We start from the raw sequence: 72,089 nt of genomic DNA, 5'->3' as shown, positions 1-72,089 counted from the left end.
CAGCGTGTACAGGATTTTAGAAGCTATGGGTCGCTTTGAAGTGCCGCTCAAAACATCAGAATTACTTTTAGTGTCTCAAGAGCATAAGAACGTCACATAAACAGAAAAAAACGAGAAGCACAAATGAAAATTTTAAGAGCGCCAATGCATGTTAAAAGAAACCTCCACCGGGCTCCATTTTGTTTTTTGTTTTTATGTAGAAGAAATGTAAAGGGTTCGCAAGGCTTAGTTTTGTAACATTGAGTAATGAAATTTATAGAACATATGTTTGATGATCAGAAGTAGTTATTTATTGGCAAAAAGCAAGCTGGAGCAAAGGCACATATAGACCGACACGCGGAGCGGCTCTGTTTACCAACACTTCCGGAAGGCCGCGCATGAGCAGAAGCTATGTGAACAAAAGCGGCCTGGCTCTCCGTGTTTTCGCAATTGCGTTGTCTGGCGTGTGCTCGTTGTTGACGTTGTAGAGACGCATACAGCTTCATTTGTGCGTCATATTTCTTGTCGACGCATGTCGTATCTTATGCCCGACTATTTGAGCTCGCTACCCGAGCCTGAACGCAGTGGCATCGAGACAAATGTGCGTGGACGGCGTTGCCTTAGACGATCCGTACGCCGTAAACAAGGACTGCTTGAGTTCCGATATGAGGTTGCTGCCACCGACGTCGATGGCTCACGTCGTCGTTTATTTAGTTTTTTCGCCAGGCCAGTTCACGGCCGACACGGTGCAGGCGTACAGGTCACTCGAGGCCTACAGTTACTTCGAGCCGCTTTCAGCGCTGCCGGCAGGATCAGCAGACTGGATCAGCAGACTGCGCGTCTGCTGAAGCGTATTTATTAATAGATTAAATACATACAGCGTCCTCCAAGACAAGGTATGATATTTTTTATACCCTCATTATCACAAGGCACGACAAGGGGTAACGCGTTTTCCGTTCTGCCACCGGTCTCTTTCCGCTTGGTAGCACGGGCGTAGCGAAGTGAGCAGTGTTGTAGGCGTTATACCGAACAAAAGTAACGAAATACGTTACTCGTTACTTGCAAACAAAAGGAACGCTTCACCGACCTACGTTACCTCAAAATAAAAGGAAAGCGTTACCGCTAAAAAGTAACTCACGTTAGTTGTGCATTAATTTTTATTTATAACGTGACGGTAACAGTGTTGTTTTTTTCTTTGCGACAGGGTTTTTTGTTGGGATTTTCCCGAAGTGGGACTTTTCGCATGGGCAAAATACAAGCAAAATTTTGAAGGTAGGCGTAATGTAGTGCAATAATTATTGACTTGGCGCCTATACTTTGTTTCAGCTTACGTCTAGACGCAGCTAAAGCTACGAGCTAATGGGCCCAATCAAGCAGCGCCAAAAGAGCGAGTGACTGAGTGTTCCTTGTTTATGATGGGTTCAGCGATGGTACAGCACGTACAGAAACATGACGGTCATCACAATTATGAATTTTTTTACGCTATCGATTGGTCCTATCTGCTCGTAGGCGTCGGTTGTGTCTGGGCTGAAGGTTAGACAAAGTATAAAAGCACGAAAAAAAAATTACTTTTTTCAGGTCTTGGAAAGAATATGTAACAAGTAACGCAACTACTAGTTAGGTAGTTTAGGTACGTTACCCGTTACTGTTTTGAAAAAGTAACGAGTACGTTATTACGTTAAAGAAAAAAGTAACGCGTTACCGGCAACGCCGTTAATTGTAACGCGTTGCCGCCAACGCTGGTAGCGAGCCACCGACAAGCCCTTGGGCGGTGCTTTATGCGCAAACGCCATAGGAACAAAAGTCTGGGTGGTCTCGGTAAGACGGCGGTTTTCCTGCACATAAGCAAGCCTCGCGACGGAGATTGAAATGGAAGTCACACTTGCCTCCAAGAAAGTGCTTAACGCACAAACGGTTGTCCGCGCGAGGCGACAATTCTTTTCGATTTACGGATATTGTCCACCTTCTGCGCCTTTCAGAGTCAGCCGGGAACTTCTGGAACCTCACTCCGCTACTTTTGCTGTACCTTTCGGTGCAATAACGGCTACACAACTTTGCGGAACCCTGAAATGCTATGACACCCATGCAAAACGCGCGCCCTTTTGCACACACCACCCGGCTCCGGCTAGGGTCCTCCGGCGCGATCACAGCGCCGCCGCAGCTCCGCGACGTCAAGCCCGTGTGTCGGTCTTAATACAAAACCTAAGCAACAACTGCAGTAAAGTACACATGGATATAACAAAAAGAACACACTTTCCAACATGCCGCAAAATCATACAAAAAAAAAAACTACGTAACGCAAGACGAAGCTCGTGCAGTTAGTAGGGAGGTTTCGTAGATGGTTTTCGCCGTCCCGCAACGCCCTCCGCAACCCGCTACGATACCCGTAACTCTACAGTCAAGGCTATCGGCGCGCAGGTGCAGTAGCGGCTTCTTCGTTGCGGAGGGCTTAGCGGAGGGGGAAACGCGGTCTACGAAAACTCCCTAATTTCTGAATTGCGCAAAACGTGTTCACTGCTGTCAAGCCTAGTTTTCTCTGAACCACTTCAAATGAATGTTTATTTTATGAAACGAGGTACGTGTTCCCATATTCCTGGACCGTCTACTTCAAACTCAAGAAAGGAATAGGATTTTATTATATATGTACTACAATTATAAAATACGCACACAATTAACAAAGGATTGAACTATTCACATACATCCATAAATTTGAATATGTTGCACAATTAAAGATTATGCGATGAAGATAAATTTACAATAAACTACAGGGACGTAAATGATGAGATACCACAGAAAATAAACATCATACTAATCATTTAAAAACAAAGCACGCCCCTTATGTCTTCATCGTTAAAATAATCAGCCGATATTTTAGTGCAATTAAAAAAATCACTTGGTAAGGGTGTTGCACGCTTCTCTTTTCTTAAAGTCGGGCCGAGCCTACAACTTTTACCAAATGCAACTATTTATCGTCGATTATACTTAGTCCAACCCATAATCGTTTTCGCCACAGATCGTCTCTGGGGCAGTTCATAATTTTGTGTTCAGCGTTTTCCACGGGATGGCCGCACGTGTAATTCGTTCTGCACTTGTCAAATATTGTAGAAAAGGCTGCCAGTTTACGCGACTTCTAGCCAGAGGCAAGGAATTAACGCCTTCATAGGTCTAGTTAAGTATGCATTGTACGCTCCTAATCATTTGTGCCCCTTCTGGGGGGAATCGGTGGCCGAGAGCTTTAGCCCACCGCAGATTGGGGCACGTGGAGCGAGAGCTGGAGCCGTGGAAGCCAGGTGACATATTCTTTGATATATGACAACGAAGCCACCGCAGGTGTTTGTGGCACTGGACAACATCATCGGGCCATAACGGCGGTATCAGCAGCTTAGTGGACACCCGATCCTGGAAGATCATTTGCATTGATGCCGCAGGGCCAGGAGTATAGTGTTCCATCCTCGTCGCCAGTTGATGCAGTATTTGCCTAAAACATGCGCGTATTCAGAAGTATAAATATAGAATGAGACCTGCGGCCCGTGCACGGTGCTCATGCCAGCTTTGTCATTTCCTTCGCTGACCAGCGATACAGGTCACCAGGAATTCAGAGTTTAATGGCCGAGTGGGCTAGCGCACACCAGCCCGTAGCACGTGGAGCGAAAACTCGCGCTGCAGAGCCGAGGCATCCAGGGCTCAGCCCCCACCCCTGCCCGTTTCGATATGGATAAGCATAGTACATGCGTGCGGTCGTGTATCACTACTGCGTGGAGCACGTTAAAGACACCAGGCTAGCATTCGAACGGCACTGGCTAATTTGCTCATCTTCAGTGGGTAATTTATGTATCCATCTTCTGGCAGACTAAAGTCCTGCTGTAAAAAACTGACGAATTTTTTTTCAATGTCTCAGCCAGAGAAAAACAAAAATTACTTTAGTAATGCACAAGTACATGCTCAGATTATGTACTGCAAGTAAAGTACAAGTTGTAAACCGCAGTACTTTAAGTACCATGTACTTAGACTGCTTTCTAACACTACTTGTTTACTATTTTTGGTATAAAAATGAAAGCCGTTTACAACTCCCTGTAACTCCGAATTAGAGCGCAGCTCCTGAGGAGGAGGAGGGAATTGTACTGAGGGTCACATGTTCTCGGGGGGGGGTCACGTGACCTCAGGGGGGTCGCGTGACCTTGGTGGGGTCACGTGACCTGGGGGGTATCACGTGACCTGGGGGGTCACCTGACGTCCGGGAGGCGCCCGTTTCCGCTTGAGCGGCGTCGCCGTCGGTAAATTTTCCCGCTAAATTTAGCAGAAAACTTTCCCCGCTAAATCTAGTGGAAAAATTTCCCCGCTAAATCTAGCGGAAAAATTCCCTCTCCCCCAAATATAGCGGAAAAATTTTCCCCGCCAAATCTAGCGGAGAAACTTTCCCGCTAAATGTAGCGGAAAAATTTCCCCGCTAAATCTAGCAGAAAATTTTCCCCGCTAAATCTGGAGGAAAAATTTCCCCGCTAGATCTAGCGGAGAAATTTTCCAGCTAAATCTAACCGAAAAAGTTCCCCGCTAAATTTAGTGGAAAAATTTCCCGCTAAATCTAGCGGAAAAATCTACCCGCTAGATCTAGCGGAAATTTTTCCACTAGAATTAGCGGGGAACTTTTCTCGCTAGAATTAGCGGGAAAATTCCGCTAGATTTAGCGGGGAAATTTTTTGCTAAGTTTAGCGGGGAAATTTACCCATAATGCACCGCGCGGTTACGCCAACGGCGGCGCCGACGCCGACGCCGCTCAAGCCGGAAACGGGTGCCTAAGAGCTGCGCTCTACAAAAGGGCCGGGGGGGGGGGGGGGGGGGGGGGAGAAGGAAGGGGTTGGGAGCACGGCGGCCATCTCGTAAAAGCTCTTTATGTATATAGACCTTTTGATTTCAGTAGTTCCTTGACCGGCGGGTAGAGGGCGCTGGCGCACTCGCCGCCATTAGGTTGCTCCAATTTGGTCGGTTTCGGTTTCAACGGGCACGTGATTGTGATGCTGTTTCATGCTACCTTCGATTAATTTTGCGATATAAATTTCTTTTTTGTAGCACACAGCGAATGAAACAATAGTGCTGATCCACTTGGCAAACCGCGAAGGGGTTTCGAGCCTAAATTGCGATCTTTTTTTTAAGAACACTATGTGCGTCTGATTCCGTCCATCGGTAACTTCGGCCAGGTTCGGCGGTGAAACAACTGCGCTGATGCACAAGAAGGAGCACCATTGTCCACGGCCGTACCCGCGGACACTAATTTCTCGAAGAAAAAAAATAAAGAGCACGAGAAGCTCCGCCTGCAGCGTGCGCTCGTTGCCTGCAGCCGTGCCTTGGCTGTGCGTGCACCGAGCGGTACGGAGGGTAGATAGCTTGCGCTCAAATCAGATATTGAACTGATCATCTTATATTGCAACAGACTATATTGCATCAGTGCTTAGCGAAAAAGGAGGTCGACAACATGATTAACAATCTGCTGAATCACCAAAAACAGATGAACTGACGAGTTTACTGTTCGATATTTGGGTTTCCGTACACCAACCTTTTCTAACTTCGAGACTGGAAACGTCTTTTATAATGACTAGAAAAGTTTCATATCATCAGGTAGATAATATAAAAAAAGTGATATAGTTCCTGCCTGTTTTATTTAGAGAAATTAAGCGCTCGAGAAATATTTTGATAGACCAGCGTAGGCTGACTAGAAAATTTCTTTAACTAAAGTACTCATTAACAGCATTTCAAAATATTGGCCTTATGAAATAAACTTTTTGGTATATGGACATTTGCTTACGACGTTCTCAGGGTATGAGAATGGTGAGATAAGTGAATGCCAGACTTCAAATAAAGTCTCATCTTCCATAAAATTTGCCGGGTGAAATTGAAGAGCGCAAAAGGAATGATCTCTGATAAGTTTGGCTGAAGTCGAATGCCAGGCGCCACCCAATGTACCAGTGTAGAAAGCTGTTCACTTATTTGAAACGATGCGCTTTGCACATTTTGACGTCGCCAGCTACTGAAAGTAACTCCCTATTCGCCGTAGACAACCGGCTGCACTCGGGTGATTTTCATGCAGAAGGATTCTTTTCAGCGTCACATTTAGTGAATCATAGGCGCTATCAAGTTGTCTGTGACAGTTACTTACGCGGGGAGTCCAAATATATGTGGTGAAATAAATTAATTCAAACTGCATGGTTACATTAAAAAATGACTTAAGCAACTGAAAGACTATAGACATGGGACCAAGCGCGATGTACTATTCCGTGGAATTCATAGATATACCGATAAAGCGAATGCTTATATCACACACGCGATTAAGCACGTAAAACAGATATAGGTGTGATTTTGCGGACAAACAAGCATAAAAAATAATTCAAACTAAACGTTTGTTCCCGCGTCTTGTCCACAAGTTCCCTAGTGTAATCAAAAGAAGCTGTTTTCGATCTGTTGTAACTACAAAACACCATGCTTTCAGGAAAAACACGTGGCTAATTGCACTGAGTGTTTTTGTTTCGTCCCTTGACACCAATGCGTACTCATATATAATAACATTGGGCTTCCTATTGCAAATGCTCCGCCCTTATTAGTAACCAAACCTCAGTTCTCGTAAGTTATTGGTATTTGAACCCTCGAGGCTCTCTTCATGTCATATATGTCGTCAATGTGCTAACGCTGATTCCTGCTCCTATATAGCCTTTTCACACGTATTTCGCACGCCGACAGTAAAAAGAAAAAAAAAATATTCAAAACCTGTTACAAAATTGACTACAGAAGTTGCGCGAACAATTATGTAATGCAATTGCATGGTAAGTATAAGTATCGAACGACACTTTACGGAGTAAGGCAAGAGACGCGGTGAAACGCGACGAAAAACACGAATTCAACGCATCCGCCAAGGCGCGGACGGGAGAGCGGAGCAACGATTTGAAGCAACCTAATGGCGGCCACATCACGTGATTCCAAGATGGCAGCGCCCATGCCGCGGAGGGTGAAAAGGTCTATATATATACGGTAGAAAACGCACTTGAGACGGTTGTTGGAGTTTTTAAAACATATTGTTCGTAAAGTTCGTCGACGTTTCGGCGTGAGACCTCGAAAAAAGTCTGTCTCAGGCCGAAACGTTGGCGAACTTTACGAATAATATGTTTTAGAAACTCTAACAACCGTCTCAAGTGCGTTTTTCTGCCGTATATACTTTTCGTCATCCTGCGCTATGTTTTGTCTCTCTCTCTCTCTCTCTCTCTGTATATATATATATATATATATATATGCATATATATACAGGGTGTTTCACGAAAGGGTGACAAGTTCGATATTGCGAAAACAACGCGTCACAACAAAAAAAGGCTTGTGTCATTTTGGTTCTGGGTCAGGGGCTCATTTAGGAAAATTATTATAGTCAAGTATAAATAAATTGTTAAGTATTTTCGCGTCATTAACTTTTTAATATTGTGTTTAAGGGCAAAGTCTTAATTAGAAAATTGCTCAGCATCATGGAAGAACACTAAATCAACAAATTTCAGAACGATAGAAGCACGCGCCAAAGCACGCGCAAATTTTAGAACGATAGAAGCACGCGCGTGGAGAAATAGTGCAACCAGCCTCTGCTGCGTTGCGCGAGGACACCGTAGCTAGCGTAGCAGAGGTTGGTTGCACTATTTATTTACGGGGCGCGGTGCCATCGGGATCGAGATGTGCTCCGATTGCAAACCGAAACTGAAAAACCCTTCGGAAGTGTGCGGTTTTTCAGAAAGCCGTAAAAATCCTGCGCGTGCGCTCTGTCATTCTGCACTTTGTTGATTCAGCATTTTTCGATGATGCTGAGCAATTTTCTAATTAAAATTATGCCCTTATACACAATATTAAAAAAAATTAGTTACGCGAAAATAATTACCAACTTAATTATCCCCAACTTTATTATTTTCCTAAATAGGCCCCTGGCCTAGGACCGAATCGACACAGGCCTGGTGCGATGCGTAGTTTTCGTCATATCAAATTGGGCCACCTTTCGTGAAGCACCCTGTATATAGGCAGGCTCTTTCGCGTAAGGTACCGGCGTGCGGTTGTATAGATATATGTATATACATGATGAAACACCCTGTATACAGGGCGTGTCACGAAAGGTGGACAAATTCAATATTGCGAAAACTACGCATCGCACCAAAACAAAGTCTTGTGGCAATTTAATCCCATGCCAGGGGCCTATTTAGAAAAACGATTAAAGTTCGGGATAATTAAAGGGCCTCTGACACGCCAGAAAAATTCAGTGCCCACTAGTGCCCTGTGACGTAACAGTGTACCGCAAGGTGTCGGGGCGGTCAGAAGGGAGGCATCGACTACGTCACAAAATTGTGTTTGCCGGAAGTCACATGAGTGTCACTCCTCGTACTCCCCTTGATCGTGCCTAGGACTTTTTTTTTTTGTCTTCTCCATGAGCGATTGTAGAAAACGAAGTTTCAGTTCTACTACCTTTTTATTAGTGCCACTAAATAAGCTACACTTCAGAGTAACGACACTTGGCCATATTGTGGCTTAAAATCATGGCTGCCAGTTATCTGGAGCTCTATCTGAAATCGCAGGAAATGCTTTTCCGCCGTCCACAAATGTTCAAACCGTTCGCGACAGAGCAAAGCAATGTTACATGACCTTCCTAACACCGAATCTAATGCTGAGGATGTCGCACTTTTGAATCATGACGATCGGCCATTGCGTCTGTTCTGCATACGAGCCAAAATGGCGGCGCCCACAACAATGTCGGGGAACGGAGTGCCGATACTCTAAGCGCAGCTTATTTAGTGGCTCTACTTTTTATCACTGCACCGTTGGTTAGTTTCGGTGCTGTAAAAGTTGAGGACGAAGAGGCAGGAGATCGACGTGATGGAGGTCAATGGTGAAAGCGTTGCGAGTAGAAGCCAGTGTACGAGTGCATGCCATCAGTCCAATAGCACAGAGCCAAACTGGGCCCAAAACAAGCTATCGAGTTTTGAAAAAAATATTAGAACTCTCGCAGAAATTAGGATGTGTAGCATACGACACGCCCGATCGCAATGCTGAAGGTTCAAACACCGAGGTCGTCGAATCATCGGGGACTCTACAGACTGAAGATGTTTGCCGTCTAGAGAATACGAACTAGTGAGTGTACCAAGTACAAGTAAAAGTCGAACATAAAGTACGTGTTTTGTCTAGAACATGAGCAGAACTTGTTTACCGGGTTCACTGACTCCTCTTCTTCTACCGTTACAGTACCGTTAGGCAATGAAAAGCATATAAAAGAAACCATGTATATATATGCTTGGATTCCTCACGGAGGTGCGGAGAATAAAAAAAATATAAAAGAAAGATATTACACACGGTCGCGGTAAGCACGAGGAGTGATACGACTTACGTGACTCCCAGCGATGCCTCCCATTCTGACCGCCCCGACCTCTTGCGGTACATTGTTGCGTCACAGGGCATTGGCGGGCACTTTGAATTGGCTTCGTATTTCTATTTTTTTATATAAAAAAACCACGCAACTCTAAAGTGAATCAATTCTTTGGTGATATCCTGATACACCATTGTAACGCCTGGCAAGAAAACAAAAATTGGGGGGCATGTCAGAGCCTTTTTAAGTAGTTAATTATTTTCGCGTAAGTATTTTTTTAGATATTGAGTTTAAGGGCATGGTTTCAATTAGAATATTGTTGAGCATCATCGAAAAACACTAAATCAACAAATTAGAGAACCACACAAATATCTGCTGCGTTGCGCAAGGACAGCACAGCTGAGATTGGTTGCACTATTTCTTCACGGGGTCTGTTGCCGTCGGTGCCTAGAAGCGCTTCCATTACAAACCGAAACTTAAAACCCGTCAAAGTTTTGCGGCTTTTCAGAAAGCCGTAAAATACCGCGCTTGCCTTCTATCGTCCTGCAATTTGTTGGTATAGTGTTTTTCGATGATACTCATCAAAATTCTTTCTGAAACCATACACTTAAACTCAATATTTAAAAATTAATTACGCGAAACTAATTAATAACTTAATTATCCCGAACTTTAATCATTTTCCTAAATAGGCCCCTGGCCTAGGACCAAAATGACACAAGCCTTTTTTAGGTGTAATGCGTAGTTTTCACAATATCGAATTAGTTCACCATATTTATATAGGGTATTGCACGAAATGGGGGGTGGGGAAATTCGATATTGCGAAAACTACGCATCGCACCTAAAAAAGGCTTGTGTCGTTTTGATCCTAGGCCAGGGGCCTATTTAGGAAAATTACTAGAGTTCGGGATAATTAAGTTAATAATCATTTTCGCATAATTAATTTATATATATATATATATAACCCCTTAAGTGCCCCTTTTTGTCGGAAAGTAACCTAAAAGCGTCATATTTTTTTTATTTAGAAGTTTTATTTCTCAAGTAATACAGATACAATTTCAAAAGTTCATTACGCAAAAATGAGCGGCGGCGAAAAAAGAATGCGCCAACTAAAACGAGTGCTGCCATCTATGATCAGCGCCGCAAACTACTTGGACGATACTAGATCGTCCGTGGTATTGAGGGCTACCGAAAAAAAACACTGGACGGGTTGAGCTCTTCCATGGCATTTTTAGCCAGAAAGCGGCCGACGAGCTCGGATCGTCCAAGGCACTTAAAGGGATAAAGCTAATTTTTTTTATAAATAATTAATCTGATATTATTCAAAGATTGACCGGTATGTATAAGCGAACAATCATTATAGCAAGTTAAAAATACCGCCTTCAACATCACACTGCTCATGTTTGGAACCCGACTTGCGACTTCTATTTGGTTAAAACAAAGGCGAATTCTGCCGATAAGCTTGGGCCTATGGTTCCTACCCTCATGGACAACTGTCTGTGAGATTTCAGAGAGAGCGCGTGACCTGGGGGGGGGGGGGGGGGGGGGGGCATGGATAGGAGCTCAAGGTGCCCGAGCGACCGTGCGCCGATAGCTTTGACTGCACACCCACAGAATGCTTTATGCCAGTAGAGTTCCTGTATGTCGCAGCACTGCACTCATTTATTTGACATCTCCCTTAGTATGCCGTGTGGCACATCGGACAAATGAAGAAAAAAAGGGTACAGTATAGGCCCTGTAATGGCTCAATCCCCATCCCTGCCCGTTTGAATTTGGGTGAGCATCGTACACAGAGAACGCAAACACATCCAGGGGATATCCTAAGGATGTCCAGATTGAGATGTTAGGGATGACCCATAAATGTACAAATCAGGTTCTGTAAACGTTCCAAGGGAAATGCCGTAAAACATCCGTGGGAGGCTCTGCAGCGTATGTTTTGTGAACTTAGTTACGACATTACGTATTTCTTTTACGTGACTACCTCTAAAGACTATAGCTTTTATTGGGGACGTACGCGACCAAGAGCGCCGCTTCGGTCGGCATACCACGATTAGCCAAACGTTCACTATGACGTGTTTAGTAGGATGAATTCTACAATCCTTAATAAAAGAAAGAAGGATGCCAGACCATCAAGCTTGACTGTTGTCGTGTCCCAGTGCGGGACAACGGCAGGGACGTCGTGACTGAACAACCGCCATCAGGCCAATGATGTTTATTCAGGGCGCAAGGACCCAGCTCGAGAAGGAGAGAAACACGAAGTGGGCATCTAGTGGCCGAGCTGAACAAGTTCCGGGGGCCCGTGGTGGAGATGGTGGCTCGCTTCTGTGCTGAAACGTGTAACGACAAATCCATACTGTTGCTTTTGCCTCTCGTACGATCACTCCAGCGGAACGAAAATATTCTGTTGGGGAAAAGAAGCCCTGGCATGTCTCTGGGCATGTGAGCGATGGCATAACTATTTATGGGGTCTCCAGTTTGCATTATGTACCAACCATCAGGCACTGATTGCCCTTCTGTCAACACGTGGTACAGGACATCGTCTGCTGCGCATCACGCGATGGTCCTCACGTCTGCTGATGTATCACTTCACGGTTGAGTATCGGCGAGGCTCTGACAACTGTGTGGTGGATGCTCTGTCACGCTTGCCAGTAGCTGACACGGAAGGTGGGACATCATTTGAAGAGGAGATCGCGTCGTTCGTCACTTCTTGCGTGACAAAAGAACAGCTGCAGCAAGCCATGACAGATGACGTCATCCTAAGTCAAGTGATGGATTATGTAGTTACATCCCATCCTCGTCGCCAAAAGAATGTCGTGTCCCAGCGCGGGACAACGGCAGGGACGTCGTGATTGAACAACCGACATCAGGCCAATGATGTTTATTCAGGGCGCAAGGACCCAGCTCGAGAAGGAGAGAAAGGCGAAGTGGCATCTTGTGGCCGAGAATTATAGATGTGGCAATGAAAGAGGAAGTGAGAATACAACAACGGTGTTGGTTTAGGTAGCGGTGGATACAAGCTTCCGCCGTGCTTTTTACACACGATCGAAATTGTCGCTGCACACTAAGGAAAAGGGTGTATCCATTACACCCCTTGTCATATATACGACACCCCAAAACTTCAGTTCGACGTACAACGCGCTGGCGTTGAACCGACTGCCCCAACGTTCGTGAGAAGAGGGTTGATGACGGTGCGATATAACATATTAAACATTAATTACGTACCAAAGTCTACAGGAAAAAAACTCAAAGGTTTTGCAGTTGAGCCAAGAAAACCCCAATACTTTTTTTTTTTTTGCAGTCAGTCACACGTACATTATTTATTCAAATAAGTTGTACAACTCGGCTATCACGCCGCTCATGAAAGTTAGTACCGTTGGTTCAACGTCAGCGTGCTGTACGTCGAACTGAAGTTTTGGGGTGTATTATATGGGACAAAGGGTGTAAGGATATACCCTTTTTTGTGTGTGATAATCGATAATCCTACTCGTGACGTCACAGATGGGAACAATAAAAGGGAGCCACCGAAACAACTCGTCACTAACAGAGAATCTACTTGCGAATAAAAGGTATTACGTGCAATATAATACAAAATATAACCTGTTAAACCCGGTGCTGCTCGAAGTCGCGACATCTAATGAGAAAAAAAGACCTTTCGAGGCCGGTGACCTCTTCCTCGGCGTTATTCTTCCCAAGGAAGCTGAGGACGAGGGCACCGGCCTCGAGACGTTGTTTTTTTTTTTTCGTTAGAAGTCGCGACTTTAAGCAGCGCCGGGTTTAAGAGCTTACACTTTGTATTGCGACTTTTTGAGAACGAACACATCGGCACGAAACGGCCTTGTTTGAATGAGAATAGAGCTTTGTTACGAGTTTCACTGATAAACGTGCCGTTTCAAAAGTTGCAGTGCCCCCTTCGGTACCGGAGGGGGTCCGAGGAGCTAGCAGACGCACCTGAAGTGGATAATATACTTTTTTTTTGTCGCCATTAATAAGGGTATGTGCGCCACAAAATCCCTAAGCACTGTGGACTTGCAAAACTCAGCAATGAAAATTGTCGTTATCACATCAGTAGTTTCGTCCACATTTAATGGTCGCCGTGAGTGTGGTCAATGTTTATGCTTTAATATAACGCACAGGTCGAGGCAAACAACCCCCCGACAAAACAGACCCGGGAAAAAATGCGCCGGGCAGAGCTGCAAAATAGTAGCAATAAACTGTCATTTTCTAAAAATGCCCACAATACTGCATCATAGCAAAGTAGGCAAATTATTTCAAAAGACTGTTTGAAAACTCACCACCACGCTAAGTACGTTTGTGATCTTGCAGTGTGTACAGGACGATTATCAGAAATATCTGCGCTTGAACTGTGAACGTAGTTTCATCCTGAAACTTACAGCAGTGTGCATGGAACAGTGCACTATTGCACTCGCAAAGAGCCCAAATTACTTATTGGTACTGCAGACATGTAATAAACACAGTTCTAAAGCGCGAAACACATGTACGACGAAACCGTCCGATCCGACGTCCGACCGCGCAATACGACGGTCAGAGGCGAGGGTTTTCAACGCTCTTCGATGCTACGAAAACCCTCTCCCCCCAAGGTCATTCCGGCAGTCCGCACGTCGGATCGGACGGTTTCGTCGTAAATGTGCTTCGCGCTTAAGGCATGTCATAAATTACTTTTTGGAGATGCTGCAAGCAACGTCATGAAGGTAAGCAGTAACAAGCAGCCAAACATAAGCCTTCAGTTATCTGCAGTGTTGCAGACAGTGAAAAACTATATTCGCTATAACGGTGAAGAGAACGCCCAGAAAATTACGAGCTGAATATAACAAGGTCTGAAAACACAAGGCAAGCCCACTTACAGAAGTAGAAACACTATCTTGTTGTACGTTCATGTAAGACCACGCGGCTTTAAATTACGATGTTTTTTTTTTTTTTTTTTTTTTGGATTGTTACATTAATCTGAACATTTACAGTGCTACTTTCAGCTTAGATTATTAAGCAGAGGACGTGAACATTTCAGTCTCTGGACACCAAAACTTACCAGTGTTGCGGCCACATGCATGACAAGTGTATAGAGCAAGCGACACAGCAACTTCATACATGACTATAGAAAGCGAAAGATAATAATTACTTTTTTAGTGCTGCCACTGAGCTGTGTCCTACGACGGACGTGCTGATAAGCCGTCGATATTGGTATAACAGCCATGGTGCGCCTACTTCTCGCCTACGAACCCCGCCTGACTTTATTCCTCTCTTGAAATTGGTGACTTCTTCGAGTGATTGAAGTGGCCAAACACTTTCATTGCTCAACCTAAAATCATGTAGGATAATATTGACCGTGAAGTATTATTAAACAAAAAAGAATCGCACTTACATTCTGTAGCCATTGCTGCCTTGCCAGTTTTCTGCACAGCACGCGTTTCACTACCAACGTGAAAGAAAACAAAATAAAGCTACCAAAGAAGTAAGTCAACAATGCTCATGAAACTCTATATCACTGAGAAGCACCGTTAATTTTTTGCTAAAGGCGAAAGAACCGGATCGCAGGACTTCAGAGAGTCCGTGGTTTTTCCAGTTCAATTGACATGCCAACCTCAGCTGATATGCCACCCTGTACAGGCACGTAGCCAGGATTTTGTTTGGGGGGAGGGGGGGTGGCGCCCATGACAAAATGCTGTATGAGGGGGAAGGGCGAGAGGAGGTCCCAGCAAAATGGAAGTTTTCGGGGGGGGAGGGGGGCGGGCCCCCTGCCCCCCCCCCCCCCCCCCCCCTGGCTACGTGCCTGACCCTGCATGACGATAATAGTATTGCAATGGTGGCTTTAAAAAAAAATCCTAGGGATATCAAGCCACCGCAATCTCACGTCCAAATTCATAACTCGTTGCCAACGGCACTAGATTAGCTCAGTAGTGTAACTCACGTGGTGAAACCCCTGCCCCCCGCAGAGCCGTACATTAGGAGAGTTTGGACAATGGGCGGAGTAAAGGCCGCCGCCAGCGCCGAAAAGTCACCCCGCGGTTAGAGCGTAAACTAAAGGTACGACACAGCGTCGGCCAATCAGAAGACCGTGACGTCACAATATTGCAAACGGCATTTAAAGCGTGAAATAGAAGCGTTCAATCTCGGCCTCTCTACTCCATCTCACAAATGTCTGCAGTAGAGAGAAAGGCACAGGCGCGTGAGCATAGCTCAGCGAAATGCTTTTGTTTGTACGAGAACTTGCGCACAGAAGGCACTTTTCAAAGCCACGCGCTCGTGCCCATGCCTTTGTCTGCACTGCTGATGTTTGTGCAGATGGAGTATCGGGGACAGTTTTCTCTGGGCCGGCTTGCTAGAACAGCGCCTAAGCAGAGACTAGGGTGTCTAAATGTCCTTGCTGAGACTGGTTGAAAGAAAACAGTGCAAAGGATGGTGCGCGTGAGCGTCTTGAGACGAAGAGTCCCGCTCGGCTCGTGCGCTGGCTTTGGCAGTACTTTCTTTCCCCGTCTCAGCTGAGACGCTATTCCTAGCAAGTCTGCCCTGGTTGGGAGTGCACGTTCGTTTATTCTACACCTGAATATTGGCGTGACGAGAACCTCACACGCGCAAAGTTTTCAGTCACCGAGAGCTAACTCTTTTTATTCTAGCGACAAAAAAACGGCTTAAATTAGTCGTTTCACATGTTTTCAGAACACGACCACCGCTAGGGGCTGTTTCGCGGCCGGTGGTTGGTCCCGAGATGCTCGCCTATTCACACCAATGCATGGCCAAACTCTTTCAATAAACGGCTCTGCACAGAACCAGAGCCGTATATGGGGAGAGTTTGGTCAGTCTATAATCTCGCCGCCGTAACGCTCTCCTCCCGAGTGAGCCAATCAGCACGCGGCGTAGAGCGAGAGGCATGAGCGCATGCGCGTGAACTCCCGGCTGCTCCCACCTGAGTGGGGAGGGCCGCCATCGTCGATCATTCTCCCGGCGGAATGCGTGGGATCGGCATCTAAATCTTGATTATTGCCTTTTATATCGCTGGCTCTGGCAAGAAAATGACATTCTGTTATTCCTTGGTGGGTTAAAAAGCTAATAAATGAAGATATTTCGGCGTATAGCCACAAACTTTTATTCAGGCGAAAAAGAAGTCGGCGCGTAGCAGACGATGCGTAGCCTCAGCAGTGCTCTTCTCCGACCAGTCTCCGACAGCGTTGCTAAAAAATGGCGGCCGTCTCCTCTCTGCTCCCTTCTTTCTCTCTCGCTCCTTTGGCGCTCTCCTCCCTTTCATTTACTTTTCTCCTCTCCGGCGCCTTCGTCGCCAAACCCACTGGCCAAACTCTCCCAATATACGGCTCTGCACAGAACTGAGCTGGAGCGCCATCTAGACGCCGTGCTTCGAAACATACGTATTCCATACAATACACTGCAGTTACCATAACGGCCGTCCGGCGCGTCAGACGACGGGAGGGGAGTCGTGGTGAGTGAGGGGAACTATTGCCAGTGCAAGCAGCGTCTGTGAGTAGTTTCGTAACTGAGCTAATCTAATAACGTTGCACACCGCCCGCTGAACCGAAACCGATGACGCTAGTGATGGGGATTGATATGGATCGAAAACGTATGAGTGAGGGTGCTTCAACTGATGCACTTGTAAATCATCTATAACAGAAAATCGACTTTACTTTTTTTATGCTGGATCTTTGGATTTGTGCACGTATATTCCATGTCTTTGTCACAGCCACTCTGGGACGTTTTGTAAATTGTCCTTCCTGAGGCGTTCGTGGGACGTTTTTCGGACGTCGGCTTCGGGACATGGGAGGTCCCCGGCGCGTTTGGTGATGTCCGGGTACCGGCGTGCATGCAGTTATTACAATAAACGCTAGAGGCTCAGCTGGCTCTAGTGTCTACGGGACTTCCGGTTGCAAACTGAAGACAACAAGCAGTCTACTTTTCCAGCCTTCCTGTGTATTCCTAGGGGAAGACGTATGTGATATGTTTCTGTTCGCCAGGGAATAATAGAAATCAGCGTAGTTTCTTTACTCGTAACGGGTACTATGTAGCTTTGTTCACATTATAGAAGTGTAATTTATTTAGTTAATGAGTTTTTGTTCTTAGTGAGCGATGTTTAAATTAGCAACAATTGAATCCCGGGTCTGTGTTGTACAGCATGGTATGTCAATGCAAGCTATCAAATATCAATACAAGCTATCAATCAACCGATGGAAGCTATCAGTACAAGCTATCAGTGATTATTCATTCACAGTTTGTCACTAATCCAGTTCGTGTTATTCGTTTCATAACTCCATGCTCCGATCTTGTTGTCTGTTTTGATTGTTTGATTTACATCCTTTTGGTGTTTTGTCAAGCTGATTCAATCTGTGTGCTTCATAGCATTGACTATATGCGTAAATCCGTGCCCTATAATAGCAGCCTGCAGCGTGAAGTCGTGATATGCATGTGTATTGAGCTATTTTAGCGCAGTGTTTGACGCCATAAATTCTGAAGAAAAACGCTCCGTCTGACACATTTTTTGCACATCCGATTGTAAAATATTCCAAACTTTTTATTCTGTCATAACACTAGCAATATTTGCTCTAATAATCGAGTGCTAAGAGAAAACGCATTTGCGTTTTTCCATAGGGGTGCATTACCGGAAGTCGAATTTAGACTGTTTGCTGTCTGCTTCAAAATGCAACCGCAAACTAGCGCCAGCTGAGCCCCTGGCGTTTATTGTAATAACTCTATGCCGGCGTGTGGTGAAGTATCACTACGGTGTGATGCACGTTAAAGACTGCCATGCTGGCAGTCGTTTGGCAGTTGCTAAATGTATCAGACACCAGGCGCCCACTGAGGAAGGCTAACTGCGCGTTGTTTAAACAAACATTTATACACTTTATATTAGCTCTCTATGAGAGCCGGGCTGTCAGAGAAGGCCAAAGGCCCATACCAGAAGGTTTGAGACACGTTAACGTGTCTCAAACCTTCTGGTATGGGCCTTTGGCCTTCTCTGACAGCCCGGCTCTCATAGAGAGCTAATATAAAGTATATAAATATAAACGCAATGAAAATTGTGTTCCCTTTGTTTTGAAAAGTATTGCCTGCGCCTTACGCCACCGCCTCAGGTGTAGCGCGTGACCGCGCGTGTCCTGAGAACACAAGGGGCACGCAAAGCTGCGACAGCAAAAGGAAGAAGCAGCTTCAGTCCACACGCAGCTTGTGCTCCGAACTGATCGAAAATGCGAATCTCGCCCAGGACTCAACGACCACTTGGTGAGCTGAGAGCTGTCCAAATATCACTACGAATTTTGCGTTGCAATAGATTGAAACCCGCGTCAGTAGCACGTCCAATGTATGTGCCGCTCGTACATGTGTGCGGCGGCGGCTCTATCGAGTCGAACATAATGTTTGCAATACCGACACCATGTTTCAGGAATCTTGAGGAGCGAGCGTTTCTTGTCCTTACTGACAGCCAGCGCCGAATCATTTGCTTCTGAACGCACGCTTAGGAGAAGCTGACATAACTCTTCTGCAACGTGCATTAGACACCATCACGGTTGTTGTTCTTGGCAGACGTCGAGTGAAAGCTTCTTTGAGAATTCGTAGTATTAAACGCGTTGAAATATGGCGTAGTACACTAACTACCATCTATGAGGGTATTGACAGGTGTTCATAGCTGAGTCTGATGACGGGTTTCTGAAATACTTTCAGAAGGTGCATTCTACGACCTCAAGGTTTTACGTCTTGGCTGCCTTTAGGGTTAAGGTTTTTATGAACATGCGTAGTAAACAGCGCACTCAAATATGACGTCCAGTGAATACCCCTCGCGTTATAGCTGCTGGAAAATTAACGGCATCTAAAACAACATAGGTTGTCGAGGCAGGTTTGTGTTCTAAGCGCTCTTAAAATCCAAGGTTCGACCATGGGTTTTCGTCTATTAGGCCTCATTTAAGTGCTTTCTTCTGCGAATTTGACGATAAACAAAGCAACTTGCTCACGCAACTAACTTTGACATGGTTGTACACTGCAGATGGCTTGAAGTAACGTTCCATCAGCTGCCATTATGGATGAACTACTGCCGAGCACGTACCCCTACAGCATGCAATTCGAACCGCTAAATTTCTTATTCTCGGCCAGAACAAGCAGGAATTAGTGCTGGGATTGAGAGATAGCGTCTTGTACGAGCTTTGCACATATAGATTGCCACTCAGGTGATATGGTGTACCGTGCCGTTGATCCTCCTGCCCCATCGAAGTATTACTGCGAACCAGGCAGTAGGAATAACCGCATAATTATTATCATTGCGGAATAAGGTCAGGTACAAGCCATGTTCTGCTAACTTTTCTTACAGCGATGAAATTACTGGAATCTGCCGTGTGCGAAAGCCACCATTAAGAACACTGTAGTGACACGCCCGTTACTTACATGATGGTACTTGGAAGTGCACATCACATAAGCGATACGATGCTCATCTAGTAATGTTTTTTTTTTTTTGCACACAGCAATGTACAGTAATATGGGCACTGCCTGAAGAGGGTGTAATTTTGAAAGGGCTCTCCTAGCGCCTCATTAAATTTTTTTATTTATTCATTGATGTACCCGGCGTGGTTGTCATTAAAAGAGCATCCAGAACAAATTTAATGCCCAACCTGAAAAGATGAATAAGATGAGCACTTAATACGAATGCTCCATCTTTTGTATCTTTTAGTATCAGTAGAAGAGGGTGAGTTAAATATTGAAATTTAGACTCGAAATGTTGATGGCGAAACGAGCGGAAAAAAAAGCCTAGCGTTTGGGACCAAAGCGTCAAAGGAATTGTTTCCTTTCTTTTTTTAAAACCGGTTGATCATTTTTATATTGATATTTAAAATTACCTTAAACATTATGTCGTCCCGAAACCCCGCTTTTTTAATATATATTGCACGTGATGTCAAAACAGTGCCACAATTGCTAAATTGCTTTTTCGAGAATCAAATTAAGGGGCGTTTTTATCATCATAGATGTACAGTGGATTCTTATCCTTATACAATAACAAACGGCTTTGACGTCCCGCAGCGGTGGTGGCGCTATTGTACACGACGCATGCACAGACGCATCAATTGACGCGGATCAGGCTTCCATGCCCGTGGAGTGCCCACACGTGGAAACGCGGGCTTGTTTGCCAACAGTGTGTCTGGTCTATACCGTTGTCCAGAGATATTATTAGATTAGTACGAAAGACTTAAGTACTAGTCAGAAAAAAATTTGCATAATTGATCAGATACTTAAACACTGTAGTGCAGGATGGCCACTAGTAGGGATCAAAGGTTTCTGGCTGTCACGAAAAATTCGTACTGATTATAATATATCTACCAATGAGGATGTAAGCAGTTATGTACACCCTCTACCTGCGTCACTCAGCTGTAGGCTCTGGCTTGGCAAGCCTTTGGTTCGCTAAATGGCTCTAATGTGCAAAATTAGGTACGTCCGGGACTGTGACGAAGGTCTACACAAAAGAAATGACCGTATCTCTACGTGGTGAATGATGTTGATTGGGGCGAAGCTCTGGTGGTGCTGATGATACTGATTTTGTTCATAGGTAGTGCTGATGGTGCTGATTTTTTTTATTGCTCATAGGTAGTGCTGAGTTCCGAGTTGCATTTGTATGGAATGTGTGGTATGGAACGTGGTTACATAGGCATTTGGGCATTTGACCGCAGCGCCCTCTCGTCTATAAACGTTGAGCCAATGCGTGCAAAGTTTAACGAAATTTTATACGCATTTGACCGCAGCGCCCTCTCCTGTATAGACGTTGAGCGGCTACATGCAACGTTTCATCCATGACATCCCCAGCTCTTGAGTTACTACCACATCTCAGAGCCCCCTACTCGTCCCGCAGTTGTGGCCGAGTGGTTAAGGCGATGGACTAGAAATCCATTGGGGCCTCCCTGCACAGGTTCGAATCCTGTCAGTTCAGTTCATAATGCGTTTATTGGCCATAATCTAGGGGGAAAGGAGAGGGAGGACGTCGGCAACTACGCGGTCTCGACGCTGGCACGAATTAAAAGAGAAGGGATTGGATGAAGATGTCCAACTTGGCCTCATAGATAAAATCTAGGAGGCCGTTCAGGATTCTCCTTTGGTTGTCCTGGGATCCAGGCGGGTGGGTACATCCCTCCAGGGAGCTAATGTCTAGGGTCGGTGCTTTGTCCTGGCTTCCTTTGATTTGGGGCACTCCCATAGGATGTGGTGAGTGTCGGCCTTCTTGTCCATGGTGCACCTTGAACAGGTTCCAGACCTGGTTCCTTTGCTCCATGATGCGATGCGGGTGTCCGTGCGTATTTTCGTGAGGAGATCCCCTTCCCCAGGGTTTCTGCCGAAACCCTGGGGAAGGGGATCTGCGTTCGGAGGAAGTTTCTCCCACAGTCTGGTCCGGTAGTGCTCTTTAATCTGGGCCCGTTCTTCATCCGGGCCGTATCCTTGATCTGTTTGGCCAGCCGTGTCCTGATCACAGGCGGGGGCATAGCCATGGTCGTATATATGTGGAAGGACGTCAGCAGCTTCGCGAAGAAAGGAAAGGAACGCGCGAGCTAGCTGATGAGCCTCTTCATTGCCCTCGATGCCTGGGTCCCTGCATGCGCAGGGACCCAGGAGATTTTGGTAGTCATTCCTGCCTGCAGGAGTCGGGAGGCGAGCTTCTTGATTTCCCGAACTATGCGGCTCGTTCTTCTTGCTTTCTGGCATTCTTTAATTGCTTCTCTTGAGTCCGAGAATACTCGAAGTTCGCGAGGTAGGGGGTGTTGTGACTTGAGGACTGTTTCGAGGGTGAGGTGAATCGCCGCAAGTTCACCCCCTTTGATGGACGTGCGCATTGGAAGTGCGTTCGCGGCCGGGGAGCCGAGAGCTGGAAAGGAGACTGCCGCGGTCTTCAGCGGAACCGGGGAGCCTTCTGCGGCGGCGGCGGTATATGCGGCCATGATGTGAGTGGGGTTAGTTCATGTCTCAACCATTCTGGAATGCGCTTTTGCGGTTCGTGCTTGCTGTTGGGAGTCGCCTTTTCGAGCAGTCGGCTTGTTTTCAGCAATGTTCACGTGATCCTCCCAAGGAGGAAGTTGCTCGAGAAAATCGGGGAGGCCTTCTGTTGCGCGCCATAGTCATAGCGAACGTCCTTGCGCACAGTGCTTAAGACGTTCGCCGTGTGCAACCGTGCGAGCGACGACGGTGTCATTAAGTGAGTTGGTCTGTGCGTGCTCTTTTTGTTTCCCGAGCGGGGTGAACCGAGGGAGGTTCATGATGATCCTCATAGCTTGGTTCTTCAGGGACTCAGGTTTTCGCCACTGTGCCCTGGTGACCCAGTAGTGTCGGGCTCCGTAGCAGACTCGGGAGACTACCATGGTTTTTACCATCCTTCTGGCGATCTCGTCCGTTGCACCGCCCTTGGCGCTACAGGTTCTTCTGATGGCATTGAAGGCAGAGTTGCAGTACTTCAGCGTGTCTTGAAGCCATATGTTTCCTTTGCCTGTGTCCTCCACGGTAATTCCCAGGATCTTGACAGACGTATAGGGCTGGATTCGCTTTCCCGCGAGCACGAGATGGAGCTGGTCGCCAATATTCATTACTCGTTGTCGTTTGGGTGCTATAATGACAGTCTGTCTTGTCTGGGGAGGCTTAGAGGCCTACCTTGTGAAGGTGGGCTTCAATCATGTCTAGGCCGGTTTGGAGTGTGGCTTGTTGCCTCTCGATGTCTTCGCTCTTGGTCCAGATCGATACGTCGTCGGCGTACATCATAAACACTAGCTTGTTAATTTTTTCGAGTTCGTAGGGTAGGGCCGCCATCACGATGTTGAAAAACATCGGCGATATGACAGAGCCTTGCGGGACACCTACGAGGTTGGCCTTGGGTTCACTGCAGCTGGCTCCGCAGCGGACGGAAAAGGTTCTGCATTCGAGGAAAGTCTTGATGAAGTTTAAGGATCTCCCAGTGATGCCAAGGCGCTGGGATTCTTCTATGGTTGTTGAGTGTGGAACAGAATCGAAAGCCTTTTTGACATTAACTGTGATGATGGTTCTGATGTTGGAGCGGTCAGGGTTGATGTTGCGGATAATATCCGCCGATATCAGAGCCAGGCTTTGTTGGGTGCCGACGCCGGGTCGAAACCCCGTCTGGGGCGGGTGGAGAGAGTTCTTGGATTCGAGAAGCCATTCTACTCTTGAAAGTACCGTGCGCTCCATTATCTTGCAGGTGAGAGACGTAAGGGAGGTCGGTCTGTAGTTTGTGAGGGTACCTTTGTCCTTGCCCGGCTTGGGGATCGGGATGACGAGGGAGTGTTTCCAGCTTTTGGGGAGCTTGCCAACCTCCCAGATCTCATTAATCCACTCTAGAAGCTCGGATTTGGTAAGATCTGGGAGATTTCTCAGCATTGTCATGGTGATCTTGCCGGGTCCGGTGGCTGTGTGGGTTTTTTCGCGTTGAAGAGCGCTTTCGAGCTCGCCCCGCGTGAAGGGCCGGTCCATGCCGTAATCCGGAGTCCGGACTTTGTGGTGGTATGGCGAAGGACGATTCCTCATGTCGGGCTGGGGAAAAAAGAGGTCCTCTGCCACTCTGGCGAGTTGTTCGTCAGTCGTGTCGAGCTTAAGGGCAAGTGTGAGTGTTGCCCCTTTGCATTTCTTCTTTCCAAGAAGCGCGCGATTCGTGGCCCACAGTTTCGATATCGCCGTTTTCTCGGAGAGCGATGCGCTGTAGTCGAGCCAGCGCTGTTCGTCGAGTTTTTGTGCGTAAACCTTCGCTTCCACCGTAGCCCTGGTGATGTTGCGTCTGGCTTCGGTGCTTTTCGGCCCTTTACGGTACTTTTGTACCTTTTTCAGTCGCTTAGCCGACAGCTTGAGAAGGGGAAGATCGGGTAGTTGGATTATCTTCACTGATGTTTTTTTGATGGTTGCAGTCCTCAGGGCGCTGTTGAGGCGCGATTCAAAGTCAGCGTCTTCAAGTTCCTCGCTGTTAAGGGCTTCCCTAAATTTGTCCCGGTGTACAATGTTGGCTGTGCGTTTTTTAACCTTGTACTTTACCCGTCTCATCGGCGAGAATTCGAAGCGGATGGGGAAGTGGTCGCTATTTCACGTATCCGGTAGGCATTTCCACTTGTGGTGTTGAATGTATGGGTTTGTGGTCCAAGTGAGGTCGGGTGTGGTATCCGACTGCCCGGAACCTCCTAGTCTTGTTTTGACTCCTTTCTTGTTGACCAGGTTTAAGCGGAAGGTATGCATCTCGCCCACTAAGTCTTTCGCCTCCGGAGATTCATGGTTGTATCCCCACATAGGGTGGTGGAGATTAAAGTCTCTGTAAAGCTTTTGTTCTTTGGGGTAAAGATCGTGAATATGGGAGATCTATAGGTTGGTTCTTTGCTGTGTCGCGGACTTGAGCGGTCTGTAGTAGATGGATGCTAGGACGATGTGGTGCTGCTGGACCTGGATTCGCACCGCCACGATTTCCTGCTCATCGTTGGAGTACGGGGTGAGGTCGACTTGGTGCTGAGGCCAGTCGTTCCTCACGTAGACAAGACCCTTCCCTGGAGGAGAAGTCGTTTCTCCAGGGCGTTTGGTGGTTATGGAGGGACTGGACTATACCAGGTATCCATAAAGATTGACGGCTGTGGTGTTTGTTTCCTGAAGTAACAGTACGTCAGGGCGTTCGTCAGGCTTATCCAGAAGGCGTACTCGGAGCTCCGCTGCCCGTTGGCGGAGCCCCTGACAGTTCCACTAAAGAACTCTCACCATTTTTCGTTGAGTATTTGGGCTGCTAGCGCCTTTTGCCGGTTAGCAGTTTCCCTGTATTGCTTGATTTCCTCTTGCGGGGGCTGGACTGTGGCTTTAAGCCTGTCGAGTTCAGCTTTGAGGTAGCTGTTCATGTTGCGAAGCTCTTGTGTTTCTGACCCTCCAGTGGGGGCCGGTGGGGGTGCGTGGATGTTCTGCTTCATCTTGTCAGCCCATAAAGTGCCGCTCTGTGTTTTCGAAGCATTCTTACTCTTTCTGTGTTCACCGACGGTTGTTGCAGTCGGTGTTGTTTTTTTCAATTTCTGGATGTCCTCCCGCATCCGTTTGTTCGTTGCCGACCACGTTGGGCATTTACGATCTGTACCCAGGTGGCCTTTCTTCTTGCACCCCTGGCAGTAGGGAGTAGAGTCCGGAGCTCCTGGTCCCTTGGTGGAGTCAGTGTCGGCTAGGTGAGAAGTTTCACAGGTCGGGCACACCGCCTGATTCGGGCAGATGTCAGATTTCTGGCCCAGCCTGTGGCACTTACGGAACGTAACTGCCTTTGTTGTGTGGAAATACTCTCATGTAGCGCTTGCCGTAGAAGATCGACCTCCGTAGTTTCTCTCCGTCGAATGTGATGACAGCCATATTCGACTTGCCTAGCCGACGGGCGGCCACGATGTCGACCTTCTCCGATTCGAGTTCGCAGTTGAGGACTTCGTCGCGCGGGTCCTTCTCTTTAGGGTAGATATCATAGATGATACCTTTGGTGTATGACGTTCTAAACGTGCGGAAGACTTGTACAGGAAGTGCTTCGCGCCCCTGCACTTTGATTTCTGTAATCTCACTTAGCATTTTTGCCAGCTCCTCCGTGTCTGTACGGACCGAAATGGTGTTGGCTTGCTCGATGAGGTGCATCGAGAACGATGCTGTAGTGCGCAGCATGGTGCATTGCGTCTTGAGCGGTTGAAGGTAAGGCTTTATCGAGACTTGAGAGTTCGTAGGGCGAACCTTGTACTCAAACAGGCGCTGTCGGGGCCGTACCGTTCCGTGGGTTTGGAGTGAGGGGTCTACTCGTACCCGTTTTCTGCTCTTGTAGGTGACTGGTGTCCATTTTTCGTCGTCTGAAGGCAATGGACCTTGCCACTCGGTTGCGGCCGCGCCATCTTGCGCGAAGCCTGCTGTAAATATCATCAGCGCAGTTGTATTGGCGTCTTGGCGCCGGCTTGCCGCTGTGATCGGCGTTTCTTAGGCTGGCGTTGTTGCTTCGGGCATAGCAACGCTTGCTGAGTTCGAAAATAAATTCGCCGTCGGCGGTTTTGTCTTGTCCTGTTTTTTCTTCTTGCCCTTGCTGGGTTTGTTTGGACTGGACTCTTCGAGAAAGTTCTTAAAGATGTCAATGAGGCGTTCTCTCGGAATCGCCGCAAATAGAACCTTCAGCGCGATTTCCGCCGAATCTACGTTATTGGTAGTTGGTCAAGATTCACCAAGAAAAGGTTTCTCCTCCGCGATGCGTTTTGCTGGTGTGATCAGCGAAGTGGGAAGCTGGGCGCGTGTCCATCTTCTCAAGGTTCCCGTCCACAGATAAGGCCGCGGCGGGTGAGAAGCTGGAAGTCGGTGGGGTTTTTGAGGTCATCAGTATTAGGTACTAGGCCTAATAGCGGGAGCTCAAGAAAACGCGCCCGAACTCGTCGGTAGCTTCTTCTTTCTCCCGAATCCTGTCGACTGCGCAAACAATTTTTTTTCTTTTTTTAAGAAGACAGATGGGATGGCAGTCGATGTGACCACGGACGCCAAACAAGGCTAGACCCTAAGGAGCTTCGCCCCTAATACTTTTCTTCAAACCCTATCAAACATAGAGCACCATATAGCTCCTACGGAGCGTAATAGTAACGCAATCCTTTAATCCGTGCGTTTTGCCGACAACATGGCCGACAGAGCAGCTCGGCGCGAGTCACGTTGTATTCAGGGTTTTAGGAGGTGGCCCTCCCTATGGGCACGGTGTAATATACACTCTTTGGGTGAGGACACGGCGGGGCTGAATGCGCGGCGCGAGGAATCATATAGCGTTTGTTCGACGGGCATCCGAAAGGCTGCATCATTCCGCGGCCACCGTACCCCCGGCTGACAGTGTCACCGACGGCCAAATGGCGAAACTGTGTGAGAGAGAAAACATTGTCTCGTTGCCATGACACCCCGGTACACCGTGGTCTTTCTGCACGTGCGACAACCTCGCTGGAGCTCTGCGCGTGGAGCATGAGGCGACACGAGCCGTCTTGTGCACTGCTGCCTGCCTCCTGTTACACCTTGCCCACACGTGCCCACGGGTCGACGAGTCATCCGGCGCCGCTTGAAACCATAGTGAGAGAGAGAAAGGGAGAGAGTGAAAAGCGAACTTTATCGGCACGTCGCCAGGAGCGCGCTATCCTCACCTGAAGAGTGTCATCTTACACAGTGCTCTATGGGGGAACACATAGAAATCGACGCAACACGGCTGATTAAAACATAAACGCCGAGTACACACTTTTCGAAACTAGTCTGTCGGGAAGTTGGTAAAGCTCTAAACACTTTATCAAAGCTTTCATAATATTGGATGCGTGTGAAAATATTGAGAAGGCAACTTCCAAGGCAATGGCGTTTGAAGCAGACGACTCTTTTATGCCGTGAAGATGGACTTTATTGGTTGGCCGGAGCGGGTCACGTAAACGGTATGACGTCGGCGCCTCGTCTGCTCCATAATGCCGCTCAGGCAATTAAAAACAAATTACGTCCTTACACGGCCCACAACTTAGTGCAAATTATTGTGAAATATTCCTTCATTATGTCCAAAACTATTATCGTTCCGTATATCCCCAAAATATTGAAAAGACAACGATTTTCTTACGTTCCCCATGCATTTGTGATCTGATTTGGAACCCCGGCGGTCGCCACTAGCCATCGAGAGATGGCGTTCTAGATTGCGATACTCTGCTCCGAAGGAGCTATATAGTGCTCTAATAAAACAGAGATTCACGCTAAAAAACTCAGCGAGTCTACTTTTCTAAAAAAGCCCTGGGAAAGTCAATCGCTTATAACTATCGGGGGAGCTTGACAAATTACATAACTAAAAAAATGTGTAGAAATAATAATAAAAAAAACGGATTGAGCATGACACTTTTTGTGCTTCTGAATGCTTCAAAGATTTTTTTAAGGTCTTGATACTAGAAAATATATTAAGCCTCGTCAATTGCCGAGCTCCTTTTATAGCTTTCAGCAACCGGCTCTGAGAGCTTTGCGGAGATGTATACCACATTTCATTCAGCGCTGAAATATTTCAGCTCGAAGGAAGGAATGAGCTAACCACTTTCATCTAGGTAGAAAAAGCTCCGAAGTTGATTATCCTAATGGCCTGTGTGATGACCGAGGAAAATGTAACTCATGTTGAGGGAGAACTTCTGATTGATCTCCTGCTACAGCCGAGATAAATTTAAGCAAAGTTGGGTTCTAAAGACACCGCCTTTTTTATTATTCAATTGAACATCTTCAGCTTGCAAAGCTCAGGGCATGGTGGGAGCCCCGACTTTTTCCTCCATTTAAGAAGGAGCATCGTGGAACTTGATCCCCACTACTTAAACGCTTGCCTAGAAAATCGGAAATGAACTCAGTCTGCACGTGCATGGGGCGTCTCACCGGTGTTGGTTGTTCCTGTCTGTCGTTCTAGTAGGACTCGGGGGCCCCCCCATTTGTACTTCTACTCCTTTTCATCCCAGTCTTAGGGCGTGCCCAGACTCCCTAAAATAAATTACGTTTCAATGTAACAACACTTGTTGTTGCCAGTTATCTGTTGCCAGTTATCTGAGGCTTTAGGTGAAATCGCAAGAAAAAACGACTTTCCGTTCTCCAGAAACGTGAAAGCAGTTCGCGACAGGCCACGACGATACTGCCCAAGTTTCGTGATGCATCGTATATCTGGAGGTCAGCAAATATCGCTCTGCCAATGTTCCAATGTGGCGCTGCCCCCGAGGAAATTCTGGTAACGGAGTGCCGATTCTCTAAGCATATTTGGTGACTCTAGGTACCTACGATGATGTATACTGTCTGCGCAGAGATGCCTTTCTGGCAGCAGCGGTTGCCGGGACGGCAGCCCATCCTGAACGCCGGCAACGTGTCTTTGCCCCTTATCGTCGTCGGCCTCGTCTTCATCCCCGCTGGTGTCGCCATCTTTTTCAGCTCCAACAGGGTAACACGCTATATATGCTAAAAACTTTAGAAAAGAAAAAAACACGACATGATTTATAGCGTTCCCGCTTCTCGTACCATGAATGGTTTTTCTGCGATCTCTTCGGCTGACGCCGCTCATTGGCTCTGGAGCGATGATAAAAACTCGTCATGCACCGCGTCCCCTAAAAAACACCCCAAGGAAAAAATACTTGCTTTAAGTGCATAAATACTTTTTGAAATAATGATTGCGGAAGAAGTTTGTTCGCGCAATATTTACTTTGTTAGACGCAATTTAGGTGCAGAAGGTGGAGGTAGCAGCACGGTCACGCCTCGCCCGTGCTTACCAGGTATACTTACCTCTTTCATTGGCTGGAGGGACGATTGACTTGTGAAAGGTTGTTTGTAAATCTGTATCTCCGTGCAATAATATTATTTGTATTCTAAGCTTGCTTCTCCCACTTTGGTTTGAAATGCTAACAAACATGGCTGCCAGCGTCTACGAGTGCGAGTCATTTTGAGATTCCGGAGGGGTTTAGAAAAAAACCTGATCAACCGACGTAGTTTGCGACAAACAACTGCCCCACGTATGCGCCTTTGGAAGTCCTGTGCGGATAATTGTTCTTGTACCGGGACTGGCCTGAGCCTGGCTTCTCAAATCAACTTGTTTGACCAATCTGCATGTCTTGATTTATTTCTCGGCTTGTGTTGATGCTGGCTAAAGATGTAGGTTTTCGTAAAGACGGCCCCGCTGCTCTGTGAGTTGTGCAACCGTCGTGATTGTGACCATGGCTTCGATGCGGAACGCAAGTTCGTCTGCTTCTTTTGCAGGGGGGGTTGTGGTGACGTCAGAACGCCGAACTCTGATTGGTTCTGAATGAGGGATAGTGGGTAGACCTCGAGGCCGCTTGCTTTGAGGTCTGCCCACTATCCTTCAATCTGAGCCAATCAAAGATCGGCGTCGTTCTGAGGTCAACGCAGCTCCTGCGCAAGAAGCAGACGACTTACTTTTAGCATACCGAGAAAAGTTAGAGCTTGTGAGCTATTTTGATTGATGCTATTGGGTGTTCGGCTCGCATCAAGTTCGTCGATGGTTCCATCATTGTGCCTCGAAATGCAAGCTTTTAAATTTTGCAGTGCACCTGATGGGCTTACCAAATCGACTATTTTTACGTCGCGTTTGAAGTTTATGTCATGACGATCAACCACCTTGCTCGCGGATGCCGTGCGAAAAAAAAAAATAACGAAAGCAGTAAAGCTCAAGATACTGCACATTTATTTTGTTGATTCTTTCTTGTTATTTCGGCCTCTTATGACGCACATAGATAGCCGCTGACAGACGCTTGTATGCGGAGGGCAAGTTCGCATGCTTCTTGCGCAGGGGGTAGCAGTGACGTCAGAACGGCGAGCCCTAATTGGCTGATCGCGACCCACTATCTGAGCGTCGTCTGCTTCTTTCCAACGTCGTCTGCTCGCAACGTCGTCTGCGTCTGCCTTACCTTTCCTGCGACTTTCGGAAGCGCAGGTCTTTACGAGCAAGCTCTACTTCGCCTTTCAGAGAGGGCAGACGAAATAACTCGAGCGGTAGGTTGTTTTTGTCTAACAACTAGCAGACGCGCATCAAGGAGAGAAGTCAAAGGACTCACTGGCGAGGTGTCCCGAGGCGCCGAGGTTTGTTTGCTAAGAATCGAGAGTGAGGGGGTTAGTGTCCGCGAGTTCCCTCCCAAATACTTTTTCCCTCCTTTCGTGTGCGGCGAGACTCCTCACGCTTTAACGGCGTCGGCGGGTTGGTGCAGTTAACGTCGTCTGCTTTACGTCTGCTAGTCAAAGCTATGGCTGCTTTACCTTTTCTGTGTCTGTCAGAGATTCACCGCTTTTTCACCGGCGAGAACGCGGCCTTTCAAAAGGGCGAAAGGAAATACCTTGAACGATACGCCCTTTGTTTTGAGGTGAAGATTTCACTCTTGTTGCGAATGTCCAGGCGTCGTTCAAGAATTGTAGCTACGCGGTAAAGATGCCGCTCTCCGATAAAGGTGACATTTTAGATTTTGCCCTCTCTGAAAGGCAAAGTCGAGTTCGCTCGTAAAGACCTGCACTTCCGAAAGTCGCAGGAAAGGTAAGACAGACGCAGACGAAGTTGCGAGCAGACGACGATGCAAAGGAGCAGACGACGCTCAGATAGGGGGGTCGCGATCAGCCAATCAGGGCTCGGAGTTTTTACGTCACCGCTACCCCCTGCCAACGTTATTAGATTAACTCAGTTGTGGAACTCTCGCTTGGCGGATTGAAGTGAGTGAGGGGGGTACCCCCCTCACTCACTTCAATCCGCCAAGCGTCGTTCAAAGCGCCATCTATATTTTCGTTTCATAACTGTGCGTTCGCAAAAGCCCCGCTGAAGCGCCAAATGGCGATCACAACGCCGCCATTTACCCTGCAGCGGTCACTCGAGGAACCGCACCTAACATCTATTTTGGCTTGAATCGGCCATTTCGGAGCCGAAACATATACAGTGGAAAGGATTACAGGGATGCCACCCCCGTCTCCCCAGCGGTTGCGGCATGAATTTATCCCGAAGTTAAGATGAGCCTAGGTCGGGACGCGCTACCTGAAATTACCGCTGAGGCATGGTTGTATGAAAAATATATTATTGTGCCGCAAAACCTAGCAAACTAAAGATTTTAGAAAACATCACGCGCCCCCCATTTTGTAGTAAACTCCAATAAAAGTTAATGCAAAAAAAGTTTTTTTTCCGTTGGTTTTTACGTTTCTAGCAACGTTGAAACGTACGTCTCCTGATTCAGTTACCAAAGCAGCCGTCTGGCGGCGCGTCGAGCGACGCTGGGCGAGTCGTGGTGAGTGAGGGGGTACTGTTCGTGCATGCGGCGTCTTTGAGCAGTTTTGTGACTGAGCTAATCTAATAACCTTGCCCCCTGCGCAAGAAGCAGACGAACTTGACCTCCGCACTCGGCCGTGACCCGTGCATGTTGGAACGCTAGAGCGCAGCTTTCATGGTTGCGTCTTCTGGGCGTTGCTCTAGTTGTTAGAGGGCGGATGAATAGCAGACCGACGGAGGCGAAAACGGACGCCGGAGCGCAGCTTTCGTGTCCGCGTCTCACGGCCTTTTTGACGACGCTGACGGCGATGAAATAGCAGATAATGCCGGAGGCAGCCGTTCGTCTGCTCGCTGGACTGGCAGGCGGCTTTAGACTTCCAGACTAGACGCACCGGATGACGCAAAAGGCAAGCAAGCAAATTGTTGTGTGTATGTTGATACAGCCGGAAGTTAGTCTGCCTCAGTGGGCGTCTCTTGTCTCGGCATCTAGATGGGCAATTTAGCCAGTGTGGTACAAGCGCTTACCTGGGGTCTTCAACGTGCACCACGCAGAAGTAACACACGACCGCACGCCGGTACGATGCTCATCCAGATCGAAACGGGCGAGGGCAGGGATTGAACCCAGGATCCTGGGTTCTGCAGCGCGAGATTTCGCTCCACGTGCTCCACGGAAAAGAGAAAACACCACGCTTGTTAGAATTTTCGGTAGAGCAGTCAAACCATTCCAGTAATAAAGGGTGGAGTCACTGATTTGTGGGCGGGGCTTAAAGCGGGTTTTTAACGGCGTAAATATTGAGCGATATTTTTTGGGGGGCTGCGTTGAAACATTATTTTAAAACATGTGTCCAAATTACGTCTTTTTAAAAAAAAAAATCTTTTTGTTTTCATGAATTCTCCCTTTAAGCGCTATGTGACTGTGGAATCTTCCTGTCGAGCTGCCTTGTTGCTCATCTTAAACAAAGAAAGAAGACACAAAAAAAGAGAAGGCGAGGGGCACAACACATGTATATGACCTTTTTATCTCAGTTCCGAATTTCTTTATGAATAATCCTCAGTTTTTCTAAGTATTTTATAAATTGTCTTCGTTGTTGTGGAGCAAATGCGCAAGATAACAACAAAATCGAATGTTTATTTTTTTTTTTTTTTGGGGGGGGGGGGGGGGGGGGAAGGGGGGAATTGGTACATTTACTTTGCTTTTAAATATTTAAAATGTGTTTGCTCAATCATTAAATTTTTTTCTGAAGTGTACACTTTTAGCAAATCCTGCCGATCTTCAGAGGATACAGTTGGGCGCATTATAAAGATTATTTCAAGTATAAAAAATGACGCTGCAGAGTTACGATGGGCATGATGAACATCCGAAACGTCATACTAGGAATCGCACGTCAGACGACGTATCCTGGTGTTGAGCGTCTCCCCGTGTCATTCGCAGGGCTCCAGCTTAGCTTGGCAGATATTTCCACATAGATTTAGGGGCACATCAAATGTGTCCTATCATGTTTCACACGACGTGTGTACCCATCACAGGTTGGTTTTGATTGACCTCTATCAAAAACCGTTAACGAGCCATTACTGCTGTATCGTTCACGCGAACGAAGGCGGAACAAGATGGCGACGGGTTTCAATCACAAGGCCGCAGGCTGCCGCCCCCCCCCCTCCCCTAATTTTACTGACAGTATATTTACTACACCCCCTAATGGATAAAGTGTGCACATTAGGTCATTGTCATTAGATCCCCGACCCACCCCAAATGGCAAACAGACTGAACGAGTGCCGCAGACGCGTGCGTCTTGGGGTCGTCGCGTCCTAGCTTTGCCCTCATTGTGAGACTCTGCAAGACGTGCTGTTGACGACGTTGACGTGACGCTCTAGGCATGCTTGAATGCTTACTATGTACGCACTCGGATGCCCAATTTGTGGTGCAGCTGCAAGAGTACCAGTTCGACTACACCCAGTGCAAGCGCGTGAACTCCAACCAGACCTGCGCATCCATCATCGAGAGGGACCCGCGACAGAGCTGCGTCTGCCTCGAACTCATTCAACTTCCAGAGGACTTCAAGGTGGGACGCAAGCTCGTGTTTGAGGATATCCTACTATTGTTTGTTTGTTTTTCGTTTCTTCTGGTCCAGCTGCATTGAAATAAGCGATGCTGGGAGACCATGATCTTTAGTGAATTCGCGCCTCTGGTTGGAATATATATATACTCTTCGTTTCAGAATTAATTGTGATGCTTGTACCACGCAATCGCTAGATTAATATGCTCAAGTGCTCGAGATTTCTTCGAATGTACGTAAGAGAACAACTACATCATTCATGTAAGCCGTCGTGAATTCGTTTTTTGCGTTGCTGAGTACGATGTCCATGACACATTGGAAGCTCGGAGTTGGACAAACCGAATGTCAAGCGGGTGAACTCGAACAAACCTCTTAGTCTGTGCCAAATGAACACGCTTTTCTGCACGGCTAATGACTGAATCTCGGTCTGAAGAAGCCTGCGACTGCAATCGAGCATTGTGAACACGGTCGCGTTAACGAGCGGGTACATTACAGAGGAGATGCCGGTAAAACGGATACTGTCCTTTACAGTTACGACGTTTAGCCGTCTAGTCTAAACAGATTCCTGCTGTTCCGTCTTCTTTCGGATCGAGAACAATAGGAAACGTCCAAGGGCTCTTTGACTCACGTACTGCATCGGTATCAATAAAATTCCCTTCCCCACACGGTGATCGGCAGCAAATTGCACCTCCGGTGCGTCGCAGGTTTCGATGCGGTGCAGCAGGATGTTTGTCGTTCCTGGTTATTCCGTGAACATTGGTGAAAATGGCCGAAAAATGTCCTTTAGTTGCTTCTCCTTACGTTCAACGCTCGAGCATTTCCGCAGGTCATCAGAAATGCCTGTAGGCAGGACAGCTGAAGGCACTGTGAAGTGGGTCGGGTATATTGGGCCGCGGTGGTGCAGCCTTCCATTCTAGTATCCTGAGTCAGCTTCATCTGGCTTTCTAGCCGGTAGCCTCCACCAAGAAAATTTGGCATCATGTTCTCGCCTGCATGAAAATCTCGGCCCAAGATCAGGGGTATGGCAAACTATGGTAAACAAAGAAAGCGCCGACGCGTGCTTTGTCGTTAAACAAGATTTCGAACCTGACGCCCGGTTTTTGTGCAACAGGAAGCTATACGTTGTTTCACCTTGCGTTCAGACGCTGCGGATGCTACGAGCTGGTGCCACCAATCAGCAGTGTCCAAATTTTACCATTATGGCTAATAAATACCAGTATATTTGGTGAGGTTCATACACGCACGAAATAATAAACACATAGGACGGAGTATCAAGGTGTTCGTCAAGCTTCAGTATGCGTTCTACCATCGCTGAACCAGTCGTTAAGGTAAAAGGCATAGTGACTTTCGCTTTTGACGCTGCTTGATTGGTACCACTGCCTCGTAGCCTCGGCTGCGTCTGGGCTTAAGCTGAAACAAAAAATACAACAGTGGAGGCGATTGAGATGAACGAAACGTTAGTCTCTTTGATTTGCATACTTCATTAGCGTCGTCCTCAGTAAGCAATATAGCGCCCCCGGTATCAAAAGGGCGGCCAAGGGAAAACTACAAGGTAATTTTCGTGCGTGGTTTAATGACTGTAGGAATAGTCTGCAATCGTCTTTGCTTGCGCGCATCTGAATGTGACAGTGGCCGTCGGCGTATGATGCGCTGGAACTAATAGCCCCCGATTGGGTCATTTAGCCTGCTGGAGTCGTGACGAGAGCTCTGGAAACCGCTACTGAAAGGATTTTTCCGGGGTTGACCGGGGGCCGGGAATTCCGCGGACACCATTGGCCATTCAACATCGTGATTGAACGGTTTTCACTTTTCCGTTGCTCGGGTACTTACCGCCGGGAACTGACACCGCGTCGTCAGTGGCGACGTTGGCTTTCGCTTGCACACTGCCACCACCACCTCTCTCTCCCCAACAGGAAGCGGTGCACATATACTACGGACTTACGAAGTACTACCAGAACTTCCGGTTGTACGTCCAGTCGAGAGACGACAAGCAACTGCTTGGAGAACCCCGCCGGAGCCGGTCCCAGTGCGAACCTGTCGCCCGAGACGGCAGGACGGGATACGTGTACTACCCGTGCGGTGCCATCGCCAACAGTCTCTTCAACGGTAAAAGTCGCATAAAAATTTCTACCGAACTTTTTTTTTCCGTTACATATACAGTTTTATCTGCTGTGTGGCAGACTGCTTACAATGAGCCTGGAAACCTTAAGTTCGACTTCAATGAGGTAGAGGGGCTTAGAGCCAAAAACCGGGGTTCCGGTCCGCACACAAAAGTGCCCCCCCCCCCCTCCCCCCCAGGCCGCTCCCATTGTACGTAAATGCGACTAGTCGTCACGTGAATAAACGAAATGCGTGACGTCACAAGAAAGATGGCAGCGCCCAGGTAGTGGCTGGGCCCCACTGGGCCGGGGCATCGGCTGAAGCTTGTCGGATGAGTTGTTCGTTGTTGTTGGTCTCAGCGAGTTGATTTCAGATGCTGCGGTGATCATATGAAGCACGTCAAAAGAGACTTCGGAGTTCAGCGTGGTCTCTCCCGTAGGTATAACGTGGAAATATGGAGGAACGGTGCGCAATTCGCTGGTGATCGACGGGGATAACGGGACACGGGTGGCGAACTGTCCCACGTCTTCATGGGGAGCCGTGAACAAAGTCCGATCCCGAGCCCGGCAGAAAAACCGCAAGACGAGCGAGTCCCACAACAACGAACCCTGCAAATAAACCACGATGAATTTGAAATTCGAGCCAGTCGCTGTTACCATGAAGAACCACCGGAATGCGGTCTTCTGCCAGAAAAACCGAAGTGGACTAAGCCAACGATGACAACCAACCAGTAGCCGCAGACAGTGTCTGCAACTACCGTTTGCATGCCCATCGCCTTCACACTCCGACTCCCTTTCATGGCGAGGTGTATGAAGACGTCGAGGACTGGATTGACCAATATGACCATGGCGCCCACCACAACGTTTGGAAAGACGATCAGCACTTGCAGAATCTATACTTATCATAGAAGAAACTGCCAGGCACTGGTTTGAGAACCACGAACCCTTCTGAACGTCGTGGAAGTTTGCAAGATTGAGCTAAAGTGAACATTTGTCAGCCAACATCGACGAGAGAAAGAAAAAGAGCAGAATACCTGATTCGGTCGAGAACACGGCCCCAACGAGAGCGTCACCACCTTCGTGGAGGATGCCTTGCGCCTGGTCGAGTGCCCGCCCCGACCCTCATGCTACACAAAACAAAAAGCTAAGAATCGTCATGTCCCTCATGTGAGGGGCAACATCTTCGGCAGCCTTGTCCGCAACCCTCTGACAACAGTCGAAGGGTTCACCACCGAGGCTTCCAACACTGAACGTGCACTGCATGCCCAAGCTAACGACTCCACGGTGTCTCGGAACTCGAATCGTCCTGCTGCAACTTCGAGCTTCCCAGGCAACCGCGAAATCATCCTCGACGTTGTCCGGGAGGAGATTAGGAAGCTTCTTCCTGCGAGTAGTCACTCGGCTTTTATTTCGATTGCCGAAATTGTTCGGGAAAAAGTTCAACAGGCATTTCAACCGGAGATTGCTGCGAGCGAAGCAGCATATGACGAATCGACTTACGCCGCAATGGCACGACGACCGCCACCGGCTGCCCGTTAGTATTCAATGCCAATTCAACGAGACACTCCAACGCCGCAGTATTCCCGACGTCGAGAAGAACCAGTGTAGGTCTGCGCCGAACAAAGTACACCGAGGAAGACGGAAGTGTTGCAAACGGCCGACCGACGACCACTCTGCGACCCCTCCGTCAGGCCGACCGTGTCTACTGGAGGTGTCCGTGCCAGTGAATGGGCCTGCGAGGGTTCGCGTAGAAGGACCCTCGACCACGTCCCAAGGAGCAACAGGGCACATTAAAGGGATGGTGAACCGAAATTTGGATTTCAGAAAAAACAATGCAGGAGATGTAGGCGGGACACTACAATCCCTACAGCACTACGCGTAAGGCAATATCTCGAATGGACGGCCGTATTTTTTTTAAAAAGAGGCCGAGATTGAACGAGGCCGACGAGGCGTGTGGCGTGAAGATACCTAGTTTCTGCCTCTCTTCGCTTCGCTCCCTCAAGGCAGCGAGGCGGAGAAGACGCGAGGCCGTTCCCTCGCCTTCTCGGAGAAACATGACGTGATCATTTTTGTCAAATGCGCCTCGTTTTCTTGAAAAATACGGTCATCCGTTCGAGATATTTCTGTATGAGTGATGTTATGGGTTTGTAGCATCACGTTGCACGCTTTTGCCGCGTGTTTTGTGGAATCAAGATTTCGGTTCAGCATCTTAGGCGGCGTCTGTCCCTGGTCTCCTTCTGCAGTTATTGTCCCATATCTTCACTCCCTTTCTCTCACTGGCTCGAGGGGGCTGTGGCGGCTGCCCTTTGCCAAGTTATGGAGAAACAAAGTATAGGCAGCACACACTTTAGAAAAACGTCTAGTGAAGAAACTGAAAGGAATGGTAATCAACATTTTACAACAATACTACTTCTTCGGGCAAGGGACGAACAAAAATGCAAGTTATCTTGTCCACGTAATTAGACCAAGTAAATAACCAAGCGACAGATACAATGCACTCTTGGTGAAAAAAGTTACAGCTGCAATGAATCCTACGAAAGGTAAAACATGCTGTTCATCTTTTAATTCCGGTTTGCATTAAATTTATTGAATTGTTGATATGTCTGGTGCTATCTCTGAACCTCTAAGGAGTGGGGCTGTATTTTTTAAAGAATCTAGATGTTAAAACGATGGATTCGACAACCATCTAAGAAGAACCTGATCATACACTGGAGGTTAGTGCGAACTATTGATACCGATCGGCCAACGTCAAGAACCTACTAATACTAATCTCCAAGGGACGTCGGACGCCGTAATTTATGCACTAATCAATCAAAATTGTAAAACCTCCTAACTGTGTTTTGAGTTCCAAGGGGATAAATGAGCTGTTTTATGAACGTTAGTGATAAATTTTTTCCGAGTGATTAGTTGGAACGCTTTGTAAGAGTTTGCGTGCACGTCACTTAAGCAAACGCCAGCTTTTCATACACTCATAAAAAAGTACTGCTATCAAATTCAAACGATACTGCAATGAGAGCTCGTTGTATAAAAATATTGAGAATTGTCGATTCGTAAAATCGTCGATTAGTACAAAGGGGTAAACACCGCAAGTGCTTCCTCGCTAAATGTTGCTGCAATGTGATAACTCGGTGACCCAGGGCTGAAACAACTTTCCCTGTGCGCTACACGCAACGTATACGTGGCTTGCACATGACGTCATTTCCGATGACATCCAAAGGAAAAGGGGAAGGAAGAGCTCCCTCTTCTGATCCTCCTTTGTGCCTCCCGGATTTGCACAGACGTCGCTATTCTCCTCCCAAAAGATTATATAACATTAACCTGTCACTCAAATTTCTTACTGAAGCAGCTTTCCCCCCCCCCCCCCTTTTTTTACATGGTGGTGAAAAGTGTGCGATGTGACGTTAGTGCATGGAGCCTATACCTTTCGCTTCAATTCTCAGACATTCCAACGTTCAAACGAAGCCAGAAAAATTTGAAAGGTTTGTATTAAAAGTTATATCGTAAAATCGTGTATTAGTAAAAAAACAAAGATCGCAGAAGCTTCCGCGTTAGGTTGCTGTTATTACGCCGTTTCCTAGGGATGAAACAAGATCCCCTAGTCCCTACATGCAACGCAAACATTTCACATCGATTCTCAGTCATTCCAACGTTCATACAAAGCTGGGAGAATGTAAAAATTTTATGCTAAAAGTCCTATCGATCCTCGAGCACATCCGGGAATTCAAGCACCGCTACGGCGATACGACCGATGCTGTATCGCAGGTGCTGATATTCAGAGACGGCTCTTTATTATACAGAGCAATCCTGTACAAAAAGGGTATAAAGTCTCATTCCTTCAGATCTTCACGTTAAACCTGCGTCAGTGAGCACAAAGAAGTCGGAAATCGTCGGCAAGCAGAGGCACATCATGACTACCGCGCATTGAACTGAATTCAACAGCCCTGGGTGCTGCCTTCTTACAGATGACATCGCGGCTCTCGTAAGGTCACGTGACGAGTAGTCACTTTTGCATACTACATGGCGGCAACCAAGGAGGTGCCACTTTCGAACGTCCGGTTTATTACCCAAAGACCCTCTACCTCGTTGTTCGACATCCTAACTAACAACGTTATTAGATCAAGTCGGTTGCAGACCTCCCACGGAGAAGCGAATCCCTGGACTTCCTCCCAAGAACACCGATGATGATGACGATGATGACAACGTGGTTTGTTTCTTTTCCAGAGGGCGAGCTCCAAGAAATTTCGTGCCAGCAAACATAAAAATGTGAAAATTAAGATAAAACAGAAAAATGAACTTTATTTTCTTGTCCCACCAATGATCCAGCCTCGTGTTCGTCCTCTGGGCACATTGCGCTCATAGCCTACTGTCCCACGCCGCAGTGTTTCCTGTGGTCAACCTGGTCGTGTTGGGGTTCTGACTGGCTCCGATTCACTCGCGTCGGCATTGTCGGCACCTGGAGTCTTAGTAAAGCCAGGCCGTCCGCCAGCGTCGCTTCGGCGTGAGGCCGACAACGGTTCATCCCAGATGGTAGCAGGCACTCACAGGGCTGAACCGAATGCTCTTGTAGGATCTACGGTCACAAGGAAGAAGAGGACGCAGGGATGCGCGAGAGGCACGCAAAAAATATAGATAGCACAAGAGTGAGCCAGTGTTCGGCCTTACCTACGGACGAACAAACTTCACGTTGATTTCCTTTTTTTTTTTTAAATATGTAAAATATAATATATTGTGGCGCTCGCGACTCCTCGCTTTTATAAGAACCCACAATTTGGTGACCCGGCATCTCGGACTCAAAAACACCGTCCTCATCCGTCAAGGCAAGTACCTCTTTGGCGTTCAAATCCTTGGAACCGCCCCATCACCCGACGCACATTCACGCAGTCAATCATGAGTCACTCAGAAGACAGCTCAGCAGCCGCCGCAGTTGCTTCAATCCGGAATTCTGGTCGTCGGACTCGGAACTTTGGTTCTTGACCATCGAGTCCTCGTTCCGGAAGAATAAGATAACTTCACAACAATCCAAATTTGACCATGTCGTCTCGTCACTGCCCCAAACAGTGGCGGCGGTTGTCCGGGATATCCTGCGTGCACCCCCTCAAGATAGGCCGTACGACATGCTCAAGGCCGAGCTTATACGGCGTACGACGGAGTCCGAACAACGGCGACTTCAACAGCTTCTGACATCAGAGGAGCTTGGAGACAGGAAACCATCGGAGCTACTTCGTCGTATGGAGCAACGACTAGGTGACAAGGCAAATACCTTGGACGCAAGCATACTCCGAGAACTATTTCTCCAGAGACTGCCCATTCAAGTCCGCATGATTCTTTCCACCTCAGCAACAGACTCCGTCGAAACTCAAGCTCGAATGGCGGACCAAATCATGGACGTTAACACGCCCAGCGTTTGCCAACTAACTCGTCCAAACCCCTCACACCGAACATCTCTGTTGGATGAGACTCTTCCCCAGCTGCTGGAGTCTAACAAAGTACTGACATCGACTGTCGCACACCTCTCAGAAGACCTCAAGCAGCTGCGCCTGGACACTCATCGTCCGACAACGCGTCAACTCTCCGACAGCCCACCACGACGTCGTCGATCTAGGTCTGCAAACAGCAGCGGTACATGCTGGTACCACCGCACCTTTGGCAACCGTGCTAGAAGATGTGAGTCACCCTGCACGTTCCAGGAAAACAGGCAGGCCCGGCGCTGACGGCGGCCGGCGTTGCGGGCCACAGAACAAGCCGTCTATTCTTCGTGACTGACCGCACCACTAAGCAACAGTACCTCGTTGATACTAGTGCGGAAGTCAGCGTGATTCCACCAACAAAACAGGACCGACGGTGCACCACAGCAGGGTTGGGCAGAAATACTCAAAAATGTATTTGGAAATACAAATACTGGGATACATTAAAATAGTAGCTAAAATACTGATGCTAAGATACATCTGTAAAAATGTATCGCGATACGTATCGGAAATACATTTTAAAAAGAGGCAAAAAGTATTTGGAAATACAAATACAGGAATACATTTTAGGGGGGGGCAGAAATACAAATACAGAAATACTGATACTGAAATACATTTTTCAAATTTTTTGAGGCGCCAACTGAGATGAAACTTGAAGTTTGAAGGGGATGTTTTCGATCCCGAAATTACGTTCCCGTAGGCTTGGCACTTGGCCTTGAAGGTAGTGGTTTCGGACGACAAGAAGTCTTCAATGGGCCCAAAAAAACGTTCCAACAATTGCTGACCGCGGTCCCTTTCATGACATCCTGTCTGTCTGACGAGGGAATCCTGTCAACATTGATCACATTATGTCACGGCGGAATGAACTAGAATTCTTTATCTGTAGGTGTGGCCTTGAACATGAAACTTTACCACGCTGCTGTATGAAAGGACAATGCGCACTTTCGTTGTAGGCTACCTAGCTGAAGTACGTGCATGCAGTGTCATTTGGAATTTTTGAGAATAGTGGATTTCCTGAAGAATCTTGGAATACATGTCTTACCTTCTGTTTTACAGTTGAAAAAACGATACGGTAGCATCCCTGTTCTGAAGGTCCTTACTACCGACCCTCCGCCACCGACGCACGGATTGCAGTCCTCAAGTTTTGCCTAGCATTATCCAAACAGAGACCTCGTGGATTACGAGCTGATATTGCCGGCACTTGCCGGCACAGGTGCGCGCTGTCCAAGGAACGGCGGTCTCGAGACTAATCGCGGGGGTACGTAGTCTGGGATGGCACAGCGATGCCACTTCTGGCCTCCTTCTCGGTTTAGGATCACCAGAGCAGCGGGTCACGTTCACGTCGGCTGATGGCGTACCCTTGAGCCGTGCAATATTACGGGCGCAGCCGCAGATGCATTCGGATATGTGTTCAACTTCACAGCATGAGTCTTCCTACTATTTCAAGTCAGCCACCGCCTGGCTCGTGCTGCAACGGATTGTGACTCAGCTTTGCCGGCAGGGTGTACTCTGTACGCTAAGGCGAGAGAGACGGTTAGCAGCGGGCATTGGATGCCAGGAAACAATGACTCAAGAAATCCCTACCTAAAGACCTGCGGCAGAAGATGCTCTGACTCCACTCCTGGCACGCCATCTGGTTCGAGTTTCCCACTACGGAACACTTCTCAGAAGAGAGAAGAGGACTAATAGAAAAATAGTTTGCAGAATCAAAAGGAACTAATTGGTCAGCATAGTAACAATACCCCAGCATCTCCTTGACTCTGGTGCCTTTAGAAGTAAAAAAAAAAAAAAAAGATGCGTTCGAACTTGTTTCTTTTTTTTCTTTTCGAGGGGGGGGGGGGGAGTATTTTTCAAGAAATGTAACGAAATACACTTCAACGTGATTGTATCGCGATACAAAGGAACATTCAAAATGTATTTCGATACAGGAATACAGATACGTGTGAAAAAAATGTATCGCGATACAGAAATACAGATACGAAATGTATTTCTGAAATACTATCGCGATACATTTGTATCGCGATACTGCCCAACCCTGCCCCACAGAAACACCCCCCTTGCGAGCTGCCAACGGCTCCGCCATCAAGACCTATGGACAACGGTCGCTCACTCTCGACCTAGGTCTGAGCAGGACGTTTCGTTGGGTGTTTTATGTGGCTGATGTTCAGCAATCCATCCTGGGAGCAGATTTTTTACGCAATTTTGGCCTCCTTGTCGATCTGAGGAGAAAAGTACTCCTGGACGCGGGAACGCATCTCTACGTTCACGGAATCGCGTCCAAGACCGAGTCCCTCAACCTCACTGTATCAGCACCCATACTTGAGGCTCCATGGAACTCCCTTCTAGACAAATTTCGTCAGCTGCTGCGGTCATCCGACGCGAAAGAGCCAGCTAAACACACCATCACGCACCATATTGAAACAACTGGTCCCCCCGTATTTGCGAAACCTCGATGCCTCGCTCCTGATCGCCTCAAAATCGCCCGACAGGAGTTCGATCACATGATCGAACTAGGCATTGTACGTCCCTCAACAAGTGCTTGGTCATCGGCACTACACATGGTGCCGAAGAAATCTGGAGATTGGCAACCCTGCGGGGACTACCGGGCTCTCAACAACGTGACAGTCCCAGACCGCTATCCCATTCCACATCTTCAAGATTTCGGAGGTGCGTTGCACGGATCTAAACTTTTCACGAAAATCGATCTCGTAAAAACGTACCATCAAATTCCGGTCGAACCTTGCGACATACCAAAAACAGCAATTGTAACACCTTTAGGCATGTACGAATACACCAGAATGCCTTTCGGCCTAAGAAACGCAGCGCAAACGTTTCAAAGGTTCATGGACCAGATACTTCGTGGACTACCCTTTTGCTTTGCGTATTTAGATGATATCCTGGTTTTCAGCACGGACCGTAAACAACACTTTCATCATCTCCACCAACTCTTCGCTCGCCTCAGCGAGTACGGAGTTGTCATCAACCCCGCTAAATGCGAGTTTGACGCCTCAGAACTCTCGTTTCTGGGGCACCAGGTCAATCACCTCGGTATATGCCCATTGCCGCAACGGATCGAAGCGATCAAGAAATTTCCGCAGCCTCCCACTACTACCAAGCTCAGAGAATTCCTTGGGCTTGTGAATTTCTATCATCGCTTTATTCCTGCTTGCGCAGCCATACTCCAGCCGATCAACCAGCTTCTTGCAGGTTCGAAGCGCAAGAACGAGCAACTTACGTGGACAGAATCAGCTACTGAGGCATTCACAACCATCAAACAGGCTCTTTCCAAAGCAACCCTTTTGACTCACCCCCGATGCGACGCCCCTACATCCATTATGGTTGACGCATCCGACACCGCAGCAGGCGCAGTTCTACAACAGCTCAAAGACGCTCAGTGGCATCCCGTCTCATTCTTCTCAAAACAATTTTAACCAGCCGAAACAAGATACAGTACTTTCGGAAGAGAACTGCTTGGGGTGTACCTTGCCGTGAAATACTTCCGCCATTTTTTAGAAGGTAGACAGTTTTGCATATGGACCGACCACAAACCTCTTACATACGCATTTCAATCCAACAACTCTAACCATACGCCGCGGGAGATCCGTCATATGTCCTTTGTTTCCGAATTTACTACCGACATAAGGTTCGTTTCAGGCAAGGACAACCCCGTCGCCGATGCATTATCACGATTAAACATAAATGAGATCTCTTCATCCCGACCAATAATCGATTTTGCGATTATCGCTCAAGCTCAACAAACGGACAAGGAGTTAAGTGAGCTCCGCTCATCACAAACGTCTCTTATACTACAAGACGTCAACATTCCCGGCAGCACTACAACGATAGTTTGCGACACATCTACAGGCACACCTCGACCGTACATTCCACCTCATTTCCGGCGCACAGTGTTTGATGCGCTGCACACACTATCCCACCCTGGCATACGTGCTACCCAGCGTTTGGTCACCGCGCGCTTCGTGTGGCCACGAATCAACGCAGACGTGAGGCGGTGGTCACAATCCTGCCTTCAGCGTCAAAAGGTAAAAGTTCATCGACACAACACCTCGCCTCACGATGTTTTTCCCCAACCTGACGCTCGCTTCAGCCATGTCCATATGGACGTTGTGGGACCTTTACCATCATCGCAAGGCTTTCGATATACGCTCACATGCGTAGACCGTTTCACAAGATGGCCTGAAGCAATTCCCATCACACACATAACAGCTGAAAATGTCGCCCACGCCTTCATTACCACATGGGTCAGTTGTTTTGGTATACCATCTGCCATCACAACTGACCGTGGCCGACAATTTGAATCCTCTCTTTTCCGCCATCTTTCCCAGCTGTTGGGGGTCCACCACATTCACACAACAGCGTACCATCCGCAAGCCAACGGTATGGTTGAGAGACTGCACCGCCAACTGAAAGCAGCTCTCATGGCACAAGCCACGCATTCATCACGTTGGACTGAAGTTTTGCCCTTAGTACTCCTCGGCATTCGCTCTGCATTCAAAAAGGACCTGAACTACACTACCGCTGAGCTCGTTTATGGCACGACCTTACGTTTGCCTGGTCAATCGATTGCACCTGCAACAGAGCCTGCAATTCCTGACATACAGGATTTTGCAAGCCGCCTACGACAGCACATGGCACAGCTACGACCCTGCCCCCCAAGAGCCACACAACCTTCTTCAATATTCATGAGTCCAGCATTGTCAAAATCTTCCCACGTCTTCATTCGGAACGATGCAGTAAACCGATCACTTCAACCTCCATACAACGGACCATACGAAGTTCTACGCAGAGACGCCAAGCACATGACTCTGCTTATCAATGGTCGCACAGGCACAGTGTCTATCGACCGACTGAAACCTGCATTCCAGGAATGTCCGCAACCTTCCTCAAGCGTGGATCTCCTCACTGTGCCCACAAGGAGTAACAGACTTCCAAAGAAAGTTCGTTTTCAAGAAACAGCGTAAAACTCAACGCTCGTCAAGCCGCTTCCTCTCTAGGGGGGGAGTATTTGTAGGATCTACGATCACAAAGAAGAAGAGGACGCAGGGATGCGCGAGAGGCACGCAAAAAATATAGATAGCACGAGAGTGAGCCAGTGTTCGGCCTTACCTACGGACGAACAACCTTCACGTTGATTTCCTTTTTTTTTTTGTAAATATGTAAAATATAATATATTGTAGCGCTCGCGACTCCTCGCTTTCATAAGAACCCACACTCTACTCTCTCAGCCTCCTCCCTGCACGCCCGACACATAGTAGATTCTTCCTTGGGGGTCGAGTCGCTTCCGGTAGTCCAATGCTAGCTTCGAAGAAAAGTTGGCTACCCAAACTGATGTCATACAGTTGGACTTCGGTTGCTATTAGTTATTGACGTCATTCTACTTTCGAAGCGCCATCTAGAGGTCACGCTTTGAAGCCTGTGTATTTTGCGGAGTAGACTGTAGTTACCATAACAACCATCTTCAAAAGCGTGGCGCTTCAAACGACGGGAGGCGAACCCTTGGGGGAGGGGGGGTACTACGCGTGGAAGCAGCGTCTATGGACAGTTTGGCAAGTGAGCTGGTCTAGTCACGTTCCTAACTGACAAGGCTAGCAATGTTACCGATCTAAAAAAAAACAAAGTAGAAAAAAAGGCATGCGTGGTAATCTGTTCTTAAAAATTGGGGGCTAATTATTACAATTACGTTTTGTAAGCGGTGTTTGTTTAATACTTTTTTTATAAGCTGTACTCTTTAGAACTGCGACTTCATTGGTGCGACTGCTACGTGATTGATTTCGGTGCAGTAGCTGAGAACTGATAACTATCTTTCTCACATTCAACAACAGTAATTCGCTATGTCTTTTTAGCTCAAAGGCCGACTTACGAAACCATTTTCCGCAGTGTAGGAAAGTGCTCCCCAGCGACCTTCGCTCCCTCCCCTCTCGCACTCCTTCCTCCTCCTCCTCCGAAAAGGGCGGGTCCGGAAGCTAGTCTCCGTAGAAAGGAAAAGGGGTTTCCTGCTTTCTGGGTGGCTAGGAGGAAACCTCTTCTCACGCGGAAAATGGTTTTGTAGGTCGGCCTTTAAGACCTTGTGCGTCTACTTTCTTCGGCATAATTCAGAGTGCCAATCACAGTGATATCTGCGGACGTAGCTCGACGGATTATGAGGCCGAAGAATTACATCTGCCTGAAGGCTCACGTAGAAATAAATTAGACTTCTGAAACGCTAGCAGCACGCTCACTGCCACTTTCAATACTTGCATTCTGGTCAAAAGCATTTTGTATTAATTTGCTGATATATTCTTTTACATTATACTGATTGACTCTCGTACAATGTGTGAGTATAGACACACCGCCTTTTTCTTTTTCCTGTAATGAAAGCCCATTCACACGGAAGTTACTGTGGCGATCAAGCGTTACGTCGTTTGATTATCTTGATAACGGCGGAGTAGTCTGGCGTAACGTAGTCAACGATAGTTAAAGGCTACCGTGTGAATCATTCCTTAAGAAGAAACAAAAACCAGCAGTGGAGTAATATCTAAAAAAATATGAAAACCAATTGTGACGTAGTACTACAACAAAATAACAACAATAAGAGTGACTCAGCGCAAAGAGAATCATTGACTTGAAAACACACATAAATTAAACATACACAATAATTACCTCAACAACCTAGAAAATCAGTTAGGTAATAACTCAGATAGCAATCCCGGAAACATAAGAAATCCAGGAACAATGTGAAACCTTTCTCAACTTCAATTCGCGTATTATAGTGAATTGTTAAACTGTGCTTTAACGATGAAAAACTGCCTGTATGTGGAAGGTTTTACAAAAAAAAGCTGTTTGTGACCACGCAACTACTCTTTGAGCGTACTTTTAAGCATCGAAAGTTGCAGTGCGATCTTCCGTGGTACCTGCAATATTTAACAAAAATAGCGATATGCTGAAACTCCACAATAACTTCGTGAATGCGACCAAAACCGAAAACAAATATGTTTATCGCCCCCGAGGTTTTTTTTTTTTTCGACAACATGTTCGAGTGCAGTACATTATTGCCGAAGATTCTAGTTTTCGGCGTTTATTTTGTAACTTAATTTGGTGTTAATATTGAAAATTTACTTACATTCAACCACATCGGCTTTTGCAGAGGTGGATTTTACTTAGACGTGACATTAACACCTAAAACAAGTAGAGAAAAAAAACATATTTATCAAAAAGTTGCAAAATAATGTTCTTGCTTGTGCTAATTACGGCTAAGAGGGAATGTTTTTCTTTTATAGTTTAAGCATATGAGAATTTGTTTTTGTCTTTTTTACGCAAATGCAATCGCAGGAAATGACAAAAACAAAGGCCAACAGAGTACACACCCTCAAACGGGAAACAGAACAAGTGACCGTGCAATATGTGGCCAAAGAAATACCGTCGATGTTCGTCGTATTCACGCGCTGGGGTTGCCAATGCGGAGTTTAGGTGCTAAGCACAGAGCATATTGATAGAGCTTGGCTATTCTCGCTACAGCAGCTTTGAACACGTACCTAAACTGATAGCAGTGCTCATTTCAATCCGTGAGCAGCATTCAACCGTTATTATGCTGGGTAACACCTGGGTGACTCCATCGACATCGTGATGACGTGGACGTAATCGTCGTCATTATGTTAGGGGCGACGCTCCCTAGGGTCTAACTTTGTCCGTGCGGCGTCCGTGCTCACATCGATTGCCATCCCATCTGTCTTCTTAAAAAAAGAAAAAAGTGTTTGCGCAGTCGACAGGATTCGGACCTGTGCGGGGAGACCTCAATGGATTTCCAGCCCATGGCCTTAACCACTCGGCCACGACTGCGAGACGAGTAGGGGGCTCTGAGAAGTGGTAGTAACTCAAGAGCTGGAGATGTCATGGATGAAACGTTGCATGTAGCCGCTCAACGTCTATACAGGAGAGGGCGCTGCGGTCAAATGCGTATATAATCGCAAAAACAGTATCATCAGCACCACCAGAGCTTCGCCCCAATCAACATCATTCACCACGTAAAGATGCGGTCATTTTTTTCTCTCCTTGAAGCTACAGATAAAAAAGTCGTAATATTTGAGTCAGTTTGTTTGAATGAAGAATTTGACGTTCAAAAGCAATACTGTTCCGTGTCTCCTTGGAGAAAAAAAAAATGCGGCTCACCGAAGTGATTAAGAGCACAGTAGCAAAGCAATAAACGACTTTTTTTCTTCTTTTGACACTTTTTATTGCTATTTTCTAACATAAAAATGGCTGTTCCTCGCGAATGCTGATGACTACCTGCAGACTCGCTGAGGCTCAAGTACTTGGCCGGACCATCCAACTTCAAGGACATGGGCCTGTTGTTCGACGACATCTCGTGGCCCACGGATCGCACCCGCAAGTTCAAGAATCCGCCCGGTAACGACCGGGCCCTCCGAATATTCTCGAGTTGGAAGGTCTGAATCTGCTTAGACAACGACCGTGAAAACTATACTTCCTTTCACATTGTCAGACAGCAGCCGACGCTACGATTTGATGGAGGCAATCAATAGGGCACCGCGCGAATAACAGTCTGATTATCCGCAACGGATCCGCAGCCGCAGACCTCGTATCCGCATCCGAACCCATCTCCTAAATTCGGAGACCCTCTCCGACCCGAACCGCGATGCGCGCATTCATTCTATATTACAAAATAAATCGTGAGAGAAGAAAAGAAGCGTCTGGATAGTACCTTATAAGGCGCTCGCTTATGTTTCACCTATATTACAGCGCTAGCTGTTAGTGAGACACTTCGCGGTTTTCCGCCGTCGACCACGCTCCAAATCGACGCGGGCCATTTTCGGCACTCAGCAAAAACATTCCACGAGCCACTGATAACAAGATGACAAGCAAGCAAGATAGCACGCATGGTCATGCATGGTAGCAAGACAACTTACATGGTCAGCAAAACTGTCCCCGCCGGGCAATCTGGCAGTCCACTGGTATAGGTGACATGTGACCCAGAATTAGCTCAAACAACAATTCGAGGCAGGTAAGCAGATAAAAGTGTGAAATTTCTACACCAGAAAGCAAGAGGAAAGCAAGTGCGCCGGTGCCCCGTCAGTGCACTTGACAGATACAGAGTTTTATTTTCTAAACAAAGAGCCCGAGAGATGGTATCAATAGTGCGTATTTGTTTCAATGAACCTTCATATGAGAGTGCACTTCGTGCTGTCTACTTCCTTGTCCCCGTTAATTCGGCGCTTTTCGTTTAACCCGTGTAACTATTTGTACCAAAGTGACGTACGAAAGCACGCCCTTCCCCTTATGCAGACAGCTGAAATGCTCTCTACTGAATACACCCTCATTGTTTCTAAAATACTAGAGAATTTTCGTGCGGAGTATCACTCGGTTTAATACGAAACAGCCTACGCGGACTCTAGGGCACGCGCTCGCACCTCTACCGTTCATTCGGTACATCTGCTCCAAAATTACACCTTAGTGACTCCGAGGTCACACCTCAGCTGTGGCTGTGTTTCACCTTACGCGTTGCGCAAGTGTTTAAAAATTTTATATAAAGGACTTTTTGAGTAGATCACGGTGAAAGTTATTTTATCGTATTTTGTTTTATTGCATTTATATTCTAAGCGATCATTCTTCTTAAGGCACTTCGCGTCGTTGGAAAGATTATCGCATGTTATGCGAAAAAGACTTCAAGCAGACGCGTATTTTCTAACCATTAAAGGTAATAAAAAATCCACTAGTAACATCGTATCGTTTCCTTTAGTTCAAACAATAGGCTGGGAGAGAAGGGCGGTTACTCACCACACTGAAGTACTCGTTTATACGTGGTAAGGAATGAGTACGCCATTGAGAAAATATGACAGTATTCAATAATGGCAACACTTCTTATTGTTTTCAGTTCAAAACACGAACCCGTAACTGCGTGCTACGAACCGCCCACTTAGCAGCAATTTGCCAATTGATGAGATAAAAAAAAAACGCGCACGCACGCACGCCAAGTTTAACTTGTCGATGAGGCTTCTTCTGCTTTCTTGTGGCTTGCACGTCTTGGGATTACTTTGCATAAATAAAAAAGTTTTCCGCAGTTTCCCTTTCAAACAAGGACGCGCTTTCCCTGCGCGATTGATGCCTCTGCATATTTTTCCCCTTTTTCTGGGGACAGCCGTTGTTTCCTGAAATGCAACGCACTACAGCGATTTAAAGTGATAATCAAATCTTCCTTTGGCGTAAAGAACAATGTTCTCCCCGGTGTAAACATTCTTTCGAAGAGTAATTAGCTCCCACGAAACATTCGATGATGAACTTTCTACTATCACTCACTTATTCACTCTACACTCTAGGGTCGCACACGTTTATGGGCCGCCTTGCAAAAACGTAGACTCGGGACCACGAATACCCGCATCCTATCCGCAATCCGCCAAATCTGATTCGTTTTTTTCCGCATCCGTCATTTGACCGCGGATGCCCGCGGATGATCCGCGGATACCCGTGGATCACCCGCTTTTTTTATTCATACGTCAACAATATTGTCGATATCAATAAAGGTATTAAATGCGTAATTTACGCTGATAATACAAGTTTATTTTTTGCCGGTAACTGCTGTCAGGAACTAGCAATTAAAGCAAATCAAACGTTGAAGGACCTAGCTACTTAGAGCCAATGTAATGCTTTAAAAATCAGTGATAGCTAAACAAAAGCAATTTTATTTTGCCCAAGAAATAAGAATAATAATATAACTAGGGATATTGTTTTAAATGGAACAGAAATATAAGTTTCCTCTAGTTTTAAGAGGCTTGTCGTTATATACACGGATCGAATGAGTTGGGATGAATACGTAAATGATATTTCGGTAAAATTGTCGCGAGTCGCTGGCTTTATGTATCGTCATCGCCATATTCTCCCAACAAATCTGAAATTAATCATTTATAATGATTTAGCTCTCTCCCACATTCATTACTCCTTCTTAGTCTGAGGTAATATTACAAATACAATTTTAAACAAAATATTTGTAATACAAAAGAAAATATTGCGAAGTATTTGTAACGTGTCATACGATATCATTCTAATGAACCTCTCTTTCAAAGTTTAAATTTGATACCTGTGAATAGATTATACAAATATTGTTTATGCATGACCTATAAATCAGAAGTACAAACGAATCTTCATGCCTTTTGTGAATTGGTGTCTCTCTCGCCAAGAGAAGCAACATATCCTACTCGAAACACGGAAATTTGGATACTCCCTATTCGCAAAACCACCTACGGTGATCAGATGTTAATATATGGACCTCCTCGACTGCTTAATTTTATTATTATTCACATTAACCTTCTCTCAACATCAGTAAAAATATCCGAGTTTTTTTTTTTACCAAATATGATAGCTTAGTTGTCATGTTTCATAACCTCAATTTAGCTAAGTTGAATAATGCTGTTCTTGTGAGTACTTATGTAAACCCGTGAGGCGATATAAAGGTGAACAGCCCTCTTCTTGTTATTGACCCTCCTGCAAGTTTTGGAACAAGCTCTGTTCCAGAAAAGGGCTAGAACGCAAAGTGTAGACGCCAAGCCACGTACCATTTGAGACGTTGAGAGTTAATATAGCTCTAGGGAGCCGTAAAACAGGCAAGAAACTAGGTAAGGTGTTCACCTTCATATTGCCGGTGGGTGTACATTGTTCTTGTTAGCCTCCTCTATAGTCGCACGTTTTTGTAATATTGTCCTGTTGTCATCTCTGAAATAGTTAGTCTGTCTCTTGACTTTCTTTTTGGATTACTTGTTGTGCCACTGCTGGCATATGTAAGAAAGGGGTCGAGGGCCCGTCAAGCTGCATTAAGCAGATTTTTTCCTCGGTCTCCCTCCGTCATACATGTTTCTGACGGAAAATAAACATTTTTATAATTAACAATAATCAATCCGTGGATATGCAGGGCTCCACCAATCAAGCAGCTTCGCAAAAAGCATCACCACGGCACTTTCGGCACCGGACAAAACGATCACGCGTGGACAAGAGCGCAGTGCCACGCCGCGGTCACTGTGAGCGACTGCTTAATCAGACGAGAGCAGACGAAAGTGACGATTGCGTGACTATGCGCTTTTGCCTCTGCCTGATTCGTACCGTCGGATCGTAGCGTTGGCTGCGGCAGGACTTGGTGCAGAACGGAGTATAGACCAACTCAACTCTCTGACTTCCCGCCGGTGAGGTGGCGCTGCTATCGGTAGTGCGCATGCGCAGACGCTTCACTCCTTCCAAATTCGGTTTCTGCGCACGCGCAGTGCCCTCACCTGGTGTGGAAACACTGTGTTGGTGCATACTCCGGGAGCTCTAATCTGGACACTTGGCGAAAACGTGGGCGAGGAACTGGACCGCCGTGATTGGCCAGCGCCGAAGTCAAACGCTTTGCCGGTCAATGACGGCAGCCGGACAGCTCGCCGACGTTGTCGCCAAGTGTGCAGATTAGAGGCCCGGGTCGGCCATCTTCTTGCAGTGCTACCGAGCTGAAACTTAAAGCGGTCACGAAAAGATATTTCAACTTTTTTTACTCCTTAGCTTTAATTCTCAACTCGAAAAAGAAAATGAGAAACCACCTGTTCGTGGCGTGCTTGGGCAACAGGAGGTGATGACTTCGAGCTTCCGCCGTGCCTTTTAAGTGCACCTTGGAACCTGTCATTCGCAAGGGGTAATACATGAGTGCCGTGGCACGGCAATCATTATTGACCACGGACGCGGATTCAAATATTCGTCGACGAATTGATTGTCGATGGCCGAGTGTGTACGTTCGAGTGACCCAGTGCTCTTGTCCAATGCTGGAGCTTGGTTCGACACCGCGGATGCATTACAGTGAAAAGGCCGAGAACTTTCAAAAGAAAGGAGGTACAAAATAGTCCGCTATATATTAAAAATTTAACGAAATGCAGGCTTTTGGTTTTCTACTGTCGTGTTCCAGGTTCTTTTGGCGCACGAGACAATATGAGATTAGTAAAGTCCCGATCTATCCCTGCCCAAAATTTATTTCAATGTTCCATCAATAGTTGCGTATGAACTGCAACTCACGTCAGGAATGTTTTCAACGCGGTAGAATTTTATCTTCATTCACCCGTCTACGTGAAAACTAGTTATCCCCGCATCAAAACGAGTGCTCATGAGCGGCATACATGTGCGCGTCCCCTTCTCCTTATTCCGCCCATGCGCGGACGTCGGGGTCATTGGTTCACTGGATATCCCGTAGACTTCGGAATACCTCGCAAAGAGGTATTCCGAAGGTCAGATATAGTTGAACAGAAGCGGCGACAAGTTGAGTAGGATCCTCCTCGAGGTGGGCCAAAGAGACGCCGCATAAAATAAGATGATTCTTTTGGCTGGGGATAGAGAAGCAAGTTTCCATAAAAGACAATGTTGTACTATTTCGACATGGTCTGCGGCAAACTGGCAAAAAAATACAACCCCGTTTTTTTCAAGTTTTCTTTCACCTTTTATTTAAGGTAGAAATAAAAAGAAACGGGATGAAAGAGAATTTGAAAAAAAAAACTAGTGCTGCAAGACTCACAGTGACAGCCATTGTTTTGCTACTAGACTCAGCATCCACAGTGTCTTAGTGTTACGTCTGCTACAGGCTACGACTCTTCCAGCTCGTTATTCGCAATTTTTTTCTAATGTCAGTTTTTGCTATACCCTCGTACATTGTTTCGTCAAGACAGTACAGGGATGATTTGTGAAAATGGGGGGAGGGGAAGGGAAGGGGAAATGGGGGTCCATCTTGTTTGCAGTCGGCTGTTTTGTTTTGCTTGTTTCTTTTTTCACAGAACATAACAGTTTAAATACCCTTTAAAACATACCCTACCTCTTTGACCCTTGCCTCAATAAAAGAACCGTATATTACTCAAAGAATGTGATGCAGTGTGTTTAGTCTGCACTTCTTAACGATGTAACGGAAGAGCAATTTGGCGACATTCGCAACCCTTATGAAAGCGCTTCTTCGCCAAATCATTACATCTGTGGTTAACTGGTGATGCCGAACCGTGAAACGACGAGATATATATTAAAAATATCTACGCGCAGTGTACGCTTCTTCTTTAACCTTGTAGAAGGCGAGACCCCAAATAGTTGTCTTCACAGAGCAGGCAGGCCCTTCGTCCAATAGACCCTTTTCAAAAGTCCATCAAGCAACAATGACTGATCACTCGTCTTGTCTTTCGTAGACTTAGGCTAGGTGGCGCAAGCTACCGTCCGCTACAAAGGGTAGCCAGTAACATCTATCCATTAAACACGAAGCGCGTAATTGGTTCCCAGTTCTCGTGGAACCCTGACGCAGTACTCATTTTCGATGCGAGCTGAACCGAGTTCACGCCGAATGCTCACGCAACGCTCGTGTCCAATAAACGCTCAGAGAATGTACCTAAAAAATGGCTGAGTAGGACACTTGGTGCAGCAGCGACGAGATCAATCAATCAGTTTATTTTTTCTTTCAAGCGGTACACACTCCTCGAAATGGTACCTTGGTGCAAAGGCGATCGTGTCGCCTGACTGGGCACCAAGGTCCAATGGGGGGGGGGGGGGGGGGGGGGGGGGGGGGGGGCAATATCCAGCAGCAACAGCATTAAAGGTTAAACTTCGACAAGAGAAAAAATACTTATAAAAGATATAACGGAGAGACACATACATACACTCAAGAGAAAATGGATGCACACATAAAATTGTAAAGAATGAATACTAGCACACATTGATGTTGTTTAACATTGTCATAAAAACAAAGATTAAAAAGTCATATAAGACATCAAGCAAAAAATAAATAAATAAAAGTAAGAAAACCACTTTCGGTATAAACCATAAAAGTGAAGACGTTAGAATACATTCCTAAATTCCCGGCACATATAAAAATAGCAATCTGGCATTGTCCACACAATAAAATTAAAATATAAACGTGATCCCAAAGTATACGAGATTTTTAATAAAAGCGGATGCACAAAAAATGCTGGTTAATATTTAAAAAAAAATGTATATCAACATATCTGTAGAATTATCAACTCAACGGCAATCAAAAAGGAGCGTAGATTTTTTTTAAATGTAGTTCGGTTTGTAGTAATTACGGATGATGGGGCGCACTTTTGGAAAAGGTCTATTCCGGCCATATGATAACTACTAAAAAGGGCACGTCACGCGCGTAAATATTGGTGGCCTCCTCTACATTTGCCAGTTCCAACATTTACCCGTCCTCTTGCCTGCAAAAAAAAAAAAAAAAAGTTCTAAAAAGCACTTAGAAGCATCCAAATAATTTCGCTTTCTTCAAAAAAAAAAAACAAATGTCGTGAGAAAAAAACGGTTGCAGGCGTACTTTATACATGAGATCCTTCAAGACGTAATTTACTACAGGGTCGCTTAATTGTTCCTGGTAGCGTATCAGTGATGGAATTGCACTCCAAGATTGCACTACCCGCAGGAATGAACCTGTCCGGCACCATCAAGCCACCGAACTGGCAGATGCCAGTCAACGTGATGCCGGGGGGCATCCAGAACGAGGCGTTCATCGTCTGGATGCGCACCGCGACGCTGCCGTCGCTACGCAAGTTGTACGCCCGAGTGGACCACCACGGACCCTTCGCAAAGGTCATGCCCAAGGGACGCTACCTGCTCGAAGTCAAATACCGTATCCTTGCCACGTGCTCAAAAGATTCTGTACACTCCTCACGTGGTCCAGGGAAGCGTCGATAAGACTTTCATAAGCGATACTCGAAGATGTGCACTCCTGCCTACTTACTTAACTAAGAGGGATTGGGAAATTACCCTATTCATTTTCGTCTGATCACGTGGCCTGCCAGGAGAACGGAATTGTGGAGGCTCTGCGTCTACAGCGTATTTCCTACTCGCACGCACGGCCACAAGGAGATGGCTTTCCCACTTATACAGGTTCGCAAAAACAGCATACCTTTGAAAGACTTTTTCTTGGACGTGCCTGCCCTCACGAGCGCAAATATTCGAGCAGCCCAGAATCGCCGCTACAAATTATACGCACTTTTTTTATAAAAGCGTCGCGGGACGCTTTGCTTTGTTTGTGCTTCTCGCACAATCATGTTTCTGCTTGCTGCAGTTGCCAGCGCACGCTGGCTGGGTGCGATCTTTCAGGATATGGTCTGGTATGTGATCTCTGTAAAGGGTAGAGTCGTTTATATAATCAGCTAGTCTAACTTCTATACGGCGAACCGACTTGAAGATGTGCCGACCGAGTTCTTAGTAAGCTCCCCACCCGCATCGGAAAACCTCTTTAACATCGTCGACACCAGGCTACCCCGTGACGCAGTTCAAGGGCACCAAGCGGCTGATCCTGTCCAATGCCTCCTGGATGGGGTCCCGGAATCCGTTCTTCGGCATCGCCTTTATCTCGGTGGGATGCCTCTGCGTTGTCCTAGGCCTGGTCTTTATCGCCATCCACAGGAAGTTTGGGTCCAAGTGCGTCACTTATGAATTGATGTTTCATCTATTAATAAAGACGTCCACGTCGAAAATCGCACGTAGTACTGAGAAAGGCTCCAAAGACGTAATTGCCATTAGAGATGGTGCCACAATAACAACTACGCGTGTTGAGAAAAAAAAAAGTGTTTTTTCCCCGCAAACATGAACTACAAATCGCAGAACACTCATTCTCTGCCGCAATCTTTGGCTCTAGCTGTTTGAACCAGACTCGTAAGTTTCAGAACTATCTTATTTGAAAGTCACGTGATTTTTCTCAATTTTAATAAAAAAAGTGGCAGCCGACGGAGCTCTCAAATGCATCGAGCCGAGTGTCGCAAGCAACCAAAAACGGCGAAAACGTGCCCCATTTTTTCATTGAATTTTTTTGAAATTTACTTAAAGCTTTGGAATGCGATAACGTTTGGTTATGATCATAACCAAACGTTATCGCATTCCAAAGCTTTAAGTAAATTTCAGAAAAATTCAAAACGAATGCCAAATTTCGAAAAATTCGAAACTTTGGCATTCGGTTCGGAACACTAGCGCGCATTGGGGAGGACAATGAGCGTTTGGCAACGCGTAGTTTAGTTTAGTCGCGAAAAAAAAAAAAAAGAACTACATTTTCTTGTATTTCTTTACGCCTCTAAAACGTTCGCCAATTCAATTTCTTTTTCGTTCTAATTAGCATTACTAATTTGCTTGTCTGTGCAGAGAATTCAGATATGCTATAGGAGCTTTTGGGGTTAGGTATATTTATTTTATCTTATATCAAAACGTACATGTTACAAACGCCAAAAATCATTGCTTCTCCCTCTTACAAGCAAATATCTTAAGAACTTCTTCGCACGGCTATGAACACTAAGCACAACTCCTTTTTTTTTTTTTTTTCTTTTTGTTTCTTGTGATGAAAACGAATCTTGAGACGTTATAGGTTTTTGAGAGATGTCATTTTGTCAGCTCGAGCTAGAGATCTTGTGGTAATAACAGCCCAACTGGACAAGAACGAATAAGAAGAACAGACGGGACTCAACTGTGTTGCCCAGTTGCGCTGTTTTCTTCTTTTTTTTCTTTTTTTTTACTTCACGATGTCAAGTAACCAACTAGCCCAAGAAAACCTTTTAGCGAACTTCGTTTATCGAACCAGAGCGGGGGTCGGCAACCTTTTTCAGCGGTGGGCAAAGTCGTCACGAAACCGATACGGAGGGGGCGGACAAGACGCGAAAGGAGGAAGGGGGCGAGGGGGGGGGGGGGGTGGAATTTCAGGCGAAGAACCGGCAAAAAGGAAGGGAAGACATTCTCTGCCTAAGTATAGTGTGCCAGATAATCCCCGTTTGAGGTAGGTCGTGTGCTGTGTGGCGTAGGGAGAGGGGAAGGGGGGAGCTTTTCTGGTGTCGTGCCGGGGCCCGCATGAAGCATGAAACTGCCTCGTGGGCGGTGGGTTGCCGGCCCCTCAACTAAAAAATTGAACCCATGAAGGTTTCTAATAGGTGACCGGCGTTTGAGCCGGAAGTTTCGTCATCCGGAGCGAGGCACCACGTGACTTCACGCTTCCGGTTCGTCCGGTGCCGGTCGCGGTTCGTCCAGCTGCATCAAGAGCCCTTCTAGGCGTGGTGGCCGTGCTGTATACGCGGTGAAAATGGCTTACAGCTCCGCGGTACGTTGTTCAAACGCAAGCCATAGAGGGTATAAGATGTTCCAGTTCCCGTGTAACAAAGCATGGAAGCAACGATGGGCCGTCGCTGTTAAGCGAGTGAAAGAGCGAGATGACCTGCGACAGGCAAACGTCGGTGACCGTTTATGCGCGGCCAATATTGTTACAGGCCAGTACAACGTGTTCTCTCTTTCTTCGGGTAGGGCCAGCGGGAAATAACGATCTCTAACAGTCTTTTGGCACCCACCAAAAGCGTCGAGCAGTGCTTGTCGTACAAGGCATCTGCGAGAACGCGGGATGCGATCTCGCGGGCAATCAGTTCATGGCACGACGTTTCGTCAACATACAGTGCCATTGCCAGGCGGATTAATCGTTACATCGACAGCTCGGATTAAGATTTTCTGTGATGAGCCGCCGCAGACTGTTCCCGGGAAGTGGCGTGGATGGGTGGCTTGCTATAATATAAATAAACAAAAGGAAAGGTCAGCTTTTTGTAATATAAAGAAACAATAGCAAACGGGCAGCACCTTCATATTGACGGATAATAAAGCAGTAGCACGACCCTGCGTGGCTCATATAAAAATCGGTGCTCGTTTGTGTATGCTTTCTTACTCGACATCATTAAAAAAAAAACGTCCGGGAAGGGGGAAGGGGGGGGGGGGGGGGGGGGCGGAGGATTATTGCAGTTCACGGGGGACAACTTAGTTGAAGTTCCAAAAACGCGTGAGTGTTCAAAAACAAGGATTGTCACGTAGTCAGATGTCGACGAAACTAACTTTCGCACGGAAGTGGCGTTTTAATCGCGCGAGAAAACATACTAGCTGAGTTTGAAACGCCGTCTGACCGACTTTTTTCCCCGTCTTAAACTTTTGATTTCCTAAAGATTTTCTTACCCAGGCTTAGGTGTTCTCACAAAGTGAGAAAAGTATGCCAGACCTCCGACCGGGCATTTCAGCTGGCCGTGTCTTACGGCTAACATTCGCGCCTATTTCAGTCGGTGATGTGATCTAACGTAACCATCAAAAATAAACAGAACCCGAATGAAAAACGCTGGCTCAAAAGGAAAACGAAACAACCAACCTGAGTTTTCATGCGAAGATCCGGAAAGCGCGGTGCGAGTGCAGCTTGCCGCCGGCCGCACTGGCTCTGCGCTTTCGTGGCCGTTCTCGATGCCTCTGCGTACCGATTAGTACTTAACATATCCGTAGAAGTAACTTCAGACGTTCAGAAGTGTGTAAGTCACCCAGCAGCAGAGGAAGGTGGCCCGGATTGATCGGGTTTCAACACCCGCACACGCTTCCGTAGCCGTCATGGGGCTGCGTCGGCTGCTAGCTACGAACCGGAAGTGAAGATTACCCAGAGTGCTTTGAGGCTGCTGCCAAACGCCGGTCACCTATTGACTGATGTCATCCATCTTGAAGCTGGCAGAAGCAGACTTGCACGACACTCATTGCAAGCAATCCTATCACTTAATCGATTGCTTTTGGTGTACATTTGTATTCTTTTGATTAGCTTTATCAGGGAGTAATCACACGAATTATCTGATTGCTTTTGAAAGTTATGAAAGGACTTGTAAGACTTACTATTTTCTCCTCCCTTTTTTAATAAGCCCTTTGTTTCTACAACCTTCCCAACCAGGGATCCTCGAACCAAATCTTCGATAGGGGGACGGTCTGCCAAAAGTGTTGGATTTAGAAGGTCGTTAATTTGTTATCCGATAATCTTAATTCAATAATGAACAGTACGAAAAAGCCCTTTTCAAAACCGGCGAAAAGGTTTGCCATTTCAAAAACCTCAAGTAATGGGAGAGGTGGCGGTCGCTTTTTCGAGTAACGGTCAGTTACTTTTTATCTCAAGTAATCAAGTAATGCGGTTGAATACGCTTAATCAAAAGGAACTGTAATTGTAATCGATTGCTTTGTCGAAGTAATGTGTACCAGGATGGGCATAAGAGACAAAAATAAACGCGTGCCAAAAAACGTTTAGGCGGGAGCTCCGAATGCCGCTGAATGGGATTACAAAGGCGAGAGACGTGTAAATTCGTTGAATTTTTTTTTTTTTTTTTTTTTTTTTTGCAATTAAAAAACGGAAAAATAAAAATTAGGGTACATTTAGCCGCACTAGCGTGCTAGTTCTACCCAAGCTCCAAGTCCCGAATTGATTGAATCGAAAAGAGCTGCCATTTTGAACAATTGATTTATAGCACAGCGACGCTCTCCCGAAACGAGACATGAAAGTTTCGGTGCTCTGGGAATTACAATTTAGTGACTCACTTATTATTTCACACTTGAAATTTGCCTCTCCCATCCTCTTTGGCAATTGAAAAGGAACAAGAACATTCGAGGCTTCTAAGTTCTGCAGTAGACGTGTTAATCTTAGCCTTCCCCATGCAGCTGCTAACTTGGGGAGCTCGCTGCGTCACCATGAGCCACTACAAATGTATGTCGGCAAGACAGCCAGCCCTTTATAAACCAGGCAGAGGGAGAAATCGAACACGTGATGTCTAAGTCTGCACGGATTCGACGCGTTACCGCACTTAGCAACCAAACGCATTAGAAAACAAAACCGGAGAGTTATTAAAATGGCTTATTTAAACACACACACACACACACACACACACACACACACGCACACGCACACGCACACGCACACGCACACGCACACGCACACGCACACACACACACACACACACACACACACACACAAAGAAATGTAAAAAAGATAAAAAAGAAAGTATATTTTTGAGTTAAATTTATTTTTTACAGTTTATAGTATTTGATCTCGTTTTTACGAGCCTGGTGTTAGTTCTGATATAGCTTTCTTTTTAATTTATGTTTTGGGTGAAACACACATGGGGAGAAAAAAAGATGTTGCGCACGCGTGGGAGAGGGCCACACACTTAAAAGAGCGTAATAAAATGTGCTAATTTGCTTCCCATAAACCGCTGGGTGCAGGGAGAAAGGAAAATAATTTGCACAAAGCACGTTTTATTTCAAAAGTTAAAATTAAAATTACAAAAAAAAAACGGTTATCTTAACGAGCTAAAGAAAGGCGAATTGTTTTCAAATAAAAAACTATACATTCAAAATAAACTTTGGTAATTGCGTTCTACATATTCTAACACATATTCACGCCAAATTTGGTTGTGATAGAACAATATACAAAAAAAAAAAACTTATTGTGCGCAAACTGTGAAGATTACTCAAAGTTGGAGAGAAAAACTAGTTCAAATATAACCGTAGAAATAAAAAAATAAAAAAAAATAAAAAAAACGTTGGCCGCGGAAAAAAAAAATTTTTCTAATAATGTTTAGTAAAAAATTTAAGCTAAAAAAAAAAAAAAAAAGAAAGTGATGAAGAGGAGCCGGCTAGCTAGTCCTCCTTCTTAAAATAAATATGATGGTGGGCGATCTCGCAATTTGAGAAACAGCGCACACAAAAACGGCTCAAGTGAACGCCTTAATTCTACGTCGCCGGGAGTTCTTCAAATGTGATTTGACTAATTTCGTGATTATAACCTAGACTCGTTTTATTTTACATAAAATATTAAAAATTAATAAAACACCACGAAACCCGAAATCACAAATTTTTTGCAGATATATTGCCCTTTTTTCGATCCTCATCTTTCCTAACACACCGGCCGTGTCTCTTCGTTTAAACTTTGTCCAGCGCAACGCTAAAGAAAGGAAGCGCATGGATCGACTGACCGACTAACCTCCTCGCGTATTCCCAGAGATCATCAGCTGCCCGAACTCTCGGCCTTCATCCTTCTGCCACATCGAACCTTCAAGGTTCGAACGCCATCCATCTATCCCTTGCCTGCTGTGACACATCCCAGAGTCATTCGGGTTGGGCACCAGTGATATCAATGGGTGAGGATGCCATACTGAACCATACATTCCTGAGTGTTTTCCAGAGTATGTATCTCGCCGATTAACCTACCTTCAGCAGAGGGCACAGCTTCGCAAAAAACAAACCCGCCGCGCCCTCACGTTCACGCGGAGTTGGCCGAAGTTCATTTGGCTTTTAAGGGGAGAGACCAGTGAATACCATAGTAGCGATTACGAGCTCAAAAATGCTGTCTGAGTTGTTATCGTTAGTACAGTGAACTAGAAGTGATTGGCGGAAAGGGGGGGGGGGGGGGGGGGGGGGCGAGCTGCAGTCTTCGCTCATGCTCTCAGCTGAAGCTCAGAATGTGGAAAGTTGGCTTGGTGACGCTGCGATCGAAGTGACTAGGTTCGCCAGGATTTTCGTCGTAACGTCGTCGTTGTCGTTCGCCGCCGGGACATCGCATCGCGTCGAGGACGGCACCAATACGCGACATCAAGTCACCGTAGTAACGCTGTCATGACGTCACGCCGCGTCGAGGATGACGTCGACGTAGTCGTTGACGTCCCACGCAATGTCAAACGCCGCTATGGTGTCACGTTAACGTCATCTTGACGTCGTCGCCAACGTCAACGTCGACGTCAACGCGACGTCACAACAACGTCACGAAGAAGTCTTGACGTCGTGTGACGTCGTTGTCGTCGACGATGACGTCAACATCGTGAATTTGTCGGGACGTCCTCGTGACGTCAAGTTCGTCATGTCGACAACGACGTCGACGACCTGAAACCAAATGTCTTTATGATGTCGCGTTGACGACAAGGACGCCGGCGTATTGACGTCGCGTGACGTCGTCGTTGTTGTCAACGTCAAAGTTGACAACGTCAAAGTTGACAACGTCAAAGTTGACAAAAGCTACGGGGACGAGCCCGTTGATTTGGGAAGTGCCTTCTTGCACTCGGTGAAATTAAGCTCTTTCATAGACCATAATCGCCAAGATCTCACGTCATGGGCTTTCGCAGTAATATACACAGATTCTGAGGTCGAGTATAACAGTTCACAAACCTCTAACAAAAAATAGTCGTATCGTCACGCTATTGCTTTTTGAGACGTCATCCAGTCATTTCTCTGGGTGAATTGTGGTTATAAGACCGATGCAAATAAGTGCCACACAAGTTGATTCTGTTGAGCAGTTTATCAGCGAGGGCAAAGCAACTATTTTGTGGGCACTTGTCTTTAAACAATATTTGCAGCTATTTTAGAAAATAACTCATGCACCTCCAATTACCCCTGAGGCAATGCATACTGGGTTAAGAAAAACACTGTAAAAGAGAATATGATAGGGCATCATGAACGATTGTGTTAAAATTTACTTTGAAAGTACATTGCATTTATATCACTCTACTTGAAGTAGATTGCGGCCGATGTACTAACTGTTTTACTTGAAGTGCATAGCCTCTCATTCACTTTGTGCCTTAATTCAAGTACTTTTAGGTACACCTTATCGAACATTGCTTTTCTTCGCAGCAAGCTTGGCATGATATCGACTCCTCTGAATGGTCAAAGAGCTACCGCTGAAGCACTCCGCACCTCTCGCGTGTTTCAAAGGGCACCCGTTTATTTAGGCCGTTGTCGTACAAGGCTGTCTCTGCCTACATGTTTCATTTCTTCAGAGGTTCTGCCCCCACAGGGTTGACTTCGACATGGACACCTCTGCCTCTTATAGGGCGTCACCGTCTATTATTATTTTACGTAGCTCCATTTTCCACCTTTTGTGTACAATGCGCCGGCACTGTGAAGGCTCCGAATTTTTTCCCCAGTGGGTAGGGTTCCATTCTTCCGCCGATCTAAATCTAAGTCAGGTGTACGACGTCATGTTTATTTTGCTCGGCTGGGACAGAAATGTCGGGAACGCTACAGAACAGGATATGACAAAACAGCACGCGACAAAACAACACGGACAAAACGGCACCGCGTCAAAGAAGTACCGCGTCAAAACAGCACAGCGACAAAACAGCACGACGTCAAAACAGCAGTGACAGAAGAGCACGTGCCAAAACAGCGCGCAACAAAACAGCACATCAACGAAAAGGCATGCACGTAAATGGATTCTTTTTTTTTTCTTTCTAGGACACAATAGCAGCACGCGCCTAAATTAAATACATGCGGATAACGCGTTCAGCAGAACATGTGTATTGCCGTTACATTTTATTATCTACCGTTATACGACTTTATAGGATTTCCTGCGCCGTTATAACTCTTCTATACTTATAGGCCAACACGTTGTTACCAAACATAGCCCCCACGAGCTGTTGGCAAAGGCGTATTTGAAGCACTAGGTGCGGGCACTGCGCCTGCGCGGGAACCAGATTTGCGTCAAGTGGAGCGTCCGCGCAAGCGCCCTACCAACAGCAGCGCCACAGCAGCGCCGTGTGTTGGTGTACCCGGAGAGCAAGTCGTCTGCTTCTTCCGCGGGAGTTGCGGTGACGTCAGACAGAGGCCGAGCTCTGATTGGCTCTGATTGAAGGATAGTGGGTAGAGCTCAAAGCAAGCTGCCTCGAGGTCTAGCCACTATCCTTCAATCAGAGCCAATCAGAGCTCGGCGCCGTTGTGACGTCACCACAACTTCTGCAAAAGAAGCAGACGAACTGGCGCTCCACATAGCTTTTCGTGCATGTTTCATAATATAAACCCTTCCCGCCGGAAACCAATTAAGCTCAATTTCTTCCCGTCTTGTTAATAATTAATTGATTGTTAATCCGTTAACGTTTTTATATTGAAACAAATGCGGCACACTTTTCACCCAAAGTAAAAATTACAACTGACGAGCTTACTGGAACTGCTAAAAATTTGTTTATTTCCCATTGACTCTTGTTTGACGTATAGCAAATATACATGCAGTAAGAAAGGCGACAGCCCGAAAGAGTGTCAATGAGGGTCTGTGTGTCATACGAGAGCAGGACGTTACGTAGTCTTTGTGAAATCCTCGCGAATGGCTTTTAACCCGATGGCGGGCACCCTCTTTGGCCGTCGATAATCTGCTGGGCGAGGCTCTTCTAGCTCTTCAAAGCCTCGATGAGCCTATTGGGGTTTGGGGTGTTGAAACTCGAGCGAAGACTGAATACTCCGATGCCGTAGACTTCTACGCGGTTGTTGATCTTGGGAAGCTTGTCTACAACACGCTCATGGCAGCTCCACCTTCTAAAAAAGTAGCCAACGCTGACTCACTTTGGAGTAGTCCTGACTTGTTCCTGAAAAAGTGTTGAATGAAATAAGCAGACTCTGCCTCCCCTCCCCGTATAATGTGGTGGCTACATTACCCAGTGGCGACAGGTGACCCTCCTCCGACCTGAAGTCAGGCGACTACCTTTCACAACGGCGAGTGGGCTCTCTCTAATAAAAGCACGTGACTCCAGTTTTACTAGAATCACTCAACCCCACCCATCAGAGTCCCTAGATTCTATTTTCAATGACTCCCCCATAGGATTTATTGAATTTTTTTTTCTGCTAGAATCATGTGAATCCACAACGAGAGTCACTGGCTTCTCTCCGATATAATCACGTCACTCATACCTTACTAGAATCACACGACTCCGACACCAGATTCGGAATTTGATGGAGTCAGACGACGCCTTCAATAGGAATTACTCGATTATTTTTCTGCTAGAATCATTTACAAGCTCCACAAGAGTCAGAGAATTCTCTTTGAGAAAATGACGGGACTCCACCTTTACTAGAGTCATGCGATTTTTCCATGATAGTCCCCAGGATTTGAAGACATCTAGAACCATGAGAGCAATCAGGAGGACAGCACGTCATCCGTATTCGAGAACTGGGAGCGTACGTACCGCGTGTTCCAGATAGTGGCCAGGCTCTTTAAATCGACCGCAAAAATCGGTTTCTTAACCTCTCGCGTTCCGATTTTGTACAGCGTTGGCCACAGGTGGTGCACGTTTCTTTTTTTTTGAATAAAATTTGCAAAGAGCGAAATTATCCGAGGAAAAAGTAAACAGAGAAAAGGCTTAACTCCTATGAAAACGCATCCAAGCAACCGGTCTTCAAACCATAGGCTACGGCTTGAAGTCGTCCCTCTATAATTTTAGACGAGCTTCCCGAGAGCAACAACAGCGTAGAAGCATGGCACCGGAGCATTCAGTCTTCGTTCGGGTTGCAACATCCTGACTCGAACAGCTTCATCGTGGCCTTGAAGACCGAGCAAAGCCTCGCCCATCAGAAAATGACCGACCGCAAAAGAGGATGCACTCCGTCGGGTTCAAAGCCCTTCGCAATAATCTCTCAAAGGCTACGCAACGTCCTGTGCTTGTATGGCACGCAGCCCCTCATTGACCTTATTTTTTTCTGTCGCTCTTCTTACTGCATCTTAGCTATATTTAAAACAATAGTGTATGCCAAATACATTTTTCTTTAATAGTTCGACTAAATTCGTCAAATGTGATATTCATTCTTCCTTTGGGTAAATAGAGTGCCGCATTATAGTATCGATGTAAAAAGTTAACAGATTGAAAATCAATCGGTCATTAAAAATACGGAAAGAAATTTATCTTCATCGGCTTGCAGTGTGCAGGTTTTATCCTAATAAACATGCACAAGAAGCTATAAGTAATGAAATATAACGCCTCGGGTAAAAATATAAAGTCGTATAACTTTACATACTAAAATGGAACGGCAACGCACATGTCCGTCTGAACACATTAGCAGCAAGTACTTAATTTAGGCGCGTGTTGCTAATAATGTGTCCAATACACAAAAACAGCATGTATTTACGCGCGTGCTGCTTTGTTGCTGTGCTGGTTTCTAACGTGTTGTTTTGTTGCTCTGCTTTTTTTTTGCGCGGTGCTGTTTTGTCGCGTGATGTTGTGACACGTGCAATTTTGTCGCTGTGCTGTTTCGACGTGGTGCTGTTTTGACCGTGCTCTTTTGTCCCGTGCTGTTTTGTCTTTGCGCTGCTCTGTCGTGGTTTCACAAATGTCATCGCTCACAAACACGGGTCCGAGCAGGACGCTGTGCATACTCCTGTGCAATTTTGTGACCTACAATGGACTCTAGTTTGTGACGTAGAGAAATCCAGCACTACAGCCTTCCTATCTATGAGGTGCTTGGGTATAACAATCGCTCTTTTGCCCAGGCCCGCTCGCCTGCTCTCCCCCGCCGCCTGCAAGGTAGCCGATGTCGTTTGCCCACTGTCGGTTCTATATAAAAAGTTCCCGGCCTTCCTTGCGGCGCCACTGAGGGCGCTGCATGCTTTGCTAAAGGTATAATACAGGGGAGGCCAAGCTGAGCTCGCGAGCCACATGCGGCTCTTCACGTGCTAAAGTTCGGCTCGCGTCTCCCTTCCCTACACGCCTTCCTCCCAGTCACACGAGCACTTCACCGAAAAAAGAAATGGAACGTGTTTTAAATTGAAAGACAGGCTGTGGTTTGACAGTCTGGTGCTACTGCTACCTTACATACAGCTGGACTGTTTTTGAATCGGATAGATTGAAAGTAGTTCGGAGCTTCGCTTATTGCTATGAGCAAAATTTTGCCCCCCCCCCCCCCCCCCCGGCTCTTGGAAGTGTCGCGGTTCTTTTAATTAATATCTCAGAGACGTGATGAGTGCGAACACGGATGCTGAGACGGACGACGAAAATGTAGCTTATAATTTCGATGTGATAATATGAAGTAAACAATAGCTGGGGCCGAAGAAGGTTAAGTGGTAGCATGCTGCTTTCAGTTGAGATTGTTTCTATAGAGGTGAAAAAGACAAGACAATCTTTCCATTCATTGCCGTTTACGTCGAAAGCCGAAATGGTGACCGTAAAGCGGAAAGTTTAGAAAGCAGAATGTCTACTTTAGCAAAAAGAAGCATATCTAGATTTTCTGAGATGTGTTCGCGTTGCATTAAAACGGGAGCTTATTTTGATCCCATCTTTTTATACCAGGTGGGACCCCACTTTTGAGGATATCAAGCACTGGTCAAGCCATCCCCGTAGCTTCTATCATCTCAAGAAGAGCTGCTGCCTTCTTCATTAGAACAGTTTAACACGAAGAGCAGCTCGTCATACACCTTTTATAGCTGCCAACAGCCTTTATTCATTAAATTTTCTGTGTTCTTTTTTCATTTAAATTTGATAAGGGAATAATATACTGATATGTATCGCAACGCACTGTAAAACAGTTCAACCAAAGCAGATGTCTCCTTCGACTTACCTTAATATCAATAGAAACAAGCATCAAAGTGGTTGGCGCACCACCATAGACTACGGAGTGTGGCTTTACTAAACATTCATTTATTTGAGTTATGAAATGTCAGACACAATAATATGCATATTTTACTTCTTGATTTTTGTAAATACGTACCTTGCTACAAACCGATTTCTTTTCATCCTATTGCAATATATACTGTGTCAAATTGTACCATGTAAGAGGGATAATAGGCTGGTACATTTACATTACGAATATTTTGTGTACTGTAAGGTGTAAATGTAGTCATGAAGTGGTCAAGCTATAATTTCAGACACCAAAATGTTAAGTTGTTAATTGGCTGTTATCTTAAATCATGCGTGTTTATAAGATTGCACATTTTAAATATTACTCGATTTACCGCACCTACACTTGTCGCCCACTTTTTGTGGTTATTTAGTCAAAGCTATGGGCACAAGGGCCCTTGAGCACCGATCAAAGCTTTGCACGCTTCACTACCTCTTCACTGTAACAGAATGTCTTCCAAAAGTAAATCGATCGTACCATTTTACAGTTTGCAAACTCAATCCGTCTAGCTTGCTCCCCTAGAGACGTCCAGTCGCTCTGTTTCGGCAAGATTTCAGAGCCTGTAGAAGTCAAAATTTCTGGGACGAGGAAGTTATACCGAAATCACTAAATTGCGGATCGAGCGAGGCCCTGCTGCTGTACTATAAGATAGATAAGACGGGGCCGATCCTCTTAAAGGAGCATTAAAAATATATCTCTTTTGTATACATCGATAATCACTCCTTTAGCTCATAACCTGAAGAACTGGTCATAAATTATTTAATGAATATTTCAAGAAGCAGTGCGCCTTGCTTTTTTATTTTTTTATTTAACCAGAAGTTTGCTAGGACGCAAATAGCCAAGTCCGCCTCCATCCGACGCTTGCAATAAAAGGGTCTATAGTGGCTGCTGGTTTGGCTTCAGTTTTATGATAAGTGCGCTGTGCTCGTGTTACACTTATTTGAAATGTTAGAAACGTGAAAAAAAATCAAAGGTCGTAGTGTCTATAACGCTATATGGATATGTATCAAACAGCATTCTCTTTGATGGCTTGGGTCCTCGGTGGCGATGTTAAGAGCGAATCGTTTCGGGACCGGGCAGGTCCTTCGTAAGTCCAGCCAACTGTTGTTGTTGTTGTCCTAGAGTTGTTGGCTCATACCCAAGATGAGCATTGGCCAAGGACCAGTGGAATATAAATTAATAACGGGAGGTACTTACAAAGTAAAGTTTGTTTATGTTAACATTTTGCCTGGAGAGTGAAAGGCCCTATCATCGTAAGAGTGTGAGATCATACAAACTAAATACCTGAATAACTTCGTTTTTTTTTCACAAGTATAAAAATAATGCCCTGAAAAAGAAGTCTATAAAAATACTTACGACGCAAAAAATATATACTAAGTAAATATATCGCTTAATGGTATGTTATCTCACCAACAAGAAAAAGTTAAACTTTAGATGTCTTATTAAATAATAATTACAGGGTTATTTGAAAAGTAACTGTAATCCAGATATAAGCGACCACTGCGCCCTGGTTTGTGCATTGTTGTTAAGGTGCAGAAGGTGTCAATACACCTGCGAAAGGTATTTTTATACGAACAAGGCGACTATGATAGTATTTCCTCGGAACTTTCACTATATTTTTCTTACTTTTTAGACTTGAGCCTGGAAAATGATGTCGAGTGCTTCTGGGAAACTTTCATACGAAGAACTATTCTTCCCTCTGAAACTCACATAACATCCAGAATTCACAAAATAATAAAATACAAAAACCGTGGATTACGCACCCTACTACGAAAACAAAGAAAACGTAACTGTAGAGCTTATGAGAGGTATCAACTTAGTATGTCTGATGCATCGAATCAAACACTTGAAGAGTTATCTAGGTACCTTAAAAAAGATGTACACGAAAGGAAACTTATTTTCTTGAGTTTTCTCAAAGCAGCGGTGCAACGATTTCCAGACTTTGGCCATTTAACTGCGGAAATGAATCTGTCACCCATAAAACAAAAAACAAAAAAACGATTTTTTTTTGTTTTTTTTTTTTTCTTGCGAGCGGTAGTTCTTATGTAGAAAATTAAACAAATCGAAGGTCGAAGTGCCTCTCAACTCTCCACGCCATCCTTGGAGTGACGTACTTTGGGGGATCCCGTGGTTTCCCCTCGGGTTCTTTCTTTAGAGACGTCAGCCGCTTCCTCCTCGATTATCGACTTTTAAAGGAGCGATGCAACGATGTTAACGTTGAAAGAA

The 72,089-nt window shown here is 46.3% G+C and overlaps 1 protein-coding gene across 1 annotated transcript; it reads left to right on the top strand.

The window, feature by feature from the left end:
- The first annotated feature begins 29,126 nt into the window (after positions 1–29,126).
- On the top strand, positions 29,127–58,247 carry LOC121047656 (cell cycle control protein 50A-like). The gene is made up of 7 exons (XM_042293620.1): positions 29,127–29,258; positions 33,995–34,129; positions 36,037–36,229; positions 49,974–50,087; positions 57,106–57,312; positions 57,947–58,112; positions 58,217–58,247. Exons 1-7 carry the CDS (start codon positions 29,127–29,129, stop codon positions 58,245–58,247), a joined length of 978 nt encoding a protein of 325 aa, XP_042149554.1.
- Positions 58,248–72,089: the final 13,842 nt, after the last annotated feature.

Source organism: Ixodes scapularis, unplaced genomic scaffold (genome assembly GCF_016920785.2).
Source record: "Ixodes scapularis isolate PalLabHiFi unplaced genomic scaffold, ASM1692078v2 PGA_scaffold4__175_contigs__length_147842914, whole genome shotgun sequence".
In the NCBI taxonomy this organism is placed as follows: Eukaryota; Metazoa; Arthropoda; class Arachnida; order Ixodida; family Ixodidae; genus Ixodes; species Ixodes scapularis.
Note: the sequence above shows the minus strand (reverse complement) of the source record. Positions and strands in the feature narration are given on the sequence as shown.

Coding starts and splice junctions, on each gene's coding strand:
- LOC121047656 (XM_042293620.1), top strand. CDS start 29,127: ATGCCTTTCTGGCAGCAGCGGTTGCCGGGACGGCAGCCCATCCTGAAC. Junction 29,259..33,994: donor TCTTTTTCAGCTCCAACAGG/GTAACACGCTAT, acceptor TTTGTGGTGCAG/CTGCAAGAGTACCAGTTCGA. Junction 58,113..58,216: donor CACAGGAAGTTTGGGTCCAA/GTGCGTCACTTA, acceptor TTGCCATTAGAG/ATGGTGCCACAATAACAACT.